Raw genomic sequence first — 71,922 nt, forward strand, 5'->3', positions numbered from 1 at the left:
ATGATTCATTGCATGTTCAGAACTGATCTTCTGCAATACCACTGATGGTTATTTGCATTACTGTCATCTTCCTGTCAACTTTGACCGGTCTGGCCATTCTTCTCTGATGTCACAATTGGCTGATGAGATAATCGCATGAATAAGTAGGTGTAATAAAGGAAAAATATTCTTAACAAAGTGCTGGGTGAGTGCAGCTGGCAGAAAGAGACATTTGCTAATCTTCGGGTGGGGTGAACCTGACCTTTAATCTATGATAGTGGTGTGTCCATATCCAATGGTAGTTATATGGCCACTCTGAGAGCTGCAATAAAACAAGAGCCACAAGAACACTGCCTCGCACTGCTGACTGTTTACTATTCTTTTCTGCGTGCGTCTATCCAACATCTACTCCTTAAGAACCTACAGGGTTGGACAAACTCATTTACTGTTGAAATTCCCACAGCATAGCAATCAGTATATGAACGGTAACCAATTCACTTTGATCAGAGGTGTGATCAAAATCAGATTCTTACCCATTCTTGCAATCCACGCACATAATCAGAAACATTCTTATAAAAACATTTATTTTGGGTCCTCTGTACCAGAAATGCAAACAAAGGTTAAAAAATCATAATATTGCAGACATTCTGAGTCATGAGAGGGAACAGTGCGTTACGACATGGCCACCACTATGCTACCGTAATGGCAAGCAGTTTTAAAAAAAATGCTCATATATCAACCACTTTGGGGTTACAGCGTGGTTTGTTATTGTGAGTAGGCAAGAGATTACTTCGCTTAAACCTGAGGCTGAGTGCAACAGACTTCTGCATTTGAAGGATCACTTTAAACTCCATTTTCAGCGGGACGGTACAGAAACTTCTGGATAATTACACTGGTGACAAAATGACCGGACCTCAAGGGACTGAATGCATTAACACAATTTTAAAGAAGTGAAATTAGAAGTAACAGTATTAAGGTCAAGGCACAACCATACCCAAAAGTGTTTTATAGACTGTGATTGAATAATAGTATGCATTACCATGAGCAACAGTATATGCAATAGTCCCACTTCAGATTGGATCCCTCAATTCATTCATTTCAGATAAAATTCTGACTATCCAATATCTGCATTCCCCACAACACCACATCAAAAGTGATCAGAGCTGGAAAGTCCAGGTCAGAAAGTAAAACTCCAGCCTCCACCCATGATCTGCCAGCTGATTTCACCAATTAGTTGGTAGTGGAGAAATTGTGCCAATTAGCAACTCCATGCGATTGGAACTAAAAAGACTTTTACTTTGAGAACCTGAATTTTCCACCTCTTAAAGTGACCCACTAACATTCAGATTGTAATATCACCTGCAGAGAAAATTTTAGTTTATGAATAAATTGGACGTAGTAACAATTTACAGAGCTCTGCCAATACAAACGGTGTTTACACACGTGAGGCATGACAGTGAACGTAATCCAAAGAGAGCGTTTGATGCAGCTGTGTAAACTTGTCACATTGGGATAAGCAGAAAGGTGGTGCGCACCAGACTGAATTCAGAGCATTATAAATGTGTGATGCTACTTGAGGTGGGAATGCTGCAGGTTGTTCAAAGATCTAAAATCTGATCATTCATCTTAAGGTATTAGAGCTTGTAGTTAAATTGCATGTATAGATTTTCACTGAGCTGGCCACTAATGTGATGCAGTGTATCACAGCCAAAGACTGACAGGCAAACAAATTAAAGCAGATGCAGACAGAAAGATGCATCTTAAAATACATATACTGAGAGGCACTGAAATGCAACAAATAATTGAGTATTTTCACCAGAAATATATATACCAAATTGAGCACTGCTACTCATTCTATAGAGACTCTGATTTAAAGTGTTTACTGCCAACACTCCCAACACTGACACAGTCCTTCAACGGGACACAGTTGGAGTTCCCAATTCAAAATTAACCAGGAATACAAAAAGCTGGGGAAAACAGCCCCTCTAGTGGCAGTGTCAGGGTGAGGCACCAACTCTATTGTGTAATGGGCGACTTGTTTCCACCATGATTAAAGTAGAGCCAGCACATCCAAACTCAATAAAATTATTTAATGGTATCAAACGTTTCGACCCATAGTGGATCTTTGTCAGGTCAAACTGACTTTGGTTCCACTTTGGAGATCCACTTTGAATCGAAACATTGTTTGATAATAAAATAATTATATTGAGTTTGGGTGAGCAGGCTGTACTTTAATTTTAATTCAATTAAAATACTATAATTGCCTTGCGATGTGCATACCTCTATATTATTTTACTGCCGACTTCACTCCACAGCAAATTTGCAAACAAGATCAGCCTAATACACTGTGAATGGTCCATACTTGGAAGTGACTCTGGGAGACTGTGAATGGGAGAGTACTTGGAAGTGTAGGAGTAGACGGATTACGAATGCTGGTGAATATGACGGGGCCAAACGTGCAAGGACCCCATCATGATCACACACCACACACACTATTACACCCACTGTTACACGCCTGTTAGAGAACATTCAAAATCTGCAACAATGCTGAAATATTGCACACGAGTCACATACAGCCAAAATCTTGTTCATGATAAATATCCATACTGTTCTGCATTTTTTTAAGATTCTAAATGGAATTTGTTGTATTTTCTGCCTGTCAGTATATTTACAGATGATATAGCAGCTCACCTTAAAGACAGTGACCAACACTGATTTTGTCATTTCGTACAGACACATTAAAGGACCACTCCCGATATGGACAACAATGGTAGCATTTTATAATATTCTACAGAAATTCGTAAACATGACATTTGACCCCTGAATGTCTGATGAGCCATTAATCCGCATCACGTAAAAAAAGAAAAGTGACCACAGCACCTATCCGATACCACCTCCCCCCCCCGACAAACTGCAATCCTTTTAACAAACTTCACCAAGTCTCAACACTTTGCTTGTGATATTTAAGACCTAAAATTGAATTCCTGGAAAAGGTACACTGGAACAGAGGACAGTAATGTCATACATATAAACGTAACCATCTCCCCCTCTCCCGTGTTCAGAAAACTCCGGAAGAGCGGGCAGGGACTGTTCGGCACTACATGAGCACGTCTTTGTGGTGCCGCATTACGTGCTGGTTCTTTTCGGAGGGCCGGCGGAAGCCCTTGGTGCAGTAGTCGCAGCGGTGCGGGTAGTCCTTGGTGTGTATGGAGATGACGTGTCTCTTGAAGCCCGAGGCGTCCGCGGTGTTGTACTCGCAGTACTGGCACTGGTACACCTTCCTCCCGCTGTGCGTTTTCATGTGCTTCTTCAGTTCGCTGTGCTGCCGGAAGCCCCGCCTGCAATGCTTGCACTTGAAGGGCAGGTCCTTGGTGTGAACGGACAGGATGTGGCGGCTGAGGGTGAACGGGTCCGAGCTCCTGAACTCGCAGTGCCGGCAGTGGTGCACCTTGTTGCCCTTGTGGGTCTCCGAGTGCTTCTTGAGCTCCGAGGGCCGGTGGAAGCCCTTCTCGCACACCTCGCACTTGTGCGGGAAGGCCTTGGTGTGCACCGAGATGACGTGGCGCTTCAGGTCGCTGGAGTTGGTGCTCTTGTGCTCGCAGTGCGGGCACTGGTGCGTCTTGTGGCCCTGGAAGATCTCGGTGTGCTTCTGCAGCTCCTTGTCGTCGGCGAAGGCCTGCGGGCAGTGGCCGCACTTGAAGGGCAGCTCGGCGCCGTGCTTGCTCTTGACGTGAGTCTTTAGGTTGGACTGGTCGGCGCAGCGGAACTCGCAGTGCTGGCACTGGTAGGGCTTCTCGCCCGTGTGCGTGCGCATGTGCTTCTTCAGTTCGGAGGGGTGGCGGAAGCCCTTGGCGCACTCCACGCACACGTGGGCGAAGTTCTTGCTGTGCACGGCCAGCAGGTGGCGGTTGAGCAGGCCCTGCTCGGCCGTCTCGTAGTCGCAGTACTTGCACTTGTGGAGCCTGGGCTCCTTGTCGCGGAGGATGAGCTTGTTGGAGTTGAGCGGGCTGGCCTCGCAGTAGCGCCGCGTGTACTCGGTGAACTCCGGAGCCTTCTCGCTCTTCACGATCAGCTTGTGGCCCTCCAGGTGGTTGTGGAAGCTGACCTTCTTGTTGGTGGTGAAATCGCAGTCCGTGCACTGGTACTTCTTCTTGAACATGTGGTCCGGGTGGTTCTTCATGTGACACTTCAGGAAGCCCCGGGACCTGAACTTCTTTCCGCAGATGTGGCAGGGGTAGACCGTCAAAGGCTGCCCATCCGGACCAATGATCACGGCTGAGGGACATACAGGAAAGGGGACACAAAGGCAGGTCACTCTCGGTTCCTCACGTAACTGTGACATGCAATAAGAGAGCTATAGCTAAAGGTAGCACAGGCTTGTGTCTGTTTGGTTTCACAGTGAAATGAATTATCACTATCAGAGGAGTTCTTTCCGTTCATTAGGGCAGCCTCTAGTGTAGTGGTTAAGGTACGGGACCTGGAAAGTTGGTGGTTCCAACCCGGGTGTATCCATGATAAGATCTGCACAGCTAATGGGCCCTTGTGCAAGGCCCTAAACCTCACATTGCTCCCTGGGCGCCACACTGTGGCTGCCCACTGCTCCTAAGTAACTAGGATGGGTCAAATGCACACTGTGGCTGCCCACTGCTCCTAAGTAACTAGGATGGGTCAGATGCAGAGGACAAATGACCGCACAGGGGGCATATCTTATTCCATTAGAAGGAAGGCAGCGCAGCTTTCGCAGGGTAACGCGAGTATCACACACCGGTCTGGCAGGGTCGTGCGTCTCCTCTCTTCTTCTTCTTGGCCTTCTGCTTGAGCGCTCGGCTGGAGCACAGGCTGTCGGTGATCTGCAGGTACTGCGTGGCAGCCCCGTTCTTCCCTTCCAGTCTGCTTTCCAGGCTGTTACCTGTGAACCAGCATCATCACAACATCATAAAGCCATTAGAAAACATTATTCATCCAGTAAAAAAAAGTGTCTATCACTGCAAGAATGGGAAAAGCGTGGCCAACTATTGTCTTGGTAACTGGTAAATGTCTGCATTTATATAGAGCTTTTATCCAAAGTGCTGTACAATTGATGCTTCTCATTCACCCATTCACACACATTCACACACCAATGGTGACTGCCATGTAAGGCACCAACCAGCTTGTCAGGAGCAATTTGGGGTTAGGGGTCTTGCTCAGGGACACTTCGACATACCCAGGGTGGGAGATGAAACAACCCTCCTACTGCCAGAAGACTGCTCTTACCTCCTGAGCCAGTGTCTCTTGGTTCTAGAAGCAAGATTAGTGTCGAATTTCCTGCTCACAAATGACTTTTGATGAGCTAGAAAAGGTGAGCAGACGGCTATTGAGAGGGTTATTATTTAGCTTTTTCACAGCCAGGGCACACTCACTGTTAGTGACAAACTGAGGCCTAAAGCAGGGTTTACCGTAAGCTGGGGCCCAGGCCACAGAGACAAAGTTCTTATTGAGAGCCGAGTCATCCAGAGACTCCTGGATGGAGGGGTCCTCCTCTTCCCCCACAATCACCTCCATGTAAACCTCATCCGCAATCTCTGTGGAGTCTAGACAAGCAGACAGACGGACACACACTTCATTAATAAACTATGAATTACTAGTTGGTTGTGAAAGAAAGATTAATGTCGTAAAAAGAGAAGACTTATACAACTTCACTAGCCTTAGCCACTCTGGCAAAATAAATACTGTAACACACTTGGAAAATATGTTACACTGCCCGTTGGAAATTCATTTCTTTAAGTCTGTACAAATGGACAGACAAGACAACATTCTACCAACCATCTTTAAAGGTGCAGGATGCAACTTTTTGAATAAAATATAAATTACCATAAATCTATAGACAGATAAATCTATAGCTATAAACTATCGCTAACAGAATGCGATTTGGTGATTTGATTCAGCACCTCAAATTTTAAATTTGGTTGAATCATTGTTTATGAACAAAAAAACATCAGTGCAAGTAAAGAAATTCGAGGAATGCCCAAACTGGTGCTAGTGTTCAGTAGTACAAACACAAAACTGGTAGACTTTGCGTCGCAGTGACCTGCTCCCATAAAGCCACCAGCCTCCTCAGCATCCAAGCCAAAGAAAATGATGAATGCTAGCTAGCCTGCTTGGTAGACAGCCATTCAGATTCTTTATTTATTTCAATTTTGTCGCATTCTAAATCTGGCCACAAAGGCAGCTTGAAAAGCTAATATTACAGTGTCAGAAACCGTCATATTGAATAAGGTCAGTAAATCCTGGAAATAAACAGAAGGTTTCAGGATTTTAAAAAGAATTAAAACTAATTCACGTTACTTCAAGGAGTGCAAGGAGAGCAAGGAGTGCTAGACAATCCACAATCACCTAACCTCAACCCCAGAGAACATTTATGGGGTCATTTGAAGACAAAAGCCAAGCATTCAGTAACATCAGAAGATCCTCTTTGGAACATTGTCAAACAATGCTGGGATAACATGAATAATCAGTCCATGCCAGCATGAGTGCATGTTGCCTGATCACAGACAAAAGGTAGACATGATAAATACAAAGAAATTCTGAAATTAATGTAATTCTTTTTTTAAGATTCAACTTTTCACTAAAATTGTTATGCTGATAATATAATTGGCAATGAAAATGTTTGTACTAAATTAGAATAGAAGCATTTTCACTAGTGGTCACAGACTTTTGGACCATCTTAACAGGTGCTCGAGGACCTGTAGAATTTTTTATATTTAAGAACAATGAAGACCACCCACCATATTTCAAAATGCATGGGATCTATTCCTACATAGGTTTCACCACATGCAGAACCATGTAATTCCAATGGTAAGAAGGAAGAAGGGTGAAACCTATGTAAGATTAGATGCCATGCATTTCTAAATATGGTGGGTGGACTTTATTGTATTGAAATATAAAAAATTCTACAGGCCTTGGAGCACCTGTTACGATAGACATCAACACCAGTATGTTCCAAGACATTTAAATAACAAAACAATGCACCCCCCCTTCCAATGAGCTTACAAGATTTCCATTTTCATTTTTAAAATGTAACTTTTGAATGCAATTCATCTGTGATTATCTGCTTATATAAGTACACATATCATAGAATTAAATATTAAGTGTTTATAGGCAAGTTTATACAGTTTAAAGCTATCTTAATTTATACAGTTTAAAGCTATCTTGTGGCTGATCGGTGTATTTCATAAGACACATGCAATGCAATACTGCCGTGCAAATAAAATCACAATTACATAAACTTAATGTGCTCATACGTACAGTTTCTGGAAACATTGCTGTGCAAGTTGCTTTGAAGTTACTTAAAGGGTATTCTCTTACTTTCGACCACAAACCTGTGAACAACCCAATACCTGTCTCTGTAAAGCCAGCAGGTCATTGGATACTTCTGCAAGTTTATATATTACTGCTGATCACAGACAAGAAATGTCTGGGCCAATCACAACATACACTCAAATTTAAATAGTATATAAAAAAACTCAAGAAATTGAACTATCCAGTTAAGTATCAAAATGATGGCTACAATTTACCAGCTGACTTACAGGTTCATATTAGTTTCTGAATTACAGCCGTTAGATTTATTCAAACGGCAATATTCAGATAATCCATTAAAAATGCTTTCTAAGGCTGTCTCTTCTTAAGGAACCAATGCTGAACGCTGGGTTGCACAAGAACACAGCCTGGACAGAGAGAAGCACTCGCAGTCGTGCAGTAACTCTTATAATGCTTTCAGATGGCAGCATAAACCACAGCTTTTTAAAAGATTTACAGAACCTGAACATGCTACTTCTCTACTCACTTCAACCTGTGCTGGTTACCAGCAAAAGCCGTGAGCTCATTTGCTGGAAAACCAGCAGCACTTCAGTGGGGTGCGAGAGGACTCACTGATGTCCTCGTCTTCCTGTGAGGAGTCCTTCACGGCCATGTAGACCATTTTCTCTCGCGACGGCCTGCCGACGCCGCTCGGCTCGAGCACGGCGCGACCGCTGTGGAAGTCAGCCTCCGTCACCACCTCCGTGCCGCCTGCAGACACAGACACCAGGGGTAGACCTGGGGTAAACCTGGGGGCAAACCTGGGGGCAAACCTGGGGTAGAGCCAGCCTTTCACCGGACAAACCAGAACGCGTCAGGGGGTGATGGCCCGTAGCGTAGTGGTTTAGGTACATGACTGGGACCCGCAAGGTCGGTGGTTCGATCCCCGGTGCAGTCACAATAAGATCCGCGCAGCCGTTGGGCCCTTGAGCAAGGCCCTTAACCCTGCATTGCTCCAGGGAAGGATTGTCTCCTGCTTAGTCTAACTGTACGTCGCTCTAGATAAGAGCGTCTGCCAAATGCCAATAATGTAATGTAATGTAATGGAAACAATGCTGCTGTTTAATGCCACGTTTGATACAAACCAAATGAAGTAAATTACCAAATACCCAAATGACAAAAAAAATATTCCTTCAATTCTGGTTATGTTATGCCCATGTTAATGAAATGATTTTACTTTGCAGAGATCAGAAAGATTAACAATTTTTTCCATTGTGGAACCACTTACTGCACCTCTCATGTTAGCACTGTACCATCTTCACAAACAAAAAAGGAGCACAGGAGAGCCAGTAACCATTTTACACCCAAGAGGCCACATGCAGTAGTAGTACTACAGAGTAGGGCTGCACAATATGAGGAAAATATGCAATATGTGATAAAGTTGTTGAATATCGCAATGATGATATGACTTCTGATAAATAAACAAATATTGAAGTGTGCACAATTCCAATGTCTTTCTACTTTAGGTACACTGCAAACCTAGACCCAAGACAATGAATAGCCTATACCCACTGAATAAAAAGGATAAAATACATTATTTCCAACATGCCTTTACTGAACAAATTGCACATGAACAGCCAAACAATTGAACATAACATCCATTTTAATAAATACTATTCATTGCATTGTTCAAGCAGTCTTTTGAGATGTGTTTATCTTGCATGTCCATATCTCGATGACGATAAATATGATATATCGTGAGGTCCTATTACACAGGGCAACTCGATTACTTGTACCAATCCCCAAAACCAATGGTAGTTCTTGTGGGATAAGGAAGAGTTCACTCAAAACACTTCTATCATGAAACAGCAGCTCACCTATTTCCACATCGTTGCTGGCCTCCGCTTTGAAGATGTACACCTTGATGACCTCTGAGTTGTAAGCACCGTCCTTGGACCCAGCATCTTGTGTAACGTCTGAATTCATCTTCAGCTGAGTGTTTCCTTGGTCTATTTTTTCCCCAACTTCATCCACTGCAAAGACAGCACAACATCTCATTGCTACATCCTTAAATATCAGTACTCCTTCTCTCATTCACATAGCACTTAGACTTGTTAGCTCCCTTATTTATCATCTAAAAAATTAAAAGCAAGCAATATGGGAAGTCAAGTATTTGTCATGAATAAACAACAAAATTAATTTCAAAAAATTAATAAAGAAAAATGTTTTGGATATGTTTTACATTTTACATTTACATTTTAGTCATTTAGCAGACGCTTTTAATCCAAAGCGATTTACAAGTGCATAGGTTCTTCCACAAGTCAAAGCATCACATCCATAACTAGGAAAATACATAGGAAGTGCTGTTCTAAACATATAGTCATCATAAGTGCAATTTCTTTTATTTATTTTTTGAGGGGGGGGGGGGGTTAGACAAGAGAGATAGGGATATCAAAAAGAGGGGCGGGGAAAATCAGGAGGGAGGACTAAGGTACAGTTTGAAAAGGTGTGTTTTTAGTCTGCGTCGAAATAGGGGGAGGGATTCTGCTGTCCTGACAGTGGTAGGCACGTCATTCCACCACTGAGGAACCAGAACGGAAAACAGGCGTGAACGTGCAGCTCGACCGCCAGGTGCTCGTAGTGAGGGAACCATAAGGCGACCAGAGCTGGCAGACCGGAGTGGTCTAGCTGGGGAGTAGGGAGTGATCAAGGATTGTATGTCCCCTTAGCAGCCTGAAATGCCAACACTAGGGCCTTGAATCGGATGCGTGCGGCAATAGGAAGCCAGTGGAGGCCAATGAGAAGCGGGGTGACATGAGCCAACCTGGGCTGACTGGTGATCTGCTGACTGCTGACTATGTGTCTTTGATCTGCCATAACTGAAAAATAACTGCTGTAGGAGTGTATACACTTGGGTCTCTTAAACCATTACTCACAAGAAATCATCAGGTAGTCCTCGGATGTACTCCTGCAATCCTCGTCATCCTGTGGTTTGATGGTAACCGTGGAAGGCTCCATACCCTCGTGCGCCTGGATCACCGTCTCCAGGTCACAGTTGGAGACCATGACTTCACCGGACACCATCTCAAAGACCTGGTCGGGGACGTGCACCGACTCCTCAATGAGGTCGGCGGTCAGAACGTGGTGGTCGGAATCCACCGTCTCCTGAATGTCCACCTCGGTCCCCAGCATGGACTCGGCCACGATCAGCTCCTCTTCCGCCACCACGTCGTCGGGCCCGATGTCCGGCCCCTCCATGACCTCCGTCTCCAGCCCGGGCTCCAGCGTGATGCACTCGTCCGTCACCACGTCAGAGACCAGCACCGCCTCCGGCACCGACACCACGATGTGGTCGCCGTCCAGGTGAGCCATTCCGCCCATGCCCGCAACTGTGAAGGCACTGTCGTTATTAGTCCACGTGTTACAGCCATTTCACAAGAGATACAGAAATGTAACCCAAGCTGAAAGCAGTCACAGTATGACCGACAAAATGGCTTGTGTCAATACGGCAGTTCCTTAAAGATGAAATGTTCTTCATCAGATCAGACGCTGCTGCACCTCCGTAATAGTACGAGATATTAAAATACTCAAATATTACTATGTGACTTATAACAATAACAAGAACCAATTTATAGTCACTGTACATTTGTTAGTAGTGTGTTAATGTACCCTAATTTACATGGTAAAATGTGGTGAAATTTTTTTTATTTAAGAGTAAAATTTACTGACTTAATGTCAGTGAGATATATACCTACCAAAGTCCTGCATTATCATTGTATGGGGCATTTTTGAATCATGCAGCTGAAGTTCCAAGACCCCTCCATCACCGTCCATTATCCCTTCTTCTCAAAAGCTGAAAAGATCACCAATATCCAGGTTGACACATTTAATTTCATAACCTGCTATATTTCAGGAATAGGAACTACAGTTCTTACTACAACCCAGAGTAACCAGCATCGCATGAAGCCAGGACACCCCTGAGGGTCTCTGCCTCCACTATGTATCCTACGGACAGCTCTGTGTTTAAATAAATACTTCTTGATATTTGTATAAAATACCACTGCTTAAATTTATATGCCCCACACACAGAACTGCAATAATATTGAGATGTATTTACTGTTATGCAGCTGAATTTAACTCATTGTAATCTCACAAACAAATCATCACATTACAGAACAAATCCCAAGGTTATTTGTGACTAATAAGGGGGAGGGGCAATTCTAAGATGATGGCAACACTGAATGACCTGTGTCATTTAGGTAATGCATTTACCTTCACATTTGCTGCACTGTCCTCTTTCAACTGAAGCAATTGTCGATCGGCTTGTTCTCTGCTTGCAGGGAGGACAATAACCTGAAAGAGACTAAACTTAGTTACTTTGTGAACCAGGTCATATCTGTGGTGCAATGCATTTGGTCACTTACTCAACCTTTCAATGACAACTGCAAAAGGGTAATTCCAGGGGAATATGGACCCATCTGAATGTTCACCTCTCAGATCTTCCTGATATTTGACACCCATAATGTAATCTTGGGAGAAAAGACCATTGGTATACTTTTGAGAGAAACCATGATTAAAACAAATGAGGGTCAGTGGGGCGGCCTGAAGAGTAGTGGTTAGGGTAAATGACTGGAACACGTAAGGTCGGTGGTTCTAATCCCAGTGTAGCCACAATAAGATCCGCACAGCTGTTGGGCCCTTGAGCAAGGCCCTTAACCCTGCATTGCTCCAGGGGGAATTGTCTCCTGCTTAGTCTAATCAACTGTACGTCGCTCTGGATAAGAGTGTCTGCCAAATGCCAATAATGTAATGCAATGTAAGGTGTCCATTTTCACTCCACTTTTGGCCTACCCACCTAAAATAAATATCTTGGTCTCTTTGTAATCATAACAACTTCCTCTACAATTCCAATTACCTTGTTATCGCAAAACTACTTTTTAAAAATGTGCTAAAATTGTCATGTAGTTCAATAATGCCAAATTTATACACAACATATGCCAACTTACTGAGAGTGATGTCTTGAACAGTTTTTTACAGTAGGCTTACAAGATTCCACTCTGTAAATTCAGGATAAATCGGACTTGATACAACAACACATAACAATTGAGCAACATTTTAAATAGTACCGTTGAGAAAATTACATTAATCACAACAAGCAAGCCATTAACATAGTGCAATAAGGATTCATCAACAGGATATTTGGCACAAATATTTATTTTCTTTCACTTTTATTGGTGCAACGTATCGGTTTCGATATTGTGAATACTACAATGCACTGCAGATATTAGGAGCCGCAATGATTTCCTGCCCCCTCTACTCGGCCACTGTCAATCTACCGCCTCCGCTCCTACGCACCCTGCTGCAGACAAAACAAACATGGCCGCTATTTCTTAGCCCGACTGCAGACAGACTTCTAAATTAACGTCTAAATATTATGCAAACGTGCATAACACGAAGATTACACAGTAAAATGCACTGGATGTTTAACCACTTATTTAGCTACGTTGGCCAGATAGCAGAGACAATATTGTGGCTTAGCGCTTAAAGTGCGTTTCACCTTCCCGGGTAAGTTAGGTAAAATAACCTTATTGTGCACTGTTAGCTAACTTAGCTACTAGCTAGCTAGCTTACTCAATACTTGTACAGTCCGACATCTTGTTTTCCGCCATTTTATTATACAATTATATTTTAAATAGATTCTAACTTCAGGACCACGTAACTAGAGATTGTACACGCTTCACTAGCGTAACACGCAAATATAAAAACGGCATTTAAAACGTAAGAATTTGTAACTAGCTAAATGTTTATACACCGTAAACGCGTAGGCCACTCTTCCCTTTGTTGTGCTCTTCGCGCGGGTTTGTTCAGGCCCTAGGCCCACACGACCGGGCCCTCTTTGCTAAACTGCAGAATCCGGATTAACATATTTTCATGCAGAATCACTTTACCTGTTTTACAGTCCTCGTTTCCTGTCCTGTGGAAATGTCATGTCCACATTTATTTGAATTACACTGTTTGGTTATTATTCCCACGGTGCAGATGTCGAGGCCTATACATTGTGATTTCTGAGCTGTTTTCCAGGCCCGGTCCAATCAGGCTGCTCGCTGAAAGAGAGGAGGGAGGGAGGAGTAGGGCCTCCGCCGCAACCTGGTTCTGTTTCTTCTACGTCACTAGTGAAAAGCTCCAGCAATTTTTCAGGGTTAGCTAGCTAGCAAGGTGTTGCAGGGCACGAATATACCGACTGCAGAAGTGTCGCGGTTTGTATACAGCAAGGTATTGTTTTTCTTCCTTGGAGTTGAAAAATTTAATTTCACTGACGGCGAAATTGGGCTTGGTTTTGATCCCGCATAAACTGCAACGTTACAGAAGAATCCCCAGGCACTGGCGCGCAAGAACAGCTTCATCCCCGACTGCAGAGTATAATTTAGGCAACACCATCCAGGCACATCTACGGGCAGTTTACGGAAAATATACAGCATATGAAGTAGACATGAACTAAGTTAGTCAAATAAAACAAGCCACACGGTAGATATTTTTTTTAAAGCGAAGCGTGTTCTGACGATGAATACCGGGGTAATGTAAGTTAATGGCTAAATTCTAATATAATTTATAGCGAATTGACAGGCCGCCTCGAGATGCTCTGTAGGCATTTTTTCTTGCAAACAATTTTGTGAACTAAAGCAATATTAACATATTTGTAAAATTCACAATGCGTTTGTTTCGCATCAACGACTTTTATGGAATTGGATTATGTTGTTTCATGAAAGCCCCGAGACTTCAAATTAATAGTACGGTAGCAGGTTAGACATTCTTTAACTTTAAAGAGTGTAAATCTGGATGCAATACAGAATGTGGACTCGCAAATAGATGTTGTCGAAGTTGAGTCCTTTTACTATACTCAAGAGTTTTCATGCAGGCACGTTAAAAATATGTATGGATATATCTAAAATATTAACGTCATTCGGAAGGCAACTCTTTCAAGACGTAATCTCTGCGTTTATCTGCATTAGCACATCCAGCATACGTGACGTTTAGTCATGTACAAAATGGTTGTCCCTTTACGTGACAATTTACACTAAATTAATGACATGAACGTGCATAAAACCTCAGAAGCTGCGTGTGCTGATAGAGCTAAATGCAGATGTTACGACTTGAAAAAGTTGCTTTCCTCACGAACATTTCGACACTTCTTGAGGAAGCTGCCAAGTGTTTTTTATTTTATTTTTATTATATACATTTCCAAAAAGCATTTGGTAAGCTACCACAAGACTCATTACCAAAATTAACATAGTAGAAATTACAGCAGTATTTGAGTTTGGAACTGACTACAGGGTAGACCACAAAGAGTAGGATAGAAGTTGGAGGGTTATAAGGACTCTTTACAAGTAGCTGACTGTAGAGCACCGTTTTAGTCCTCTTATTTAGTCGACGTGAAGCATGTTGGGCATTTTCGTTTAGCATAGTAGGAGGGCCCTTAGCTGAGGGAAGTGCAGTCCAACAACAATTGGTGTTGGGATCAGGCCCCCAGCGTTCGAAATGAGAGCACATTAGGCTTCTGACATATATTTTAACCAAGCCAATTACTGTCATTGGGAACAACTTGTTTTACTCCAAAGCCTAAAGCTAAAATTAGACTGGGTTTACTGCATTCCACGTCAGCGCGCATGCGCCAGTTCGTGCGTGTATCTATTACGCACATGAAGTCTGGTAGTGATCAGGTGCAATGAACAAAGAAGGCTGTTGGGAAAACATATCGAATACGTTTTCGCCAACAAATATCATTGTCCTGACATGCAGTCTGAACTGTGGGACCTTATATACACAGGTGTGCCTTTCTAATTTTTAATTTAGTCACATGTGGACTCCAATCAAGTTCTAGACACATCAAGGATAATTCAAGTAAATGCACCTGACCACAATTTGGAGTGCCACAGTAAAGGGACTAAATACTTATTTAAATGAGAGATTTCTGCTTTGGATTTATAATAAATTTCAAAAAATGTTTCCACTTTGTCATGGGTTATTACATTACATTTGGCAGACGCTATACAGTTGATTAGACAAAGCAGGAGACAATCCTCCCCTGGAGCAATGCAGGGTTAAGGGCCTTGCTCAAGGGCCCAACGGCTGTGCGGATCTTATTATGGCTACACCAGGATTAGAACCACCAACCTTACATGTCCCAGTCATTTACCTTAACCACTATGCTGCAGGCCACCAATCTTATTGAGCGTAGATTGCTGGGCAAACATTTTATCCATTTAAAAATTAAATCAACACAAATTGCACAAAAAGTAATGGGGTCTGAATTCTTTCTGAAGCCACTGCATATGGTGCTTTTTTGAGATCTCAAAGTGCTTCACAGTGAATGCGGTCACTCACCTCAACCTGGGTGTTCCTCCTCCTGGTGATGCTCAGCAGCCATTTTGTGCCAGGACATTCAGCACGCATCAGATGAACTGGAGAGAGAATTGCATTGCCAGTACAGCAGGGAACCCCCTAATTTTTAAAAGGGCAATGGGAGCTAAGTTTGAAAAACTAAATTCTGGTCAAGAATTGTGTGTTCAGCTGTATACTTTGGACTCCAGCAACATCCATGCAATCATGCACTCTTATGAAGAGACCAGTGACCTGCTACAATGAGGAAATCCAACACATGGGAAAGGCTAAAAATTCAAATGAAGTTTCAATAAATTCACATGTTTTTGGTATATAAAAATAAATTTCAAAATATCTAGGCGTTAGTGAGGTTAAAGTGAAGGGGAGTGAGATAAGCGCATGGGAGTTTGAGGGAGTGTCTCATGGTCGATAAGATAAGAGCATTCTGAAGAAAAACATTTTTGCATGTGCATTTGACTCAATAAAAAGTTCAAACCACCCAAACGTTGACACTGGAACACCACAGCACTTACACAGCGGAGAGCAGCATGACCCCCGGGGGCCATCACACAATCTGACTGCTTGGCTAGAGAGACGAAGCGCCTACAAATACACCTTTTATCCCCACTTCCATCAGGCTGCTCAAACAGCATGAGCCCCAGGAACCCCCTGTGAGGATACAAGAAACTGACCAATTCGATATATAGACTTTTCTACCGTAGGGTCTTATGGTGAAATGACAGTGTAAAAAAAGAAATGGGGACTATATCCTATTCAAAAATATTTTTGCAGGCGCCGAGGGGGGTGCACGGTTAAATGCAGGCATCAGTTCCATGCAGTTGTGGACCGAGGTTCACATCCTGTATCCTGAGTATGTCCGGCACACGTGGAGGCGGCGTAACTGGGCCACCAGCTCCGAGGGTGGGGGGGAGCATCGGCGCATGCAAAAATTGACTCGGAATCACAGTCCAGGGCTTGAGACTATGTGGCTTGAAGCAGGTGTGTCGATCTCCTTCTGGCCGCCGGGGGACAGGGTTGTAGCGGTGTTTCCCGAATTAGCATGGGCGATTGAAATAAACTACAATTGAAAACCAAATTGAGAGAAAAAGGAGGGGGGGAAATCAAACAATTAAAATAAATAAAAAATATCTAATATATGCGATATTTCCTGTATAACTTTCAGTGGTTCATCCCAAATTTAGCAGTATGCATGCTTCCTCTGATGTGTAAATAGACATGCATCCAGTTCTGTAAATGTTTTTGATCCCAAACTAAAATAAACTTTGCTTTGACAGTCCCAAGCAAAACCAAGCACTTCACACGTTCTCTACCTTTTCTGACTTAAATTATTAACTTCAAACACAAGAACAAAGAAACGCCACCGTTCTGAAACCAGAGATGACTTTAATCGTTTCATAGTCAGTACATTTCATCAGGCCTCCTGGTGAGGGAGGCAGATGCACAGTAACAGCATCACCATCATTGTCCTGTACATATTTCACACTTAAGGCCACAGGTGCCCAGCGTTTACATAGAGGGCCTCTTCAAAGCAACATCTACTTTAAAGGGACTGAAATTTCAGACACACACACACATACTCAGACACTTGCGCACACATACACACTAAAAATTTGAACACAAAATTAATTGAACTCAAAATGCACTGCAAGAGATTTGACAGCTATGTGGGTACTGCTGAAATCCACTGAGGACAACTTTCGGAAAGGGCAACTTTTAGTGTTGGACCATTAAGAGGGAGAACCTCTAGTTTTGTTTTCTGTACATATGGCATGCATCATAAGCTTTTAAAGTGGAAACACAGTCCATTGATACTTCCAGGACAATCACAAAATGTAACAGCCGTTTAAGTAGTGCTGTGAATACCTGGTTAAATACAATCATGCATCTTAATTTATTTATTGGATTTGGCATAATAAATCTTTAAATGAGATTAAGGGCACTTGGAATAGTGAGAACTGCGAATGCCATCCTGAAGTGTGGCAGCAATCTTGAAAACAAGCTTCACTTTGCACAATGGTGTACGTACTCAGACCTACAGAAGCAGTATTGCAGGCCAGTACACATGGCTTTATTTCAAAACATTAACTACTAAAGCATCGAAAACATCTTAAAAAATGTTAAAAACGATCAAAACAAAGGGGAGAAAAATTTATCCCCAAATTTGGAAAAGGAGAGGTGAAAGGAGGGCAATAAGCAGGGCCTATACAGCAGCAATGTGAACAGCTCATTACGTAAAGGCTGCTAAATCCTATCAAACAAACAGCCAAACTAAGTAACACGCCCAGTGGCTGAGCAAACATGTAATAGAAGATGGAAGGAGAACAGGGGGGTTGGTTCTAGACGGGGAATAGGGTGGGTACAATGGCACCTCCTTTGCTACAGCTGTGACAGAATCTCCTGGAGGAGGGAAGGTGGACTATAAGGGAACGTGACTGAAGAGATAGGAGACAGACTCGCCGTTGTGTGTCCTACGGATGGCTTCAGCGAGGATCATGGATATGTCGATCACCTGCAGGGACAAAGAAAAGAACAGGGCTGACTTTCTGGTGTTCACACACTCTACACTGATTGCTAGAATATTTCATAAATTTGCCTTTGTTCACAACAAACAGGAAACTGGTCATATTTTATACACTATCAATTGCCAGAGGAGAAAAGTATTTATTGCAGTTTCTGCTACATCAATTGCAGTATTTGCTGCACCACACAAGGAAGTTAAGTTGAGAAATTTGCATTGTCCTGTCGCTAATTGATGAATTTGTGTGAATGGAGAAACCAGAAAGTGAGGCGATTCCCCCCCAAGTCACGTAATTTGCAGGAGGGGTGAATGATGAAAGAGCAAACAATACTGACACTAATAATAATAAATAATTAGTCGCAGTCTGAGCCCGATGGCTGCACAGACACTTTCCCCTTTCAAAGGCCTATTAAAAACATCCATTCTACCTGGATTTCAACTGCACCTTTTATTTTAATTACTTTCTTTCAATGGATTTTTTGAAAGGTGACAAACTGTATGAACATACTGTATAACATGCATGTTTCCAACTTCTTCAGCACATAATAGCCTTTAACATGTCAAAAAAGTTATTGCACTGACAAAGCCGTGAAAAACCTTACTCGACGCATTCTGCACCCAGAATCTCCACACCCATGATGAGCTCTGACCTGTATTTTAGAACAGTGCTTCATCTTGTCCTCTTGAGGGATGGTGTTGGTCACAACCACGGCCTCGAAGCTGGCGTTGTTGATCCGAGAGATGGCTGGGCCAGAGAAGATCCCGTGGGTCAAGATGGCGTACACTTTAGTGGCACCAGCTGACACCAGCCTAGGAATCGATTTTGCACAAAATTTAACTCTACTCAACAGCTACAGATCAAGTGAGTACATTTCAGATCTATGACACACTCAAATGTTGAAAAGGTCAGTCACAAATGACTACACCGTATTATTTTTGCATCATCATGAAGTGAGTCCCAATTGCCCACTAACATTCTAGGCACAAAATTGATACACTTCAACTCTGTACCAACCAGAATTCTTGACCTATATTCCCCTACAATGTTATCCACTAAATGCCCGAAATGTAAAATCAAAAACAATAAAATGTGTGTATATACTCATTAGTCTTACCAGAAAAAGCAGGTTGATGACATAGTCATATACATCTCATACTTCATATGAAATGCAAAATAAATATGAGACGATGGAGCACATGTACAGGCTTGGTGAAATGGTTTAGGAGACCACCCTCTAAGGCGCATGTAAACTGGGGTAGAAGGGGCTTACTTGTCGGCTGCATGGCAGATGGTGCCACAAGTATCAGCCATGTCATCAACCAAGATGGCAACCCGGTCTTTCACGTCCCCCACCAGGACCATGCGGTCAACCTCATTGGCCTTCTTCCTTTCCTTGTGGATGAGGGCAAAGTCGACATTGAGCCTGTCTGCTATGGAGGTGACCCTGCCAGGATAAAGACAAAGCTGTAGTCAATTCAATTCATTTTTGTACCACACTTGTCGTGTCTAGGAAACGACAGAGAGAGAATTAAACATCAGCTTGAAGCCCCCAACAGCATTATGTAAACAACTCCCTTATGAGAGAAAAACCCTCAAACAGTGGTGAGATAAAACTCCCCGATGGGAAGAAATCTCGGGAGGAACCTGGCTATAGGGGCATGCCCATTCTGCGCTGGCTTAAAATAATGTATGAAACTAGTCCCATACATTTGAGAAACGAATGCCCAGCGCAGCTGGAGTATGCACGGTTTACATCTTTATCTTACATCTTTATTCTTATCTGAAGGGTCCAAGCGCGATTATCCTTGTTATTTTTGGACTACTTTATTTTATGATTAATACACCCAGGGCTCTAAAGTGTGAATGCGGTGGTCTTAATAAAATCAAGTGGAACAATACCTTTTAAATTTGGGCGCACCGGTGCAACAAGCAATTTTATAAACTTCTGGGGTGGGAACAGATATTTGTACAGCAGTGTGAATATATCCAGAGACCGCAGGACTTTCTGGCTTACCAGCTGAATGCCCACCTTATCAAGTGAGAACTATCGGAGTGGTTGCCACATACTCATAACTGGTGGAACTAACTTCTCACACAATTATTGGACAAAATGCAAGGCAAATAATTGCAGGCATATGAACTGGATCGGCTCATAAAGCCTCAGGTTGGAAAATGCAGAAAATGGTGAGAAACTACGAGCAGAACAGAGACTTTGGCTATAAATAGTAGGCTGTACGGAGCACAACCTACCATCACTGGCCAGCAACCTTAATATAAAAATAAATACAAAATCCTGTCAGTATAGCTGCAGAGACTTAACTAAAGCAATGAGGGGAGATGAACTACTAAATTAAAATTAAGCAAATTAATTCATAACACATATGGAAATTCACAAGTAAAATGAGCCTTTTCCCCCTAAGGTGGCAGAATTTTTATTTCTGAAGCAATGTGTTTACCAGACCTGTAGTGCTAGTGCAGTCTGTATTTTAAGTATTACTTACAAACAGTTCTAGACTAAAAATATATTATTCAAAATTATTTGAAAGCAGAAGGTATTTGAATATTTGGATATTTAGAAATATGCTTTATTATAATGATCTTGGCCATTATTTAAAGGACATTGTCACAAGAAGCTCTAAAACGTTTTTATTTAAAAGATGATGGATTTCTGGTTGTTGATTCCACTGTCATTAGTGTAATGGGGAGGATAACTTATACACTGACGATCCAGTCCAGTCAAGTCAAGTCACCTCCATTGCTGGCAATTAACTGGTGGTAAGGTCCAACAGAGGGCACCCTCACCTCTTGGCACCACCAGCGTCTGGAGATACGACGGTGCAGTTCTTCCACTCGTTGATGTTCTCCTTAATCCACTTGAGCACAGCTGGTTCGGCATACAAATTGTCGACGGGGATGTCAAAGAAGCCCTACAAATTCAACAGCATTCAGAGACACGAACAGAACCAGTTGAAATTTTGTGGCTCAAAATACCTAGACTATAGACTTATGATTTCAAGTAGTGATCCATTAATCAACACTGGTTCGAAACTTTTTAGTTTTGCAATAAACGTGTATATATACACACCAATGGCAGAAAATGTGACCTTGAATCTTTTTGTGAAACAATAAATTGAGAAGCATGCATTTGTCCACCTGTATCTGTGATGCATGGAGATCCATGGTAATGATGTGGTCAGCTCCAGAAACAGACAGCATGTTGGCCACCAGCTTGGCGGAGATGGGGGCTCGACTCTGCAGAGAAATGCTTGGTGAGTCAGGCAGCACCTTACCTCACAATGCATAAAACAGTCCATTTTCATATGGATAATGTATTTCACAAAATAAAAAAAAATGGTTTGAATGCATCAAGGTTATGAGTATTATACAGGGTTCTCCCCAAAGAATGTAACCTGGCCTAAAAGTGGCTGATATTTGGTGAAGTCGGGTACGACAAATCGTACTTGTGGGACTGCAAAATTGTGAAAATGGGGATTGAGGGATGGCGATACGGCCACGGCGATACGGCCACGAGCCTCCAGAAATAACACCCTGCGAATCTCTTCATTTTTTAGAAGATAACAAATCTTAATGGGTTCTCCTGTATCCTGAGAAGGCACAATGCTGCATTTCCAAATTTAGCTTGCCTGCACAAGTGGCAAAAGCGTCATTCACATATTACAAGTAGAAAGGATTTGTCAGTTCAGTGATGTAGAGGTTACCCAGGTAACCCACTGAAAACCAGGCGTTTGCCCATAGACTGTAGGAAAAAATATGGACCAAGTGACAGCACCCACTGACTATCCACAGGCTTGTGAAAAGCATCTTGTAACCGCAGAACTCAAGATGTTGCCATTTACAATGTGGAGCCAGAAACTGCACAGTAGGGCCGCTGAATGCGGCTCCTCGAGAGTGACTCGGCAGTGGTGCACTGTCCCCAATACATCTACAAAGTATTACTGTATTGTCCTAATACAATTACAATAATTTGGCACACGGGGAGACATAAGATGGGGGGGGGGGGGGACACACCAATTACAACTACATTTCTTGTGGGAAAAAATGACTATATAAATATAGTGACTGCAATTGTACTACTGACTTTACATTGAAAACGGGTCTGAATTACCCATAGAACCAACTGCAGTGGCACTACTGAGCACCGAGCACTGTCTCTCAGCATGACCAAGAAATGAGCGTTGGATGGTTTTGGCCCCTTTATTTTTCCGTTTTCTTTGCAAGAATCATATTCAAATATTTCTGGGCCATTTGTGTTATTGCGAAGTGCCCCCTGGTATACCGACCACACTTAAATCAAAGTCTTGCCAGCTGAAACGCAAACAGAAAAAGGAATCATTCCTTGTTTCTCCTCAAAACAATTGCTGAACTAATGCAGCAATTAACTGACAAATCCTAGCATCATGTAGTAGTAATGATTTCTTGATTTTCTATAGTGGTAAGATAGCAAGAATTAGGGAAAATATATTCACTTCTACACCAGACCTACTGACCTGTCTAATTATTGACCCATTTCAAACCTCCCTCCCATTTTTAGCATAGATCAATGTAGCTCAATAGCTCTCTTCTTTTTAAGAGGATAACAATGTGTATGAGAGGTTTCAGTCTAGGTTTGGGAAGCACCGTTTCACTCAGACAGCCCTTGTGTTAGTCATGATTGATTTGTTTCTCTCCCTGGATTGTGGCTGTATTTCCATACTTGTTCAACTGAACTGAACTACTGATTTTCATACAAGAAACCACTGTATTCTCTTTGTATATGCACCTCCTAGGGGACATTAAAAGCAGACATGGTGTACACTACCCCAGCTATGCAGATGACATGCAATATATCAGCTAAACCCAGCAAAGTTGCCCAGTCTGTAAAACTAGAGGCCTGTCTTAAAGACATGAATTCAGATTAAGATATTGGTAGCAGGCTCCAAATCTCTTAAAGATGGATTTTTAAAAGTTTCCGGCCCCCCAACAGGGATTTCCATTTTCCATCATTCATAGTTTTTTGGTTTTCCATAGACAAGTATGGTAGGTCAATTCTGCAAGTTGAAAAGTAATTATCAATTTGGCTAGTTAAACTTTCACATTCAATCTCACTCCCAAATAAAACGTGTTTGAGGTAAACTGGACCTGTAGCTTAATATGCCCCAAAGAAAAAAACCCTCTAAAAACTAAAACCTTCACAATGAACCGGTGCATAATATACTCACAGAACAGATGGGAATGATAGAAAAATATGACCCAGGTTAAAGAGAAGAGAAAAAAGAAAAGAAAAGAATTATCCATATAATCTTGATGGCTTCTCTCGTCTCAGCTAGTGCAGTTGTTAAAAACTGTGACAATCGATTCAGATCACAACCCCAACCCTTCTTTCACCTGAATAACATAGTGGCGTGAAAAACTTTAATATTTCTGCAAGTACTACAATTCCAAATAAAGAGCTGAAGAACAATTCAGAAAAAATACCTGGAATGGAACAAGGAAATAGATTTCTAGCTGAGCTTATCTAAAGGGAGAGAAAAAATAAAAAAATAAAACTGTCCAGGCTGTCACTTCAACAGCAGGTGGTTTGAAATGAGGAGGGTAATTTGTGAGGGCATCATAATAGATCAGTTTGAATACATAATACTACCCATCAATCAAGAAGAGACAGAGATGGGGCTTTGATTTGCTTACGTACAGGTGTAGGGGAAAATTCTCAGAACGAAAGATCTCCCTCCTAAAAGCATGATAACCAATCACAAGTCAAAATCAGACTCCACCTTAGTGAGCAGGCTGGTTCCTCCAAAACTCTCACCAATGTCTGCTAAAAGTTTATCAATATATCTGTATTAAAGTATGATATGTACCCTGTATAGTTTCAAACTGATTAACTGCTAAATTGTGCTAGGATTACATAGTGAGCCCGGGGGGGGGGGGGGGGGGCCCGTCTTGAACTGTGTAGACCAAACTGTCAAGGACACAGGCAGAGCAAGATATGACTGTACAGCTGATTTCTCCGGGACTCTCGATGTTTTATGCCAGAAGTGTATCTATTTGACCTAGAACATTAATTATAGCTGAGCTTATGAAAACGCAAGAAACCACAGTGAAAACTGTTGAAATGAGAGCAAAGAATGCTACGTACATGTAGAATAATTAATCAAATGTTTAGTATGTCTGTATATTAGAAAAGTATATTAGAAGTGAATATTAATTAAATGTTTAGTTTGTCTGTATATTTTCAATGATTACTGTGTAGGGAAAATTCACAGAGCAGGAGACCCCCCCCCCCAAAAAAAGTACAAATCAAAATCAGACTCTGCCCTAATGAACAAGCTGGTTCCTCCAACGCTTTCGAAAATGTAGGCTAAGAGTGTATCAATATATATGTATACACAACATATAATCCATATATCATATGTATGCTGTTTTTATTAAATTGAATGAACCTAGAACCTGTGTATAACCAAGCTTATGAAAACGCAAGAAACCACAGTGTACACTGTCGATAGGAGAGCAAAGACTGCAAGATTAAAGAATTATGTTTAGTCACTTAGAATAAAGTAGTGAGTAGATGTGTAGTAGTATATATTCCATACTTTCTTTGATGATTAAGGTATATCTTCTATGATGTCACTGCTGTTCAGTTTACCTATACTTTCTATGACTTACTTTTATTTTCATTTGATGTTTATCATATAATTTCTATGATTTTGATTTGACTGATGCTCAGTACATCTGTGTACTCCTTTATGACTTTTTACTGATGAATATTGTTATTAGAAATGCATAGGTGGCCCACGTGTAATAATCCAAAGCTAAGTGAAATGATGAATATAAGGTGGAAATCACCAAAACTGATCTATAGGTCGTAGAAAGTTCTGGAAAACACTATATAGTGAATAGCACCGTGTTTCATATGTTTTTCATGTTAAAAACTTAAGTTTATTAGACGACACAGCCTATAGCACAAAATGTATGGAAAATGATCTTTCTTTGTTTTGAGAATCAAGGGGAAAACTCGCCACAGTGGTTTCAGGACTGAAAAGTAAACATCTGCAACGTAGCCAGGTCATATGATGGTTTTTAAGAAAGCTATTGGTTGTACTGAGATAAGGATTGTGCATAAAAAGAAGGTTTTGTCTATTATTCAAGGTTGGAAATCTGAGGATTTGAACTGGCTTTTGTGCACGTGTGCTACAATAAAGTCAAATTTTCTGCAGACTTTGCTTTCGTGGAATCTTTTTACTTCCTGGAATTGTTTTACAACTGATTGGAGATCGGACCTTGAGAGCTTCTGTTTCCTAGCAACGACAACTGCTGCTTAGTTCGTCTTATAAAAGCGAAAGATACAGAGTGACGTGTATGGATGACGTGTTAGGAGGGCATCCAGATCTTTATGAGGTCTGGTAGTTTGCCAAGAGCAGGTGCGGGGTGAAGTGAGGACACGTAGTTGGCAGAATGCCCTGAACTTTGTACAGACTTGGCAGAGCATAAGGACCGTTGGCAATTTGCCACAATGACGTTGTGGGAGGAGAGTTGGGAGGAGTTACGATAAGAAAAGTGTGGGTGATTTGCCAGAATGAGGTTTGAGGAGGAGTTGTATGTGGAGTAACTGTGTATAAAATGGGTGTAAAAATGACAGTCGGGGTTCAGTTCTGGAGAGCTGATCCGGCTTTATGCACGTGTGCTAACAAGGTCTGATTTTCCTGAAGATCTTGCTGCCTGGTGTCGTCTTTTCCCTCGCGAAGATGTTTTTCGACAAATTGAAGATTTGGACTGGGACACACAAGGTCGGTGGTTCTAATCCCGGTGTAGCCACAATAAGATCCGCACAGCTCCAGGGGAGGACTGTCTCCTGCTTAGTCTAATCAACTGTATGTCACTCTGGATAAGAGCGTCTGCCAAATGCCAATAATGCAATAATACGTAGTACTTAATTCTACGTCACGGATGTGGGCTATGGTCCAGACAGAATTAAATTAAAATGTTCATCTTTGGGTGGCAGTGCATTCATATATTTTTTTCCACAAAAAAGAGCAGGGCTCAAGTATATTTTCCTTTTTTTAAACAATAGGACAAAGGTGACGTTTATTACCTTTATTAAATCGTTTATGGGCGTGACATTGGCTCAGGCGGTAAGAGCAGTCTTCTGGCAGTCGGAGGGTTGCCTATTCGATCCTGCCCTGGGTGTGTCAGTGTCCCTGAGCAAGCCCTAAACCCTAAATTCTCCTTACGAGCTGGTTGGTGCCTTGCATGGCTGCCAAACACTGTTGGTGTGTGAATGTGTGTATGAATGAGTGAATGAGAAGCATCAAATGTACAGCGCTTTGTATAAAGGCGCTACATATATGCCTTAAGCTTTAAGCCTGGGCTTAAATTAGCTGCATGAGGATTTGTCGCTGCTGTTGGGGGCAGCAGCAGTGTAGAGTTGGTGCAGCAGTGGTAGAGAGGCAGGGTTAAAAGAAGCAGGCGGATTTCCCTCACCCCCACCTTGTCCTTCTTGTCTTGACGGGCGTAGGGGAAGCAGGGGATGACGGCGGTGACGCGGGAGGCCGAGGCGATCTTACAGGCATTGATCATGATCAGCAGCTCCATCAGGTTGTCGTTGATCTCCCCGCAGCCGCTCTGGACGATGTACACGTCCTCCCCTCTCACGCTCTCTCCTATCTCCACACTGTACAGAAACAAGAGTAACACATCACCTTACTGCTCCCCTCTCACGCTCTCTCCTATCTCCACACTGTACAGAAACAAGAGTAACACATCACCTTACTGCTCCCCTCTCACGCTCTCTCCTATCTCCACGCTGTACAGAAACAGAGTAACACAACACCTTACTGCTCCCCTCTCACGCTCTCTCCTATCTCCACGCTGTACAGAAACAGAGTAACACATCACCTTACGGCTCCCCTCTCACGCTCTCGCCTATCTCAAAAATACAAAATACAAATTCTCAATACGTATACCCATAACATTGATATTATATTATTATTATTATTATTATTATTATTATAACTATGTAGTTTGCATTACGTTGCACTATGTTGCCACCAGGCCCCCTGCCTTCTAAATGAGTCCTGAAACTCATCCCTACCCAGGGACAGACTGCAGTATTGCAGCTGGTGCAAAAATGCAACATTGCGATACGTTTACATTGCAAAGCATGTACTTACACTGGCCAAATAAACGTTTTTGAGAACACATTAAGGTTCTCACAAACAGGGAGCTCCAGAATTACTGGAACCCATAATATACAGATTATTAATTCATTCATTATCCTAACCTGCTTATCCTGGACAGGATCGCAGGGGGGCTGGAGCCTATCCCAGCATACATTGGCCGAAAGGCAGGAATACACCCTGGACAGGTCGCCAGTCCATCGCAGGGCACACACACCATTCACTCACACACTCATACCTATGGGCAATTTAGACTCTCCAATCAGCCTAACCTGCATGTCTTTGGACTGTGGGAGGAAACCGGAGTACCCGGAGGAAACCCACGTGAACACAGGGAGAACATGCAAACTCCACACAGAGAGGCCCCGGCCGATGGGAATTCAAACCCAGGACCTCCTTGTTGTGAGGCGGCAGTGCTACCCACTGCACCATCCGTGCCGCCCAATATACAGATTATAATCTATGTTATTTTCAAACGTATGGGAAAATTCTATCATTTCATTTTATTTTTTTTATTGCCTCTCCTTAACCAATTGCGAAAAGGTTGAAAACCCTTTACATTTTTGCATAAAATTCACAGTTATACAGATTATGGGGTTGATATGAATAACTAATATGAATAGCTGATTTTACTGTTCATATTTGCAGATGCTTCCTTCCCTGTTTTACATTATACAGGTAGAACAAATGCAAACTGCAATGCAATGTGTCCACATTCGTGGAAATAGATGGGCACAGATGATAGATGTAATACATTTAATTAACTTCTTTCATTATCATCATTTTCTACAAATTTGGTGTCCAACACGGAGCTAAGTATGTTCAATTCAATTTGGAAGAACCAACTTTCGTCAACTGCTGTTGTTTTCATGCGGAAACCACGCCATTGATTCGGAAGTCTATACACATTCCCCTCCAAAATATAGAGATTTATGGAGTGAACAGCCATTTTCCTTCCTTCCCTAACCGACTGAACCCTTGCATACCCTGGGAGACTAATTACCAATTTTGAGTCGCCATATGGTGCTACCAACCACAACTGGCACAGTCAGGATTCAATCATTTATTGATCATTCACCACAGCGTGATGCCTTAACCCAATGAGACACCCAGCAGCCCTTACATTTTATTATTGAACAGACAGCACGAGTAAAGAGGGTTCTGCGTTGCTTTGCTGATCTGTTTGGCTGGTGAAAGTGATACATTAAAAATAGATTATGAATAGAAGACAAGATTACTATAATTGGACTACTTTTTGAACATATTTCCAATAATTTATAACATCTGCCGTGCATGAAATGCATCGCCTCCCACCAGGCACATACATGTTGCATCATCATGTCTCGCCATAGTCTTATCTTGACGTGACGTGACTGGAGAGTGCTGGAAGGGAGGTGCACTTTCTTGCCCTCCAAGCATCCTCATCAACTCAGGGTCGATTTGGGTGATGTGCTCACATCAGTGGAGCCGTGAGATGAGCAAACATTAGCCCCTGACCAGTTTCAAAATAATAAGATCTTCACACCGTCATATACAGTCCCCTCCAAAAGTATTGGAACAGCAAGGCCAATTCCTTTGTTTTTGCAATACACTGAATGCATTTGGGGTTGAGATAAAAAGATGACATGAGACAAGAATTCAGAATTTCAGCTTTTTTTTCCTGGCATTTCACCTAGATGTGTCAAACTATGTGTAGAACATAGCACCTTTGGTATCAGACCACCCAAATCTTTCAGTGAGCAAAAGTATAGAAACAGAGAGTATTTAAGTAAATGAAAGAAAATAACACTTAATATTTGGCATCATATGCATAGCTTGCAATAACTGCATCAAGCCTGTGACCCATTGACGCCACCAAACTGCTGCATTCTTTGGTGATGCTTTTCCAAGCTTTTACTGCAGTCTCTTTCAGTTGTTCGTTTGGGTTTTTTTCCCTTCAATCTTCAGGAAGTGAAATGCATGCTCAATAGGCTTACGGTCTGGTGATTGACTTGGCCAGTCTACAACCTTCCACTTTTTCCCCTAATGATGTCTTGCTGCATGATGAAGTTTGTCCAAATTAGTTGGATGCATTTCTTGGCAGACAATGTTTTTGTAGAATTCTGAATTCATCCTGCTGCTACCGTCATGAGTTACATCATCAATAAAGATTAGTGAGCCCGCTCCAGAAGCAGCCATGCAAGCCCAAGCCATGACACTTCCTCCACCATGCTTCACAGGATCTGCTCATGATTGTTTGATTATGATTATGAGCAGATCCCTTCTTTCTCCAGACTTTCTCCATCACTTCAGGAGAGGTTAACCTTGGTGTCATCAGTCCATAAAACTTTGTTCCAGCTTCTGTGGCTCATCTCTGTACTTCTTTGCAAATTATAATTTTGCCTTCTGATCTTACTACTGATAAGTAGTTTGCATCTTGTGGTATAGCCTCTATATTGCTGCTCTCCAAGTCTACTTTGAATGGTTGATCGATTGATTGATTGATTGATTGATTGATTGATTGATTGATTGATTGCGATACCTTCACCCATGCCCAGAGGAGTTTGTGATGTCACTGACTGATGTTTTGGAGGGTTTTCTTCACAGCTCTCAATGTTTCTGTCGTCAACTGCTGTGGTTTTTCTTGGTCGACCTGCTCAGTACGCCAGTGGTTCCTTTTTTTTTCTGGACATTCCAAGTTGTTGTACAAGCTATCCCCAATTCTTGTGCAATAAACTCCCCCTCTTTTCTAAGCTTCAAAATGGCTTGCTTTTCTCCCAGACAGCTCTCTGGTCTTCATGTTGGTTTATCTTTTCTAACACAAATGCAGTCTTCACAGGCAAAACCCAAGGCTAAAACCAAGAGTAGACATTCAACTATTTATTGTTTAACCAATCAATCGAACAGAACACATCTGAGCAACAAGAAACACCGGTCAGTCACATGTTCCAATACTTTTGCTCACCTAAAAATTGGGTGGTCTGATACAAAAGGTATTATGTTCAAAGTTGTTTAACAAATCTAGATAAAAATAGAAGGAAAAAAAGCAGAAATTCAGATCTGTCATATCATGTACAGCTTTTGACCTCAAACTCAATTGTCTTCAGTTTAAGCAAAAACAAATGAATGGATCTTGCTGTTCCAATACTTTTGGAGGAGACTGTAGCTTTGCAATACACACATTTTTGCTGACTATGTCATTCCATTTCAGTCCTGTGATGATAAACAAATGGGAAAACTGAAGTTGAAACTGAAGAGGAAAAGGGCTTTTATGAAGGAGCATGCTTATGGTGTTAGACAATGGACTAGATTTGGATCAAGATTGGATCATTCTCTGCATTTTCTCTTTGTGTAAGAGACTTTAATCTACAGCAATTGCGATAGTAGTAAAGGTAAAAAGTAGTACATTTCCTTACTACAGTACTACATACTTGTTGAGATCTCACCTTAAATATTTGGTAGTTGTTCGGTGGTAATGAAAGCAAAATTATATATACATTTATGAGATTCTAAATGAAAAAATAAAAATTATATTTGCTGAAAATAATTTTAGAAATAACAAAATATCATTCTAAGCAGTGTAAACCGGTTTTAGAAAAACCGTATTTTATTCTAAACTGGAATCCTTTATTTGTCACTGAATTATCCAATTTCTGTTACTTGCAGCCAATAAATGCGATGGTTTTCTGGCTACCACTACTAGCGTTACTGCGAATTTAATTTAGTTGAAGACATTTTGCTATCTAAGCATTAGCATCAATATAGTTTGGTTCGAAAGTTTAGCATTCCTACGATCTTGGATTTTATCGAATTGGAAGGATGGCTAATGTCTAAAGGTCTGAAATTCTGAAGATATTAAGTAAAGATCGGGAAAAACACAAAGAAACAGATCAAACAGAAACAGAAAGCACGCAAGCAACCAATGAAACAGCTTGGGGCAAAGTCTGAAAACGTGCGTTGTTATTTCACACGGTCGAATTCACTGAACTTTGACATTTTACACAACCTGTATTGCATTTCACATGGCTTCAGCAAGCATGGTTTAATATAGCTAACTTATTTGGCAAGAAGAATGTTGTTAGTGAAGTTAATGCTGACGTTAACTTGTCTCACTAGACAGTTGGTTGTGAACGACGACAGTGGTAGGAATACGCATGTTTGCTCCTGGTTGCAGTTATGTTAACTTGATGTAACTCGGCATGCATCTAAAGTCGATAGCTAGATAACACAGCTAGCTAGACTAACTAATTTAGCTACGTTAATAAACCGCGAGGGTTGAAACAACCAATACTAGCCTGCAAACCATCAAATGCAGCATTAATCAAGTTACTAGCTAACATTTGAACTTTGAAACACTCTGACAACACTGCGTTTCAGTTTATGTAGCTAGATTCTAGCTACTTGGTTATATACAATTACACAGCTTCTTTGCTGGTGACACTAGATAAGCTAACTAGCTATCATTACTAACTAGCTGGCTACTTTAGCATACTTAGCATCGAGTACTTGGTACGAGTATTTTAGTCTAACGTCATTCAAGTTAAATAGTAGCTAACGTTATTGAGACGCGGATTCCTGCCAAAAGCACGTTACTCGTTTTGAAATTAATCGGACCAAAGACCCGATTTCCTAGGCTATCTAGCTAACGTTATAGCCAAGTTTCCCAAACAACTGCGTTGCCCCGGCAGCCTGGAGAGTACCGTGTGCAACGTTATCACACTCAGCAGTCGTAGCCATGTGGTACGGATACAACGCCACAGAATTAGCCACACGTTAAAATATTCAACATTAAAAATCGATCCGCCTTCACAGACCAGTTCAAATTCACTGAACTTACCACGTTTCTTGGTTGCTGAATTTTTTGGTGACGACCTTTCCAAGTTCGAGTCCCAGGCGCTCTGCGATCTTCTGAGACAGGTCCGGATGAGAGCTGCCGCTAAAAATCTTTATGTTCGGCATTTTGGGACGATCCAGGGCTTCGGTTAGCGGTAGCTATTGCTTGTGGTGTATCCAATGCGTATTGTTTAACAATTTTTAAATATGAGAAGGTCTAAGGACATCTGACAACGATCAGGGCTCTTCCAGTTAAATGTCTTCTTCCAGTTTCCTTTCCACCATCGTAACCACTGCCGTGCGTTTATCCATTAGCACGCGCGACTGCGTCCCATTCCTGCCAGCGTATCGACGTCACGAGTCCCGTCTTCTGCGATTCGCTATCCACGAGACACCCGTTATCTTTAATAATTTTATTATTGCCTAGAAAAAAGGAGCTCAAGAGAAAGGTAAATAATCCATACGAAGAAAACAAATAATCAATAAAACAACAAAACATGTCTGAAATGCTATGAAGCAAAGTGACAAATGTTTTCATAATCTCCACACTCTGTACAGATCATGAATAGACATTGGCCGCATTCACGTCAGGAAACATGCTTATGGTCATATTTCAGTGCTTATGAAGGTCTCCAAGAACATTGCATTTTGGCATTCTTTCTTTCATTTCATTCTTTCATTTATTTAATTTTTATTTTATAAAGTTTGGTTAATTTGGCAATGCCTTTACACCATAAAAATGACAGGGCCAGACAACAGATTCTCAACAGAATCAGTTTGCATTGTGCATTGGAAAGGTGCCACAGTTCACATGAATTCCTTGCTTACTTATCCATGATAGCATTTTGATTGGAATGTGTTTGGGTTTGCAGTGGGAAAAGGTGCCAAGCCAGTGAAGGCTGAGTACATTTGTCAACCCTAAGCAGCCGTGTATGTGGACCACAGCATGAGCACCTTAAAAGATTTTAGGAAAAGCTCTGGACTGTCATATCCCTTCCAGAAATGTATGTACTCTGCAGCTGGAGGTATTGCATTGACTTGCCTGTGCATGTGTGCCTTCCTTTATCTGTGTCTCAAAGACATAAAAAAAATCCAATAATTACTAAAGAACAAAAGCACACACACAACCTAATTCAAACAAATTGATTGTACTTTGTAATTATACCCAATTCATTCACTATTCAACACTTTTGTTCTATACCAGTAGTCTCAAGGTTAGTGCCATGGAGGACTATGTGTTTGCTTTTTTTTATTCCAGCCTCAGATCTTGATTATATAATTTGTTCAATTTGTAGGTTTGTACATAATGTAAAGTGAAATGTGTCATTTGTGTTGTCTAAATAACCGTTGCTTATATTCGGTACTTCAACCCCTTAAGTATCACCACTTTTCTTGACACAAGTTTGAAAATGACATACCCAAAATAAAATGGTTACTACAGGCATAATCCTGACCTCTTCTGAAAGGTATTTGTTTTCCAAGAGAATTACTCCAAATATTACAAAAACAAACTTACAGAAGCTGAAACACAGTGAAAGAGGAAGTTTTTCTTTCTCACCGAAAATATTTTGTTTTTCGCTGGATACAGATTATTGTATATGTAGCTGGTGCACTTAGAGACTCCAAAAGGAAACATGGAAACAAAATATTATGGATCTTATGAGGTGTAAAATACTTTATCCTGAAAAAAAGTGTTTGCACTTTCCCCCACCTGTCACCCTCCCACTACCTCTCTGTATGAACCTCCCTCTCCTTGCGCTCTCCTCAGACAGCAACAGGTCAAGAAGATAATAAAGAAGTACAATAATCACAATATTATTGTATACTAATACATTCACTGAGGTCCATTGATTGAAGTTTGTCATCAAATATTCAATCCCCATCAACAAGTCAAACACATTCCACAATTTCACATGCTATTTATTATTAAAAACAGGCTGGCTCCTTATTTATAAGCATACTGAATAATACAAATATTTTATCTTCCTCAGAAATATTCAGAGACGAGAGATTCCTATTTAGTTGTAAGCATCGCAAAATACTTTATTTGCAGTAAAATGTCGAAAAATTTTGGCAGAAAATCTGAAGAGCTGTTTTTTTCCCGAAGACAAGTCTTCACGAGCGTATTAAAAACGCTAGTTTTGTTACGCAGGCGAAAAAACGCTATGCTGATTTATGCAAGCACTATACACCGTTGGAAACGTAATGTCATTGGCTAAAATGCTTTTCAGTCGTCACTTCAATAACATGTCTGTCGTCGGTTCTTTATTGAGCAGAAGTTATACTGTATTTTCTTACACATGGATGGCGGTAATGCATTTTCTCTACAACTGCATTACCTATACTGGTCAGATAATCTCCTACGTGGGCTCATCGTGTTCCAGAGGGCCTATACAACATATAGATAATAGCATTCATATGTACAAGCACTTTTGTAGAAGTATGGAACGACAATACCGACAACAATGATAATTCATCCAGAAATATTCTAAGTACACAATGGACATTCTATCAACATGAATCACTTAGCACGTTTTTTAAAATGAGAAACTATTATGCATTTGGTTTGCTGGACCCTTGCCGTGAAAAAGACACTGACATTACCTTATTCATGTAGTATGCAGATTTCTAAAATGCAGAGAAGTTCCCCCATGCTTGTTTTTCCACCCACGTTACAAAATAAGGAACTGTTGTATCCTGCATGTACATGGCCCTCCATGGTTTGAGACCACAGTATATATTGTGTATGCAGCATAAATTAGATGCTGGAAACTCAGTGACAGCGCTCATCATGAACTCCCTGAAGTGGAATGAAAACCTTGCTCATACTTTGCAACCCATATTGCCTGTAGCCAGGCCCATACTTCTCCAGGAGGCTGCTGGATCCAGCTGAGCACCGCAGGGAGGGAGAGGGCCTTGGACCTGTGCCAGATACTTCACCAGAGAGTCCACTGCAGTCTTGCTACAGGCATCAACCTGCATACCAGGCAGCAACTACAGGGCCATTCCGTGAAAAATCAGAGGTGCGGGGGGTGAACACCAATTTTGCTCAAACTTTGTGTAAAAGTTCTTTATATATTCAATAGAGAACAAATATTTGCCTCATTAGCTGTCATTGTAGATATTGGCTTTGGCATTAAAGCAGGGGGGGGGAAACCTGAAAACATGTACTCTCACACAATACTCTGTATAACTTCAGATTACGAACTTTGATTTTCATAATACTGCTCAGAAAAATACTTTCCAGCAAGACAAGGACCTAAAGCATACCTCATACCTCTAAAATTTCCCTCGGGATGAATAATGTATCTATCTATCTATCAATCTATCTATCTAAAATCCACACAGAAATAGTTCAGTGACAACAGAATCTATGCCCTGCAATGGCCATTTCAGGTGCCGTACCTCAATCCAATCAAAAACCTGTGGGCTGAACTGAAGAGGGCAGTTGATAAGTGTGAAGGATCTTGCAAGGTAACCTGCATAGAGGAATGGTCCAAAATCCCTCCAAATGTGTCTTTTTTTTTAATTGTCAAGAATTAAAAAAAGACTCCATGCTGTTATCCTTGCCAGAGGCGGCTGTATCCTCTATGCCCTCTGTCTCTTCACTTAGCTGAAGTAGAAGCCACAGCATAGTCCCCCTCATCATTGTCTTTTTGACAAAGCAACCCCATAACTGCTTTGCCTTCACCTTTCACAGTGGTGCTTCTGTAACTGATTATAAAGGAGAAGAGAGACAAAATATAAAATCAGATCTCCAACTAACCTGAGACAATCAAGTAGAGTTATGAACCTCATACTATGATACTAGGTGTGCAAAACCCTGTAAAAGTAGATACAAAAATAATAAAATGAATCAATAAAAAGTAGATTGGCACTCATGACATGCACAATGCTGACATCTGCTGGACATGCTGCTTTGCATTTAGTTGTGAATTTTTTTTGCTTTAGACCAGGGGTGCTTTAGACCTTGAGGGCCGGGTTTTTCTTAACTTTAGTTTTCTGATAGCTCTATCAACCGTGCTGATGTACTTGAGCACAGTAAAATCTTTCGGATACACTTGCACACTGCAGCTGTAGGTGGTGATGATACAAATGTCAGATCAAGATATACAAGCTACTGTAATAATTAAGAGCTGAATTTGGTACAAAATGTTGAAAAGGATCAGGGCTTGTTCTGCATCCCTGCTTTAGACCAGTGGTTCCCAAATTCAGTCCTGGGGTACCACTGTGTATGCTGGCTCTTTCCAACCAGAATTCCAATGCCACAATTTTAACAAGCTCTGAATCTTTCTTAATTAGATGTTTAGAGGGATTACCCTCTTAAGCCACATTAAGTCAGAAATTCACATTGTCAGTCCCATGTTCACATTATGCTATGTTGCAAACAATTATGTAAAACATTTTAACTGATCACATTAGACTGAGGTGAATCACTATGCTTCTAATTAGGTTGTTGAACACATGTCTAAGTTCTGTTCTTTTAGTTCTTTCTTTAGGCTTGTAGCCATTAGCTTTGCCTTTGAATTCTTCATAATCAACCAAATCGTTAGTTTTAGTGACCACATGTCCACATTACAAGCCTATTGATTCACCTATGTAATGTGAATGGTTAGCAAGCCCAGTCTGTTCTGTTAGCATTGAGATCTGCAGCAATTAAAATGCTCAAGCAGAAAAACAACAGTATTAAATAAAGTATTACTTTAATTTATTTTTTGCAAGACTTCTCAATTCCTATTTATCAATATTGATAAGTAAGAATATAACTGGATTATTCTTCATTTCTTTCTTAACAAGCATTTAAACACTTCAGGTAAATGGAACATAGTCTAAGGGTAGAGCATTCTGTTTTGTCCATAAACGTCCTATAGTATTTACACAAATGTTCAAGGGGTAGGACATTTAAACTCTCTTAATTCATACACGTATCCAAGTTGTTGATGAACTCTAATACTCAGGTAAAACAGACGACCAGGTAAGCTGGAGAACTCTAATAGTCAGATAAAGTGGACAAGGACCAGGTAAGCTCCAGAACTCTAATACTCGTAGAGTGGATGATGATTTGGGTAAGTGCCATGAGATTATTGAGACTTGGCAGAGGTGTGGAACAGGTTACAATAATGCTGCTGTTGAAAAAGCTTCTCTTTGTTGTAGTGTTATTTGAATTATTTACACATAAAAACATGCATCACTGCATCATTGCACTCCCCTCAACTGGCTGAGTGTGCACTTGTGAGTTTCTTGTGAGATATGAGGCAAAGTTACCCACTTATTCCTGCCAGAGGGCACAGAAATAAAAGAAAGACATGCTCGTTGTCCAAATCAGATGCCAAATCGGGGTGTATGTACAGTGCAGGCCCGCACTGCCTACACCGCACTCCCTCTGTTGGCGGACGCCAGTACTGCATGGCGGCAGATGGGGCAGGTGGAGTTCTCGGAGAGCCAGCGGTCGATGCAGTGGACGTGGTACTCGTGGGAGCAGGGCAGCTGACGCAGTTTGTGTCCCTCGGCGTAGTCGGTGATGCACACGCTGCAGGTCTGCAGGCCGGCGTTCTCCCCGAAACGGAAGCTGCGGGTGGAGAGGTTGTCAATCTGCTCCTTGGTCAGGCCGTGCGGCTGGTCCTCGTCTTCGTCGTTCAGCAGGAAGAAGTGCGCCAGCCGGAGGAAGGGCAGGGTGCCCGGCTCCGCCCCGCCCTCCCTGGAGTCCTCCGCGGCTCCCCAGCCCCTCTCCTCCGTCTGCGGGCCGCCCGGGTTCGGGCTCCGGGAGGCGGGGACGCCGTCGACGGCGGCTGAACCGCGGGGCGCCTCCGGGGCAGGCCGGCCGGCCGGTTCTGGTCCGGAATCGGAGGAGTCGGAGGAATCCGAGTCCGTGAGCGAGCTGAGCTCCCCGAAGCCGGTCATGATCTGGCGGATGACCGTCTGCAGGGCGGAGGACGTGGCCTCGCTCAGGCCCGAGTCGGCCAGGCGGCGCACGGGGATGCGGATGGTGCTGATGTAGGTGCGGATCCCGGCGCGCTCCGAGCGCGAAAAGGTCCGCTGGAACCCGGAGCGCTCGCTCTCGTACTGCACGGCTTCGCCAGGAGGCCGGGAGGGCGAGTGGGTCCGGCTGGCCGCTCCCTCCGGGGGCTCCCCGGGTCTGACTTGCCGCACTTGCAGATCCAGCATGATGGTGGGAGGCTGCCGCTCACCCGCTCCTGGTCCCTGCTCCGGCTGCCCCGCTCCGGCCCGGTCCGGCGGGGCCTCCCGGTCCGCGCCGCTCTGCCTCAGGAGCACGCTCTGCCGGGTCCTGGAGCTGCCCTCCTCTTGCGGCGGGATGGCCCAACGGAACGGGGACCGGCTCCTCTCGGGGCGAGGCCGAGTCCTGCTCTGCTCCGGGCTGCGGCTCCTGCCAGTCCTGGGACCCCTGCGTCGCGTTCCCCTGGAGGGGCCGCCGGGAGGCACCAGGTTTTGGACCTCCAGGCGAATGGGGCTGATTACAGGTGGGGTTTCCGGTCGCAGGGGCTCTGGCTCGGGCACCACCACGACGGCCACTTCCTCCTCTGCTGAGGTCTCCGCCAGCATTTCCCTGAGCGGAGCACGCCTGTCGCGCTCCGCCCCGGTCAGCGGCCGTGCCGGCTCCTCCGGACCCTCTCCCGGCCGCTCCCCGTCCTCGGCCCGCGCCGGCTGGCCGGACGCGTTGCGGCTGACGTTGATCTCCAGGCTGAAGCGGAAGTCTCCGCTGCTGAGGTTCGTCCTGCTCACCGCCCTCCACGACTGGCTCCCCTGATGACCGCTTCTGGTCGTGCTTCCTGTCCGCCTCACCGAGTTCAGCAAACCCAAAATGGAGTCTCCGTTTGAGCCATCCGCTTGTTCTTGTCCTTGTCCTTTCAAACAACATTTGAATGAGTACTTTTGTATTTTATGTATGATATGTATAAATAAGCACATATTGCATATCACAATCCATCCAGAATTCATCATTCATACTAAGAATTTAATTCAATAATTCATTCATCAGTATGCTTTCTGCATGAAAAGTGGGTTGAAAAAAAGAAGGTTTGTCTGCTACTAGGAGATTCCTGTGCTCACAGTGAGGATATGCTAAATCTGACTGAGATAATTGGTTCCAGTTCTTGAAGAAATTGTTAATTTCACGAACAAGTACGTGAACATAATTTAAAATAAATACTTCCTTTTACAATAATCCTGAAAATTTGCCTAGGAGGATTAAAGCAGGTATGCCAATTTTAAAAGCTACCATAATGCAAGTAACAACTCCAACCGATAAAGGATTCAAATTCCTAAAACTGGGGTAAATTCAAATCCAAACATCTCAGAATTTTTATTATGGAGATTCTAATATACCTGCAGGAAGATCCCTCTAAAACTTTGTGATTATGGTGACCATAAAGCACTGTGACATAATGCTCATTAAGCCTGCAGGTTTTGAATGCAATGACCCTTTTTCTCAGGGCTTACAAATGCAATTTGGGATTTGAGCTTGGATGCAACTTGAAGCTTCAACATTATGCATTTGACCAATCACTTTACATATCAGCTTTGCACACCGGCACGACAAAGGGAGCACTATTAGGCGTGTGCATGAAATGTAGATACCAGACAGTCACATACCAGCACTCTCTGTATTTCTGGACTCGGTGCTCATCTCTTTGACCTGCCGCAGACGACTCAGCAGCTCTTCTTCAGATATCTCACCTAATGGAGGAAAACCGACTCAGCACCGTTTTACAATGTACTGCATTCGCCGCTCAAACACCAAAGAAAAACCAACATGTCCACAGCTTTCTCTGAGTAGAAAAGCAGGTTGCACAAAGAACTATGAAATAAAGGAATGGGGAAGAAAGAGTTACAAATATCCGGGGTGTCGATCTCATTCAATGCACAATAAAATAAATAGAAATACATTTTTTTAAAGTGGCAAAAGTCAACTCGCTGATGGGGGCATAGTGGAGCATTGAAAGAACTCCACCAAACTCCACTTCAGAATTTCAACTGATGCATGATTTGAAATACATTAATTGTTAAAATGATGACGCCAATATACACATTGACAAAGATACTGGATACCTGCAGCTGAGCAAGAAAGGAACAGGATGTAGCTTAAGGAAAAATAATGAATACATGAGAAACAAGAGAAGAGAACAGGTTACATTTTAAAAGATTTTACTAGGCTCTTTAATGGTAGAATGTCCAGATGTATTTCTCAGACTGAATTTTTCCATGTTCGACACAGGACAGCATTGAAAACTGCCACTTACCAGGATGAGTACAGCCCACTCAATACCACCTTCTGGCGTGGCACTCAGCCCAAGGACGCTCCATAATTACATTCCTTCCAGCTATCCTGGGACAGAGATGGATCACCGGACTCAGTCTGCTGTTTTTTGAGCACACACAGGCTATAGCCGAACCATGTTCTGTAGCCGGAACTTCAGTCAAAACCCAGAGTCTCTATAGCCATATTAATTCAGAACATAATCTAGTTTTTTTTGTGATTAAGTGCGGATCAGGTCAATTTTAGCTAGGCAGAACTAATTATAATTAGTTTGCTGCAATTAAAGCATTTGCATTAACTGAGTTGATAAGACCTGAGAACTTTTACAATTAAAGGCCCAATGACATCTGAAGGGCTGGGAAAATGGTGTGTGGTATGCAGGTTTCAATGGTAATGGATACAAATCGTTTGGCGCAAACTGAAGGTTATCACAGCTTAATGACAATTCAGGAAAAAGAACAGGCTCCTTCCATAATGATGCAACATATATGCACACAACTAGTCATTTTCAGGATGTCACTGACACCCAAATGCTAGGACAGCATGAGCATTGTAACAAATGTAACAATATGAGAAATATATGCAACTAATAATCAGCAGCTTTTTTTATGAATGTTTAATGTTTCAAATATTGAACCTGCAATACAATTTGTCTTCATTAGGATCTTCATTTTTATTCACTAAAATTGACAAATTATTGCGATTGCTGCTAGATAATACAGATAAATATGTCAATAACCAGAAGCAAATTATATAAACTAATGTATAATAGCCCACAATCAGTAGAATGTAATTACTGAGATCAGGCAGATCAATCAAAAGTTAATTAAATGTGAACAGTTGCTGAACTGGAGCTCGTAGAGGATTTATCGCTATGTCAGCGGAGGACTGAACATCCTGGTTGAAATAAATGCAAAGGCACCTCCCTTTATAGAGGAACCCGTTCTGAAACTCAAAAATTCACCTTCTTTTACAGAATTGGACAATCAGTTGCAATGAAGAATATGGGAGTCTGCGGTCAAAAGTGTCAATTTATTGTGCTGCACAAACACCCCCCAAACACAGAAAAACGCATGCCGACATTACTTAATTTAATTTCAAACAGCACTGCAAAATCAAAATTGAATAGTGAGCAATGAGGTAGAGGAGGGCAGAAACAATGATGAAGGAACAAGAAACACAATTCAGATTCAATATTGGAGTTGCAGAACATTTGAATAATAAAAACCTTGACCGATTAGACCTGCAAAAGACCGAAAACTTTGTTCAATCTCGTACAAAGTGGCACATTACCAGGAGTTCCGAAGAGGTTGTTGTCACGCATCAGCCGGTAGTCCTCCTCGCTGAGGTTGTTGACGAACTGGTAGAAGGCTTCCTCTCGCTGTAGTCGACTTATTTGTTGCCGACGCTGGCCATGCGAGTGCTCGCTGCCACCCTGCTCTGATCCCTCAGAGTTCTCCATCGCCACGCAGGGAAGTATAGCCCAACTAAGGAAAAGAACAGGCTTGAAAATCAGAAACCATAGATGGCTTCCATCAACATGACTCAAACAAGTGTCTCTGCACCTAAGATCAATGTGACAGCAGCTCACAGCCAACATCTACTGATTTTGAAGTTATTGCTCATTATATTACAATATAATTTAGCATCAAATGTGAGTGCGTTTTATAGACACAACCAACCACACATCACGACAAATACAAAGGAGAGTATCTGTCGGTGAAACGGGTAGTGCCAAAATAACGAAACTGGATTATCTTGATTTTCATGTAGCCCAAATACCTTTCTACTCCAATGAACAATGAAAACCAACCAAATGTCAATAAGTCAGGATCTTTTATGGGTCAGCACTTCAAAACAGGATGAAGTACCACCAAACAGCATCCAATATCAGGGGAATGCATCATGAAGCAGGATTACTCAGTTAGCTGGATAACAGCACTGAGTAACACCCGGAAAAGTCCATGTTCCATATTTGCAACATTTAAGATCATTCTGAAAGGCATTACTAAAAGAAAACACCCTTCTTTGGAAAACACCATCATCTTTGCCACCAGCAACTACTGAGGCAGCTGGCACATAGTATATCACCACAGTGAACACAAATAGCCAAGCAGGCTATGTTACAATTCTAAATTGGTTTAGGGATGTCAGATGTCTGATTGAGAATGCAAAATAGGTTCAAAAAAAAAAAAGAAGAAAAAATAAGAATTTTTTTTTTTTTAAATAGCTGAAAGCAAAACGGAATTGCCTATATCGTGGCATAAAGTTACCAAAAAGAATGCAACATGAGAGCACCCATTAACCTACAAATATTTTTGTTTATAGTAACGTACGCTCCCAAATTTCCCAAAGTTAGCATTTGCGAACTTCACACTGAATAACAAAGCAGGTCACTTGCTTGAACAAGTCTTGCTCTCATGACTGACGGCGGGCTAGCTATCATTCTGTTAGTTAGCTAGCTACGGCTTCTTGAAAATTACGGGTCTAGATTTGTTCCCCAATTCTTACTAACTTAACCGTTAACTAGCTGCATTACCAAAATAAGTTACATACAATACCAATATTTCCAAATGTGCCAAATAAAGTTAGCTATATCCTAGCTAACATAGGAAAAGCTAGCTAGTAGCTTAGCCATCGGCTATACAGATTCCAACCAAAACATCGGCTAACGTTACGTTTAAGTGCATTCAAACTACGAACAAAACCTTCCAATTCTGCTCTCAAGATCCATTATAACTAACGAGCCATACATTCTTGTAAGATTAGATTGGCCAAAAACTACTTGGCTGTAACGGTAGCGAGCTATTTAAGGACAAACGTATTGGCAAACAGAAGATACACAAGGCGTACTATATACACAAGGATACAAAGCTTCACTTTCTTTTCCAGAAAATAGGCTATAGCTAACGTTAACTTGATTTGATAGGAGTTTCCCAGTGAGCACAATTAAACAAGTTACCTGTGTCAACCCGTGGTTGTTTTTAGACGTTTTCCACTATTTATGTTAGAGCTTAGTTAAGAGCCCACTTCCTTATCTAGACATCGCTAAACGTGTATTTAGCTAGCTAGACCAAACGATTTCCAAGAGCGATCGCCACAGCTAACCATTAGCCACAGAACTGTGGCTGTGGGTTGTGCCTACTCCGGAACTTGGGGTGACGAAGCATACGCTGAAATACGTCACAACCAGACGAACAGGATCATCGAGTATCGCCCTCCTCTGTGAGGAGGAAGAAGTGGTCCTGATGCAGCAACTTGTTTCTGGATCCGGGTAACTGTTTTCTCCCGTGCATCGGGTACATTTCAGTCAACAAACAAAAAACACAAACATATTTTAAATTTCTTTGGTGAACATATAACTTCGGTACACTATTCCGAAACTATGTTCGGAATAGCTATGTTTAACTTGTTTGTTAAGCTTTAAATTAAGAACGAAATTGTTGTCTTCATTTAAGGATTGCATTGGTGCTTCTCTTTTTTCAGTTGGCTGGTCTGAGGTTGCCCATTATTGCATCATGGTCATGGGACTGAATGGTTGCCTCTCTCAGCCCATGTCACGGCTGGTATAGACTTAATAGAATGTATGCGGTTTAAAAAACTAAATTAATCTTCAGGAACATATGCGCCTAGACTTGCAATACAATCTATCTTTTAACAAACCACGTTTCAGACGTCCCGTGATTTTATTTTAATTTTGTAAATTGTTTCACGTTATAAGATATCTATATTATTGGCAAAAATGGTGATTGATAAATCTAAAACTTTTTTGTTCCAATAACCTGAAGTCAGGAAGTCTGGATATGTAGCCTACGGCTTTGCATTTTTATTATAAATAGTGCTTTGTGCGTTCCCATGCATACATAATCTGTATGTCTTGTTAGATATTCAAATTATAAGGTATGGGTAAAATAGAAAATAAAACTCCCAAAATACCTGACATTAGTTCACCTGGAAAATATGGAAAAATGAATCACAATGTTTTTTCTTGACACAAAACTACAAATAGAATATATGCATTATTAAATGTTGGTTCTGTGGGTTCTGCAAAAACAGATTTTTCCTACTGCTGGATTATAAATTCAGCATTCTGACTGCCTTTTCCAGGGCAAACTTGAAATATGTTGATCTGTTTTGAATCAGGATATGTATGGAGTTTTTAATAGGTTTTCTTCCTAAAATAAATATTGCCCAAAGCCGGTTGGTTGGGGGATTGAGTTTCAAAACAAGCCACACTCCATGGTTAATAGCTTACTGATGGAGAAATTAAAGGATTTTTAACTGCATTTTTTACAGGATTAGAAGGTGCTACAGATCAAACAAGAATACGTTTTTTTTTAATCAATGAAAAAATAAAACTGTCTTTATGATTTTTATGTAAGAAAAAATTGAGACCTGTGGTCTGTACAGGTGAATGCTGCTTGCCTCCGGCACAAAAGTCGGACATGCCCTGAAGCTAAACTAAACAGTGTTCCCCTGCAGCCCCATCCCAGCTGAAGGTAGGCATAACACTGTGAACCACTGCTAGCATGCACAAAAACCCCCCAAAACAACTCAAGCTAGGATTTGAGTCACAAAGGCAATGCCTTATAGTAGATGACGACAAAAGTCTAAAATCTGACACGTCTCCTAAAGTACAGCGACACAACCAGAGTGGAGAAGAAGAGCGTAACTCTCAGGAATACACAGGCACATTTGTAATCAATAAATGTCCTAACAAACAACACTTTTACAAGAACAAGAAGCAAGAAAAAGTAATGACTGTGCATAGCAATATGTAATTTACTAATTTACATTGTCCCCAAGATTACAAAACATATAAAATAATATAAAAACATTTTTTTTAACCCTGAGATCGCTCAACTTGCAAAAAAAAATTGCCCACCAACATACAGCTGGAGTCCTGGTCTGATGCCAGGCCAAGCACAATCTGATTAAAATGACAGAAAACCCAGAAAACTGAGCTCAAGGCCACAGTCAGTGACATTTACCTTTGTGACTGCTTTTCTGGCCCAGGGTTGTGTTTTCCTCATGGGACTCCAGAATCTCCGCTAAAACTCCCACTCAATCTGACAGGTTGGTCTCCATGATTTGTGAGGGTTGTCTCAAGGGATCAAATACTATTTTCAGTTTAGTAGCAGATTACTCAAAGAAAAAACAATTTCATCAGTGCAGAAATTCACATATACTTGATTGCGCTGACTGAAACTACATAGAAAAGTCAATCATTTTATTTACTTGCATCAATATGGAAGTAATCACAGGGACATACCTTGATTTATTTAAACTACAGATTAAAGGTTTGCAGGCCTACCCATTTACTATGGGCTCCCCTGTATAGGCAGGCAATTAAACAATAACTACCTAAAGAAAATACACAACCAAAACCTCTGACTCAATAAAATCAGATGGAAGGAAATACCAGACAGAAAGAAAGTATAGGAATATATCTTATAATATGAGGAAAACATTTATGCATGTAAATAGCATTAAATAATTTTTTTTATCTCAAATCCAAATGCCTTAAGCATATTTCAAAAAGAACACATTTCACTCGACTGATACCATTCCTCTGCAGGGCTATATACTGTATACATATAATTGCAGACAAAACAAACAAAAGACACAATTTTAATATATCACATACATATGAATGATAGAGCTGTATATCAAGCTCTACTTTTGCAGAATGAAATCATAAAAGTTTTTTTTTTTAAGTATCAAATTTTATGTTATTCCAGCAGTTACTCAATATTATTTAAATCCATCCATTGCCTTACCAACATGAACTCTGCTCCTGCTGAATTACTGAAATTAAGCAGGTGTGGGCTTGGTTAGTACTTGGATGGAAGACCAAAGAAAACTCAGTTGCAGCTGGAAGTAGGGGGCGGTCTTCCCTCTAGTCAAATAAATCCCAATGCCCCAGTGCAGTGATGGGGACACTGTAGACGCCTTCTTTCGGATAAGATGTTAAACCAAGGTCCTGACTCACTGTGGTCGTTAAAGATCCCATGACACTCTTCTCAAAGAGTATGGGGTTACCCGGTGTCCTTGCAAAATTTCAAACCTGGCTCACTCAACCTGCTACCTAATCTTCCCCTGATTTAATTGGCTACAAATTGTTCTCTCCCGCTCTGCATTCTGGTGCAAAATGGCTGCCGTTGTATCACCCAGGTGGGTTGTTAAAGCGCTTTGAGTTGCCGGTTGGTTAGAAATGTGCAATATAACTGCAAGGAATTAATTAATTAATCAATCACTGAAAAATAAAACTGACTCTCATCTGAAAGCAGCAATGAAAAGCTCATTTTTATTTTTATATTTATTCCATAAACATTATTACAAAACTCAGCAAGTTACCAATATTACATTATCACCATACAGGCTTGATCACAAATATTTAAAACCTTTGCAACAGTTACAACAAAAACAAAATAATACCAGAATAATTTACATGAAAATCTATAAAACAGCAAAGAGTACACAAATGTGTGTTATTATTCTCATGTTTTTAGTTTGCTTGGTTGTTTTTACACAATAGCACTACACTCTTACAACAGAATTGGTTTGTGAAAAAGTTTTTCATATTTGTTTTCCCCTAATTTTTTGCCATTTGTATTTTTGGTTTTTAAAACCAGAATCTTGTAATTATATGTCCTTTTTACTGCCTACAAAGGCACAAAAAGGGGTACCCAGACATACACTCAAATACTTCACAGCACTTTCTAAGAAAAATATACACTTACAAAATATGTTACAAATTGGCACACTGAAAAATATACAAGATTTCATCAACTCTTCATGTCAAGAGTCCATTACAATCCCTCTGCTTACAACTCTAGACAATATTTATAAAGCTCAATATTCTTTTAAACAAAAAGGAATTCCAATGGATGTCAAACCATGTTGTAAGTACATCAAATATGACAATAGTATATTATACATCATAAGAGTATATTATACATTCAAAAAGAGGGCAGAGAGATTTGGGTTTCTTTCTTATTTCCTTTTTGAAGTCTGTTTTTTTAAAAAGTATATATGCATGTGTATGTGGGTAAGTATGTTTGTGTGCTTTGCTAGCACCATTAATAAGCATCAGCTCAACAGTGGCACATTGCACAGACAAAATGAATAACATTGGAGTACATTCAATTCACAGTAGCAATGAGAAGCCTGTCTCCATACAGGCCCTGTGTAGTGTCCCATCTCCATATAGGCCCTATGCAGTGTCCCATCTGAAGCTTGTCTCCGTGGCAGACCTGGGCAGCAGAAATCCCAGCATTGGTGAGGACCACATCCATCACATTTTTACCAAACAAGCGAGCCTAAACACAGGGACAGGCTAAAAAAGGCATGGCTAAAACACATTGAATGTACTGTACAATTCCAAGAGCTGCCTGTTGGAGAATGGGTTACTAAAATGTCCTGCGCATCAATGTGGAATACTAATGGAAGGCAAAGTAATAGCTTACTGTTGATGAGATATTACATGCAGGTTCTAAAAGGTTCCATCTTGGATAACTTGCAAGCACAGTATATGCAATGGCAATAAGGATTATTTAAGTAATAATGGGTCCTCCCTCTAGCCAACCTAATAATTTATTGTTAAGAAAAATAAATATAAATATCAACATCAACATTCCACTGCAATCTAACTTATGTCCATGTAACAAAATCCCATGAATGAATGTCATAGAAGTGTACTGTAAAGCCCACCAATTCACAACCCTGAGCCGGCCCACAACATCAGTTAAAGACCCCTACCTGAACAATACGCATGCTTTTAAATGAGTAAACACCTCACACAAAACAAAGCATCCTCATTTTTCTAATTTGCCTCAGTGATGTTCAAACTTGTTGGCAGCCTTTACTAACAGCAGTCTACCAAGTAGTAAATACATCCATAGCTTCCACAAATTAATAGCACCATTCATACTTACTGCAACTTCCAGCAGGTACTCCTTGGGCCACATTTCTAAACAGTGCATATGCACTCTGGATTCCCCAACAGATTTGGGATTGATACAAAACTGGACACATTTTTCACACATTTAGGCAAACTATGACCCATGTGTATGCACATTTTGGAATTGGAAACTTTGATGGAAATGCAGATAGATGTCCTACAGACTCAATTCTCAACTTCATATACTTCATTGTCAGAGGAACATCTAGGTCTAAGTAGTTTCTGTCTTTTTGGTGTTAGTCCATATTTAAGCACCTACACTGTCTGAAAAAAAGATTATATCAATGTTGTAACACTTCCCATATGTTACATTCAGACCTCATGCTATCAGGGAAGCAGTATAGAGTTACATAGTACAGACACATAAGTTTCAAGTGCTCTTTTTTCCCCCAGAATCCATTTACATGCTAAATGCGAGGTCCAACATTGCCATTTCAATTGATGGTGAGGGGTTTAATCAGGGAAATATTTACGTGTATGTTTTGTGTGGATGTATTGGTCTTCTTTGTAGCTACAGTATGTGTAGCTACACGTGCTGCTTTGAGATGCAATTTATGTGTAATCGGACAATAAAGAACAAGTATTATATTGTGTTATAAATAATGAATTAGCATAGGCTGATAAGCACCATGAATCAATTAATAGCATCAATTACTATTCATTCCTGGCTATCTAACCTTATGAAATGTAATTGCAAGTTATGGAGTCGCACAAATCAGTGCAAACTTTGTTCCCATTTGTGCCCATATCTCCCAGATTCCGAAACAAGTGTAATTTCGGTTTTCACCACAAAAAAGCAATTTCTCAGAATTACAACTTAATAGAAGTCTGACATTAATTATTTCAATTGTGCCTTCTTGCAATAACAGTATAGCCAATCAGGCAGCGGTCATGGTCACCTCTGCAGCAGCAATCGCAATAAATAAAGTAATAATTCAGATGAATAAAATGATCATTGTAGAAATAAAGTCAGAAGTCATCTATGAATGAATTCATATTTATACATTGTTAGCCAAGACGTTTATGTGCCGTTGGTCAGGATGTCTTTGAAATATCCTTCATTGTGTAATAGTTAATCTCAGCACTCAATACCAATTGCCATTTAAGATATTAACAATATAAGCAGCACAACACTGAAATTCAACTTACCTTCAGGCATCTTGCTGATTCTCTTTAGTAAGCCACAGATTGGAACCCCCATTTTCTTTCAGCTTTCAAATAAGGCTCCCTTTTCTCCTCTGTCTGCTTTTCTATGCCAGATGACATTGAGGTAATTTAACTTGGCAACCAAAATAAAATAGTAACAATGAGAATGAAAAATAATCAAAGTCTTTCCATTGTGTGGTTGTGTACCACTGTCAGCTGCAGGTGTTCGTCAGTGTAGGGGGTTCCAAAATTGAACTTCTCTGGAATGTCAACTTGCTTAGAGTCCCAAAACAAAACAGCCAATATTCACAAAGAATTTAAAATGTCTGTACAGTTGCTCAAAGTTTGGCACATGAATTTCAATATTATCATAATCATTTTTTTCAAATAGTGCATATGTTTCTATACATCAGCATTAAAAAAAAGATTCTGACTGAATAGAAATAGAACAGAATTAAATTAATATTCAATGTATTCTGGGTATAGAAATGAATCTTCAGGGCACCTGTTTGTTCCATTCAGGCCCCGCCAAAAAAAAAAACCCATTTATTTTAAGACACAAATAACAAATATTGGCATTCCAAGACGAAAATAAATTAAGGCCCAAAAAAAATCACCATATGTGTGTGTGTGTAGGGTGTGAATGAAATGCATAAAGATCCCTTCATGCATTCGGAAATACATCTGGCTATCAGCATGGCAAGTGCTCCACTCTTGCCGTGACTTATGGCCAATGAAGAAAGGTGGGGGACACTGGTGGTTTTTCCCTTCATGACACACGTCAAGGCTGTAAAAGGCTGACTGCAGTACAGAGGGCGTCCATGTTCTGTGTACAAAAGACAGGGGTGCTTATGTGTTAATTTAAAGCATTTCTGTAGAGTGAAAGTAGTGTAGACAGAGAGAAGGTAACAGTATTATGGTAGGGCAGCAATTTTCACAGAAAAAAAAAATGTAAACATTAACATACCACAAAAAAGGCTTTTAGAAAGTTTTACCAAGGCTTTTTTCCTCTTCTTATAAAATAAATTAAAAGAAAGCAGGATAACAAAACATGAAGCAGCGACAGAGCAAGGAAAACTGCAGCCATAGTTGTTTCAAATCCCAGACAAGCTGGACACAATCACTCCATAGGTAGTTTGCAAGTACAAGTCATTTCTCATGCAAATTATTCATGTTCTCTTCAGGGGAAAAGGACGCCAGGGTAGTCAAGGACAATGAGTTTGCCATGCAGCTCCTGCATCGAGTCAACAGGGGGCAGAGTAATGGGAATGGGGCTCAGCAGGTAGCAGGAGGGACAGTGAGAGGGGATAGAACTGCAGCTACTGTTACAAAATATTACCTCAGTTTCTCAAAAGAGGCCATCAGTGCTAAGTCTTTGTTTGGGTCTGCTCGCTTTTCCTTTGTGCTTTCATCCCGTGAGAATTTTGCACTAGTTTTGTGACGATACATCTTTTTGTGGGGGGTTGCATTAGAGCCCGGAATACCTAAGTTGGGCTTGTCAAACATGTTGTAGTCCAGTGCAAGAGGGGGAAAGAAGGGGTGGGAGGAGTTCAACTTAGACTGATTTTTACCACCTCTGTTGCTTGACTTCCTTCCTCTTCCAGCCCCAGTGTTACCAGCACATGCACCTTTCTTCTTTGAGACTGCTGGTGTCCCTGCCAGGATTTTGAGAGTCTTTAATTTGAGACTGTTAGCCTCTTGAGGCATGCAGACTCCTGACCCAGGACTCCATAGTGGCTCAATGGAGGCCATCATGAACCTCTGAACCTCCGCCATCCCAGAAGCAATGTTGGAAAGGATGTTAGAAGGCTCTTCAAACTCCCGCTGATCATCATCCAGATGGCTAGTGCCTTCAGACTGGCCCATTCCAGATTCCTTCAGCAAGGGCCAATCCCCAGAAAGCCTGGGGTGAATTACCCCTGTCATCGGATCAGCAGGGGAAAACATGCACTTCCGAACCTTTTGGGATATCTTTGTGCCTCCTGTCTGACCTTTTGCAGCCTTTTTCGTTGGACAAGAATTCTGTCGAGGGCTTTTGTTCTTTTCGCCCTTAGCTGCTCTCGGAGCCTTGGGTTTCTTTGCACCTTTCTGTTCCAGTACAGAGTTCTGCTTGCCAATTTTCTTCTTTGATTTTGGGCCTTTTGTGCCACTGACTTTTCCAGACAACTCGTCAAAGCTATCTAAACTGGTGTCCTTCTTAACCAGCTCTATGCTGTCGTCATCATTGAAAGTATGGAGCTGGAACTGGTGGCCACTCCCAGTGAAAACCTTACCATGTTGCACCTGCTGGGGCATGACACTACATTCCCACTTCCTCTCTGCTGTGCTGCCTAGAGCCAATTCACCTGTATCTGTGGAATCCTTAGATATCCCACTTTCCTTGATCTCTGACCCAGTCACCTGAGGAGATAAATTTGGTGTGTCCGGGGGCGACATCTCAGACAAAGATGAGTGCCGGAACTTATCTGGAGTAAAGTTGGAAATGTCCAGTAGGTCTGTGGACTCCCTCAACGGTGTGATTTCATCAATGCTTTGCTGTATCACTAGTTTTGGACTGCAGTGGGCCAAAAAGTTGTCGCTCATGTCCTCTTCACTGTCCTTCCCACATGACTCCAGTGTGAGTGAGCTGTAACTGCCGGAAGTGGCTGACAGTGAGCCCATTGGAACCAAGCTGATGAGGCTGCCATTGTCTGTGATTATGGTGCCTCTCTGAAACTGCAGCCGGCCATCTCCACATGGTGCCTGGCACACTTGATAGTCTGCATCAGGCTGCATGTGCTGCTCGGAGAGATAATTATCAGGTACAAGTCTGTTGTCATTTGGGTCCCCCTGACTGTACCCTGAGATAGATAATTTGCCAGCCATTAACACAGGCATGGGGCTAACAAAGCTGCTAGGTAAAGCAGGGGATCCTGGTATGTTGAGTGCCAATGACGGCTGGTTAGAGGCAGACGGTGAGCTCCACATATCACTAAAATTTTGCTCCATCTGGTTGGTGCAGTTTTGGGGTGAATGCTGTAGCTCAGATTCAGAAGGAGGGGAGAGCACACAGCTCTGGGCAAGCTGAAGAGATGCAAACTGCTTCTCATCTTGGGAAACACTAAGCTGGTAATGCTTAGGCAGCTGCTGAGGGAAATAAGAGATTCCTGTGCTGCTGGATGATTCAGACGCATCGAGCAGTGTCTGCAGATAACCTCCAGGGACAACAGGAACACGTGCTGCCACATTCAGAGATGGAGTTTTTTTCTCAGGAGAGCAGGTGGCTGGTATAAAAGTGCACTTTTCATTGGGATCAGCAACATACTTTCCACACAAATGGGGGTTGCTTGCAGCTGAGGCAACTGTAGTATCATTTAAGTCCCTGGCGGAGTTTGGGTTTTCTAACACAGGGCAAATCCCTGCTAGGCTCGTTATACTTTTGCAATCTGCTTGCATGGCTTTCAGTTTTGTACTCCTCAGTCTGGCTTCACTTTTGAATTTCCTTATTCTCAGGATTTTATTTCCAATTCTCTTATCTTCTCGTTCCTGTGATCTGCTCTTTGCTGTGCCAGTGTGCATGACATCTATTTTGTCTAATCTGCTGGCACAGTTAGAGGCTGCTAGTGTAACTGGCATGTCTGTGAGAAGTGCCTCATCTTCATAGCCACTTTCCTGCTTGTGACCAGATGAGGAGCTCTGCCTGTTTGTGTGCTCCACAGTTTCAATTGATTGAATCCTGAGTCTATTTGCAATCTTGTATTTCCATTTGGGGCGACTAGAAATAAATGAACGCCTGCAACCATTCAAACGAAATTTGTGTTTTTCACCCAGCACACGTCTACACTGCTGCTGTCTTTCCTTCTGTATCTTCTGCCAGTAGTCTTTCAGAGGAGCTAATTTCTCATACTTGTGTAGCGAGTCCTTGTTTATGCTAACAGGCAGTTCACTTGGATGGATTCTCCCAATCTTCACCAGCATATTCTTTTCCCCTTTAAACCGATTGATAATGATGTATTTGATCATCACTGGGGGCTCCTTGCGACAAGATTTTCGTCTTTTCTTTGGACTCCAGTCATCGTCCTCCTCCTCTTTTATGCCAGCTGGCTGCTTTTCACGTTTTTCAGTGTTTCGCTCACTCTCAATAGAGTCAACGTCATAGAGGTAGTCCTCACTATATGGTACTTTTCTTTTTGCACGGAGCCCGTAGTTCAGCTGACTAGACGAGCTTGAATTCTCTCTGGAGAGAATATGGTGGCTGCCTTTAGCCCCCTGTGGAGTATCACAGGAGGACCCAGTGCAAGAGCTGTCATCACTGTACTCTCCAGAGTCTTCGGTGGAGTTACTTTCACAGCTGATGTCTGGTGTGACATCAGCAGAAAGGCTGCCACCATCAACCTTCTCCTCGGCCCAGATGCCATCTCCTTTCAGCTGCAGCCTGTCGGCACCCTTCCTGACAGCTCCGCCCTCCTTCTTGGCACAGTTGACGAGGACAGTTGGGAAAAAATTAAACTGGGCCTCTTCCTGTAGGGCATTTGTCTTCTCTCGGACATTGTCCTGGAAGGACTCATAACGGATCTTAAGGGAACACACATCACTACTTAATGTTGAGTCCTCATCATCAAACATGTAGTTATCTACATCCTCCTCTGAAAAGAGGTTAACAGAGAGCTCATTCTTAGAGCAGAGGTCCAGCAGCTCCATCTTACTCTCGCCGATGAAGGACTCGAAGCAGCCCCATTCTTGACTGGGGTTAGTTAGAAGGGCTTCCTCACCATTGCATTTGTCCAGAAGCAGGCCTTCATAAATGCTCTTAGACGTGAGTTCCTCAGAGTCACTGTCCAACTTTTCTGCATCCCTCCTCTCTGCTGCCCTGACTTTATGCACAGGGTAGCTGAGGAGCTGGTCAGAAAGGAGCTGCTCACTGTAGCGGCTGCTGTTGCCTGAGCTCATGTCCTGCATGCTCATATCAGGGATGGAGCAAGAGTCATACTCCCGACCCAAGTCTCCAATTTTCAAACTGATCCCTGGCTCAGGGTCTGTGGCATCCTTGGCCTCAATAAAACAACCAAGGCAAGTGCGGCTTGGCTGCATCAGGTAGTCCCCTGTTAAGGTGGAGATTCCCCCTGGAACCATCATGCTAAATGGTGTTTTGTCACAGTCCTCAGGCAGCGACCAGGGACTCACTGCCTTGGTGATGCTGGAGGTGAGAGATATAGCATGAGTAGATGATTCATCTGATAGACAGTGTGTGGGCGCATCATTCAAGATGAGCGGAGACGGAGGGCTCAGCGCAGCTCTCTGGGTCTCCTGGCCGGCCCTCTGTGTGTTTCCTGCTGCAGCAGGTGAAGGGAGGGCAATAGCAGCATCTGCAGCACCATTCGTCTTCAAATTACTTTCCAGGGCAGTTGATTCCCCTGAGTGAAATAATAAGAAACTCATCAGAAACCTACATTTGTAACTTTTCCTTACTGTACATTTATTCTAGTACCTAGCAACTAGGGATGAGCATTTTCACTATTTTCACGTTTTTAATCGATTAACTGGTTAAAAATCTATTTTTAGGATCTAAAAAATATGCTAGACTGGACAGCCACAATAAAATTCAATATAAGCACATTTTATACACAACAGGAGCTCATTTCAGGAAAAATGGGGATGGCAAAAAAATTACTAAATGAATGTATGGTTGCACAAAAGACAACAGATAGCCTATAGGACATTAGCTGAGGAACAACAGCTGGGCTAGTGCCAGTAGACAGTCCACTAATAGTTTATGCAACTTCTAAAAGTGAAAAAAGGGAGGCACGGGTTTGCGATTTCTGGACAGTTTTAGGTAGGCTATTGAACTCAGGGCTTGTTTGACAGTGAAGTCCCTTATTTGTCGTAAGAAAGCTGGCAATACCACTTCTCGAATTCAACTCGTCAAACACTTGGTGTCGTTAGACATTATAATTTTCCCTTAAAATCCATCTGTTTTAGTTTGAAAGGCAATACAAAAAGTGGCATTTCAGATTCTAATCAGATGAGCTGCTGTGTACCTCTCATCTATGCTGTGAGCTAGTTATCCAAGAACATGTTACAGTCATGCAACCTATGCCGCCGTTGTAACAGAGGTCAGCAGTTGATGGAAAAAACAATGTTACAGACAGCAATATCGGATTTTTATATGCCTTCATTGTAGCCTGTTGTTCAGCCTGCGCTGTACTGATCTTCAGCGCTGGTATATTCTGACCGAAACAATTCTATGGAATCAAGAAAGCCTTTATTTAGCTTCACAAAATTAACATGCCTTTAGTAGGCTAATCATACAAGTGAAGAGCTGGGCAATATGCTCTTTTCTGGTTGAATCACACTCACATTTCACTTGTGTTTAGAGGATCGTTATAGTTTTCCTTTATCTAGAGATTTGTCATGGTACTTTTGTTGCACATTATATCTATATTATATATTATATACCCGTTATAGGCAAACCAAGTTTGATGCAACATATTTTACACCAACGCAATTTATCCTCTGCAAAATGTTGCCATAGCCTACACCACCGAGTTTTGGAGGCGGTGGTGCCGCAATGTTAATTTGGCTCCTCTGAAATTCTACGACCCCACTGCTGTAGGCTACCCACAATTCCAATCAAAATATAGAAAATTATAATACTGTGATGCAAGATTTAAATAATACAAATATTATAATATGAAATATAAAAAATGTGAAATATAAATAAAAAAACAGTTTCTCTTAAGTGTCCATTCCAGTTAACCGGTTAATAGATTAACCATGCCCTTCCCTACGAAATTAGCATTAGTGGGTCAAATGGCATGTTTTCTGCAACACAATTATAAAACATGAAATTACTTTGAGCTAATTATTTAAATTAGATTTGATTTGTATACTTTAAGGGGCATTATACTGATAACATGGTCCCATCACGTATGATTTTAATTATGTCAGCAGAAGAAAATGCTTAATGAAACGTTTACAATAGCCGATTTGAAAGCTATCTTTACTTATCCGTATAAGCAATAATCTGAGGCTGGTGCAGATACTCATAGCCTTTTAAACCTGGAAACCATGTAACAGCCATAACTTCTCAATGACCACTGTACAGTGTAGTCTGTAAGTATTTGGACAGTGAAACTTTCTTTTTTCACTCTGTACTCCAGCAAACAAACAGTTGAAATAAAACAATCACTTTGTTGTTAGTTTCAATTAGAAGTTTTTTTACATCCATTATACACTTTAAGGAACTGAATACACTTCTTATAACTTATTGTAATCATGCTCTCCAATATATCAGGACATATTTTCAAACTTATTTTCAAATAAATAGGAAATAAAGGCTAAAGATAATCTTTGTAATTGACTGTTACATTTTAAAACTGCCTACAGTGCACAAGTCCTCATTATATAAATGACCCGTAATCAGTGATTGCTGCTTCTAAGAGGAATGAACGCTGAGATATAGGCCTACACATTCAGTAAGAGCAATGGCCACAAAGACGCCTGAAGGAGAAAATATATAAATATTAGGGGCTCTTTCTTCGGCTGGGGCATTGGCATATTGTGAGCTATCGCATTAGCAAAGTGATATTTTCATCATAGATTTTGATGTGCCTGAGCTGGCTGGTCATTACTCGGCATGCAGGGAAGTGGGAGGAGAGCCGCTGCTGGGGATGTGTCAGTTAAGATAGAGCGGTGCACTGCAATTTCGATGTAGGTCAGTGCAATGTTCGTGTCAGTCAAGTTTGAGATCTGTGCCCTTGTCACCCGCTTGCTCAGACATCTCTGGTGCAAGTCGCAGCCCGGTGTGCAGTGGATTGCTAATATTGGGACATTAGAAAAGAAAAAAACACCATAGTTTATTCCAATGATTGGTTATAATGGACATAATATTGAATCTGTTTAAGAAACAATTTGAACAATTGTATTCAGTCACAATTCCAACCAGATGTATAGTTTATTTCTTTGTAATATGGATTTTTTCCCTGATGAAGACCTGAGGGTTGTGCTCATTCTTTCCTTTTAATATTGGGCTTTCCCATACAATACATGCATGATCATGGCCTATTCAAAAGCCAATCGATGGATATTATGGGACTAATGCGGTCTAATTTGACTTTGATATAAACACCACAAGAAGGAAAAAATGCATATTTCATTTGTTTTTCCTGTTTTTCCTGTTTTTCTGTATTATAATTTTTCCGCTGCTTTTCTAGTTTTAGGCATAACCAAAATTTGTACAAAACTTGACAGGATCATAGAGGATCACTCCAAATGGCCAATAAACAAATATTACATTGATTGGCTAAAAGGTGGTGCTATAGCATTCGATTTGAACAGACATATCGCTTTGTTCAATTCTAACAAAATTTGGACATATACAGACCTGGAGTCTGTGGAAGCCCTCCAAATACGGCGCCACTGGCCCATAGGTGGCGCTATAACAATAAAGAAATGTCTAAATGCCTTGAAAGCTCTTGAAACGTTTGGCCAATAATGTTGAAATTGTGTGTACCCCTGCCATTTGACAGGCTTAGCAATGGTGGATCATCATGGTCGACTTCCACACTGGCTACGATTGTAAAATTTGGAATCAGTCAGCCATTAGGGGGCCATATAGCAAATATGCAGGTTTCAAAGAGAGTATCATTGGCTATGATTACTGCAAAATGATAAACCATACATCATTTGTCCTCCAGCCAAACAACTTTTCCTCTATAAGCATCATTGCCAGGCATTTAGATTTTACGCTATTTTGACTCATTTGCAAAATCTACTTTCATTAAATAGTCTCTGGCGTTTTGACACACCTTCACCAAATTGGTCTTCAAATTATCTATATATCCTGATATGCAATAATAATCAAAAAGATATAGAATTTTCATAATAAAATGGCTGCTGATAGGGGTGCTATAAAGCCAATATGTGGGCCCCCAGTATTGCTGCTAGCGTTTATTTTTTTTCATTGTCTTTTATATTTTTCATAATTTTAATTACTGTATTTACTTTTTTTTACACCTGTAAGAACTCATGCAACTCCAACTATATTTCCATTTTAATTGACTGCAGTTAAACTGAAAGCTCCGGTACTGGCACAAACTATGGATAGAATGCATATATGTAGTTTGATGATTAATGCAATATTTTTGCAACAAGTTAAATATGTGGGTCATACTATCCATGGACACAAAATAATAACCAAGGAGAAAATTGTTTGCAATGTATGCATGCGGAAAATGCCCTGCCCTGAAGCTTACACTTTCCCTCCTCTATAGAAAATGACACCTCTGCCAAAAAAATATCTGGGGAGAAATGTCTGATTAGTATAGCCTTATTCTCATGTTCCATTGCAGTGGGAGACTATGAAAATTGGCAGTACACAAAGAAATGAAAACAGGTCATTTCATTGGCTAGGAATGAAACCAGCTGCAACATACCCACCGATAATACTCCAATAATCCAATAATAATAATCCAGCCCATTTTCCATCTGTGCCATGCACTTTCAGCTGTGCGGTCCTTGCCTCTGGTCACAAAAATACTAACATTTCATAGCCACACCAAGTGCACCCATGGACTGTGCCACTGACTGCGCCCATGCACTGTGTAACATTGATTACAAAAAAACTGAGCCCTAGGTGTCTCAAAATTAAGATTAAGATTTAAAATGACTGCAGCACAAGAAAGGAAAGTAAGATGATGATGTTAGCATGACAGCAAGGTAACAGAAAGATGTTGTCAAAATGACAATGAGGTAACACATCATGTCAACATGACAGTAAGGTAACAGATCATGTGGTGAGCGTGACAGGAAGGTGACAGTTAATTTGTGTTGTATGATACTAAACACCCTTACCTTTCTCATCCACTCCATTGCTCTGTGTCGGGTTTTGAGCCGGCACAGCAAGGCTGGTTTCCTGTAGAACATCCATCAATTTGGCTTGGATCTATTCCTCTTGTACATTATCACTCTCTAACCTGCTGAGATATGACAGAAAATGAATAAGAGTTACATATTGGGCTATACATAATGCTGGGTTTTGCTCTAATCTGGCACTCGATACCTGATGCAACTAAACATGAAGACTGATAAGATTGAATACTGATTGAATTAGATGTTTTAGTGCTGATTGGGAACAGAAGCTTGATACCCCACCAGCTCTCCCTGGCTAAGACTGGAGACCCCTGCTGACATAGTACTTTCAGGCTACTATACTAAATATTATCAGGCATTTCCTACAGATATTCCAGCAATATAGCCAGGAAGGATCCACCATTCACTGCTGCCATAGTTCTGTACAAATCAAATATGAACCCTTAGATAACACCCATCCAGGACTTATTGGACTGGCTTGATAGCATGTTCTTTTGAATGTATTCTTTAGGGCAAGGCATAATCTTGCAACAAAATATTCTGACCATAAACATACGTTTGATTTCCACTTCACTGGGCTACATGTCATGCACTGAAATATTTGAAAGAATCAAAAGTAAAGAACAATAATGAATATCACTAGAAAAGTATAGTTCCTGAAGAAGCTAACTGTCCACTATGCCACTAACAAGCTATAGAAGTAGTTAATTTATATAATTTTGTTACAATTAAAGCGTTTTGGCATGTCTAATCCCACCCAAATGTGCAACTCGTGAAATATGTACAAGCATGCTCATATACGGCCCCTGTTGACAGTAAATTCATCTTACAAATAAGTACTTGCTTGCTCAGGGCATATTCTCAATGAGATGGAGTACAGCAACACACAACTTCAAGTCAGTATGAAAACCAGGTGCAGTTCCATCTATTCAAGAGCTGACTGCAAACATCCAACTTGTATGCATTTGTGTTTGACTAATAATTTGAATGACTAATGTAATGCAGCAGGTAGCACTGCCGCCTCACAGCAAGGAGGTTCTGGGTTCCAATCCCGGTGGGCCGGGGCCTCTCTGTGTAGAGTTTGCATGTTCTCCCCGTGTTTGCGTGGGTTTCCTCCGGGTACTCCGGTTTCCTCTCACAGCCCAAAGACATGCAGGTTAGGCTGATTGGAGAGTCTAAATTGCCCATGGGTATGAGTGTGTGAGTGAATGGTGTGTGTGCCCTGCGATGGACTGGCGACCTGTCCAGGGTGTATTCCTGCCTTTCGCCCAATGTATGCTGGGATAGGCTCCAGCCCCCCTGTGACCCTGTTCAGGATAAGCGGGTTAAGATAATGGATGGATGGATGGATGGATGACTAATGTAATTGATAGCTGATCATTTTTGAGATGTAACCATAGTGATGTTCGGGGTACTGGGCTTCAATCTATATGCAGTACAAGGCAGACATTTACATTTACATTTTAGTCATTTAGCAGATGCTTTTAATCCAAAGTGACTTACAAGTGCATAGGTTCTTCCAGAAGTTAAAGCATTACATCCATAACTAGTAATGTACACATCAAGTACTATTCTAAACAAAAAATACAGTCATTGTAAGTGCAAATTGTTTTTGACATGGAGTTAGATTATTTCTCTCTATTTCTCTCTACTGCCAACCTTGAAAACATGAGAGATGAAGTATAGAATAAATCAAATGATGATTCAGACATAGATCTTGAAAGAATCTTAACATCTAGATAGACACACTACTTGACTCAAGTGGTCCTCATATTCTGGATCTGACCCTGGTGTACATGTACCAGATCTGTTGTACATATCAGGAGTGATAACACTATGCTGCCATGTTGCTTTCCCCAAGCCTTCTGTTTGTGGGTGGGTTGAGGGAAAATTTTTGAGCCACAGCTACAGGTCATTAGATATTTGTAATGACCTACAGGAGAAGCTCTGGAAAATAATTGATTAAAAATATGTATGATTTTGTGACGCCAAAAAAATTACACAAACCCATTGAAGAGGACCTAGGGAAAATTGTTCAAATACAGTATATTAAAAACAGGCCCCTTTAATTACATTACATTCATTCAACTAAATTCGGACTGTGTTTCTTCATCTATCCATGTGGTATTTACCTATGTGTGCAATCTTTAGAAGATAAATAGATCAAAATGCTTTACTGACACATTAGTTTGAGATTGGAAGATGTCGCCAGTTATGCATGATGGCAGATGATGGCCGATTTTAGGCTCTTCTGCATTCACTGCCTTTTTTGTCATATTTTACCAACCAGGTGTCAATGGATTTAAATATAGATGGCACATTCGTACGCTTAAATGATCCACATAGCTCAACGAACCCCATGCCATTAACTTGCTAGATAAAAGTCCTGAAGTTTTTCAGGGTCTGCATTTTCAAAGCCTTGCCTGATTGTCTATCATGCTCAATTAATTCAAAGCTACTGTACAAAACATGAACATGGGTAAATGGCCAATAAGACTGGCCAAGAACAACATCATCTGCATATAACTCATGCTAAGCCGACAAATCTTAGGCATTGAAAAAAAAAAATTCGTCTTTGGAGGGCCGTGACATGCAACAGAGAGTTAATTTTCGCTCTCTTCTCATACCCCACACACTCCAGCTTGCTCCCTCAAACTACAGCCAAGTAGACGAGACAAAGCAATTAGGATGTACAGAGGCTAAAATAAGAGGCAGCGCACTATTAAGCCCTGTGGTGTAGTTTGTTGAAAGAGGCTGAAATTGCAAGCATAAATCACACCTTCCGGTCCGCAGCTGTTTTAGTGCTGCCAGTTGACTGATTGCGTCAGGCTAGCCTACCAAATCACACATTACATAACTATATGAATTACTCTGAAAGCCAACCTCAGAGAAAGTATAATACATTCAATAAAAACACTAAGGGGAGTTTGACACAGAAGTATTAGACGTGACGTTGTCTCTCGACTTGCCTGTATTGGCACTAAGTAAGAATGAGTGTTTAAAACCGGGTGGGGAGAGACAGACAATCAAAACCCACTTTATCTGTAAAAACGGTCTCTGACAGGAGAGGTACTTGTAAATGCAGAGCCTCATGTGAATGCTTTACTCCAGCAACGGACACACTATAACAACATGCATTTGTGTGGATACTCATGTATGGTTAGTCCAGATGAATATACGGTGGGAACGTTATAGCTATAAAAACATATACCATATGGTTCCAGATCATAAATGAATTATTATTTTTCTTTTTTTGATTTCAGGATTGCACAATTAACACTAAAGCATATTTAAAAATATTGCCCTCTTCAGATGGCTTTACTGATTTTGTCAACTTTCATTGTTGGGGAAAACACATCACTGGCTTATTTTATACACACTCACAGATAACTTTATTAGGTATTTATTAAACTTGTTTTTTTTTTTTTTTTACTTCTGCCACTGTAGCTTATCCACTTAGAATTATGATGTGTTGTGTGTTCAGAGATGCTCTTCTGCATACCACTGTTGTAATGTGTGGTTATTTGCGTTACTGTCACCTTTCATTCAGCTTTGACCAGTCTAGCCCTTCTCCTCTGACATCTGTCATTAACAAGGCATTTCTGTCTGCAGAACTGCTGCTCACTGGATTTTTTTTGTTTTTTGCACCATTCTTTGCAAACTCTAGAGACTAGTGTGCGTGAAAATCCCAGGAGATCAGCAGTTTCTAAGATACTCAAACCACCCTGTCTGCCATCAACAATCAATCTACGGTCAAAGTCACTTGGATCACATTTTTCCCCAATTCTGATAGTTAATGTGAACATTAACTGAAGCCCCTGACCCATATCTACATGATTGTATGCATTACACTTCTGCCACACAACTGGCTGATTAGATGATCACATGAATAAGTAGGTGTAATAAAGTACAGTGCTCAGTGAGTGTACATCCTCACAGTTGGGCCCTAATAGTGGAGAACTGAAAAAGAACAGCAATGCTTATGTTCTAGGAGGCAGGCTGTGAAGCACGCACCCTGTTGGCCGAACGTGTTGGGCAGTCAAAGGGGGCACTGACTAATCCTCTGCTCCCGAAAGAGTAGCTCAACCTGCTACACCTGCAGAGGATGAGAGATGAAATATGTTTAGGGCAAGCCCTGCGGGTCTGCCTTCCCCCATCTAGTCCATCTTTGTGTTATATTGGGTGTGGGTCCTTTAGGGAGGCAGATCTCAAAACAGTGACTCCTATGATTTGTGGAGTCTTTCTAATTAAGCCTTTACATCAGAGCACTAGGAACACTGGCTCAGAGTAAACGGATCAATTATCTGCCACAAGCAAGGCTGGCTGAGAGTGCCCTTTCTACTCCTGCGGTGTTTACCATGTGTGTTTGTGTTTCACAGTCCCTGTTATTAGAGAAAGCTTGTGTTCACATTTTCTGTGTTCGGGATGAATCACTTTCTGGTCGACAGCTCCATGAGGGGAAAAGGTTAAACAACAGAGATACCTCCCTGCCAGGAAGCACACTTGCAAAATGTTTTGGCACAGTCAAAAAATGCAATAAATAATAAATAATACACTAAATCATTGATAAAAGATAATTTAGAAAAATATTGCAAACACCTATAAAGTCTTGCAGCACTGAGTACATTTATGAGTAAAACACACGCCTCCCTTCCATCACCAATCGGTAACAACCATTTTCATGGCCACAATGGTCGGACAGACCTTGCTGTGAGCCAACATGGCGCTCATTGTGCTGGTTAATGGGATAGGTCACCTAGAGGCAACTGTAGTTGGAAACAGGGCTGCTGCCAAGCCTTGGCCGTTTCCTGCCTGTGAAGGGCAGCCCAGTGCACAGGCACGCCTGGCAGGTAGCATGACCCTGCAACACCATATACAATTACTGATCACTCCATAAGGTACACCTGTACACCAGCTCGCTCATGCAAATATCACGTGGCGGCAACTCATGACATGGTTCATTTGTTGTTCAGACCAAACTGAAATGACAGAAAGCCTATTTCCTAAATAGCATGGCCTACTATTTATGGCCGTCCGCCATTTTGTTCTAGTGTCCGAATTCAAAAATACTAGAAATAAAGAAATAAAAATAAATTAAAGAAATAAAAAAGCTTGACTTTGGACATTGCAATGTTTTAAGAACCGGGTATATGGTATGCTGTGCAGCAGACGTGTAGCTTACGTGATGGTGGTGAATGATTACAAAAGACAACATCTGCTGTTAGAATTCACTATTCATTTAGTACACTATATGGACATTAGGAAAATGGATTAGGAGCCATTCTGGAGACAGTCAATAAGTAGATACAGTACTTCCTCGGCAGTTTAACAGGAAGAAGTGAGGAGTCCCTAGATAGCAATGAGCAGTGGATGCCTACCAATTGAAATGCTAAGTGGCGCCTTTATCAAAAGCACTGTACAATTGATTCTTCTCATTCACCCATTCACACACACACACTAACACACCAACGGCGATTAGCTGCAGTGCAAGGCACCAACCTCCTCTTATCACCCGAGCCAATGTCGCCCCATGTTGAACCCACACTAACCCTGAGCAATACTACTATAAAATGGTCTAAAAAAAAGTGCATATTGGATTTATGAAGAATCAGAATCAGTGTTTCATGGAGCTTATTTGACATACAGGGGGATACAGTTCTGACCAGATTACTGCCAAATGCCAAGACAACCACATGTCATACAAGGCTGGATGAAAGCTACAGTCAAATGTAGGCATACAGCTAACACAAAATTATCTGAACTTAGAATAGTCCACTGTAGCCAAAAACAAAAAAACAAAACAAAATTATCACAACAAGACCAATTTTATGTCCCTAAAAACAAAATTATCACAACAAGAACAATTTTATGCCATGTTTGCTAGAGATCTGTAGCATGGGGAACCGGCTGTTCATTGTAAAATGAAATAATTTCAAGTTATTGGCCTATAATGTAAGATAGGTAGATAACTATCTACTAGATAACTGCTACTACAGTTAACTATCAATCACAACCACATAAAGAAAAGCCACTATGACTGAATCCATATCCAATGCAATAATTAAAAATAAATTAAAAAATGAATAAATGAAAGTATACTTGGCTAAAATAAATAGTTTTCTGTAACATCTTTCATTACACAATCTATTGACTTTCCACTGTGTATTATAAAGCTATGCCCATAAAAGGTTTATTTTTCTTCAACCTTCAGCCATGGCGATATGAAGTCACCAAGGAAATAAGGTTTGAGGCAACTGATATGAAACTCATAGATTTTCAGTGGAATGCAGGGTAAATGTCAGAGTTACACGATAGTATGTCAAAATACATGCAGACACTATGAGAGACAAATTCTTCCAGAGCATGATGGCCTTATTGTTTCTCCATAAGATTTTAAGGAAAGTTAGAAACTGGGCATGCCTAAAATGATGCAATCACATAATTAGGAAGGAAAGAAAATACAATGGGGTCCAAAAGTCAGACACCACATTGAACATCTGGGGGTGTTTTCATGTAATCCTGGAAATAAACAGAACATTTTAGGATTTAGAAAAAATTTAACAAATGAAAGTTATTTCACATCTCTCGAAAGAAGAGCAAGGAGTGCTGGACAATTCACAGTCACCTGTCATCAACACCATTATAAATTTCTGGGGGCACTTGAAGACTGACAAAAGGCAAGAATTCAGTAACATCACAAGATGCTCTTTGAAACATTGTCAAATAATGCACACAAATGTTTTGCACACATTTGTGGAGTCCATGCCAGCATGAGTGCATGTTGCCATGAAAGCAAAAGGTGTGAATGAATGTAATTTTTTAAAGATTCAACTTTTCACTCAAACTGTTTTACTTTTAATAAAAATAATAATAAATAAATTTAGAAAAGAATGCAAAATATAAGTATTTTCACTAGTGGTCTCAGACCTTTGGACCCCACAGTACATATTTATTCATTTGATTGACAGTGATCCATTGTGCCACAAAATTTCCATCCATCCATCCATCCATTATCTTAACCCGCTTATCCTGAACAGGGTCACAGGGGGGCTGGAGCCTATCCCAGCATACATTGGGCGAAAGGCAGGAATACACCCTGGACAGGTCGCCAGTCCATCGCAGGGCACACACACCATTCACTCACACACTCATACCTACGGGCAATTTAGACTCTCCAATCAGCCTAACCTGCATGTCTTTGGACTGTGGGAGGAAACCGGAGCACCTGGAGGAAACCCACGCAGACACGGGGAGAACATGCAAACTCTGCACAGAGAGGCCCCGGCCCACGAGGATTCAAACCCAGGACCTCCTTGTTGTGAGGCGGCAGTGCTACCCACAGCACCATCCATGCCGCCCGCCACAAAATGTCATAATAGATAAACATTTTAATTACTATCATGAGCATCTGCCGAAAGTTACCATTGATATAAAAAATACTGCTGCCCATCGCTAATAAATGAGTCAAAACACAATTAATGACAGATGACTTCCAGTAAAGTTCATTTTAGCAGATGCTCGCAGGCACCAATATTCTCAGATCATTCCTCGTAGATGAAACATCACTAAAGTTACTCACTCTAACTAAGAATGACAATACAGATTCTGAATGCAGATTGACTGCATGTACAACAATCCATAAGAAGAGAACATAAGACAATAAAAATACCATAACATTAACCCTTTCCTTTTCACACAAAAGTTACACTAAAATACAAATAAATTATTAACTTGTGTTTTATAGTTTAGCAATGAATATCTCAATTCCTAAGTCAAGGACCAACCCAGAACTACTTTTTTTATTGGTAGAGGTAGATCCTAATCCAAAGTGCTATTCTCGCAAGTGGAGAGTCTGTTTAACAATCGGGCTTCGCCGTCTTGCAGTTATTTTGTCACAGTTTTTATTATCTCATAAATATCAACGCAACACTAATGTGGGATCTCACTCATGAGCTATCAATGTCTGACTAATATTTTCACCCATTCTATGAGTGTTCTTCATTTCAAAATGTTTATCCAATTATTCATCGTTGTCTCAAGGGGAATACTGTTATGTTAAGTATAATTCAATACAGTTTGCAGTTTACACAAGGATACATTATGTGGTGCTGTAATAAAAAATATAATTGGTGATGTGAAAAAACAAATATTTTGCAATGCCAACACATCAACACATACTAAAAGTGTGAAAAATACTTTTTCTGCCTGGGCTCATACAATGATCACGTGACCTAAGATAAGTCTGTACAAGAGACTTTATGTTTCACAAGGGTTCATACAACGTGAAGTCCTGTGTCATATCACAAAGCATAATATGCAGATACATAGGAACTTTCAGTGAACACAACATTACTACAATGTTTGCGTAAGGGTGTGGCCATGTAGTACAATTGCTCCACCATGACAGTAGTTTGAGAGGGTTCTCACGTCAGCAGATTGCCCCCACAGCATTGATATTAGCTAGTAACCATAGGATACAAATAACACAATTTTGTGCTAAGACCAGTCATGGATACAGCCTATGGTATTATACACTCAGTGAGCACTTTAATAGGTAGACATGTACACCAGCTTGCTACTGCAAATATTTAATCAACCAATCATGTGGCAGCAACTAAATAAAAGCATGCAGACATGGTCAAGAGGTTCACCTGTTTTTCAGACCAAATGCCAGAATGGGAAAGAAATGTGATCTAAGTGGCTTTGACTGTGGAATGATTATTGGTGCCAGAAAGGGTGGTTTGAGTATCTCAGAAACGGCTGATCCCCTGGGATTTTCAAGCAGAACAGTCTCTAGAGTTTGCAGAAAATGGTGCAAAAAGCAAGAAACATCCAGTGAACAACGGTTCTGAGGGCAAAAATATGCTGTTAATGAGAGAGGTGAGATTAGAAGGGACAGACTGGTCAAAGCTGACAGGAAAGTGACAGTCACGCAAATAACCACACATTACAACAGTGATATGCAGATGAGCATCTCTGAACACACAATGCTTCAAACCTCTAAGTGGATAGGTTACAGCAGCAGAAGACTAGTAAGTCAAAGAAATACCTAATAAAGTGCTCAGTGTATAAGCGTGGCACACAAGCAAACCTACAAACTAAAGGCACCTAACGATGGACAATAAAACAATACCAAAGCAATTACCAGCTGCTAGAGCCATGGATCCTTCTTAACAGCGATGCTGGCTGTCGGTGTTGAAGCAGGGGAACATGAAGTGCAGTCCTCATCAGTACATATCAGCAGCCTTTTAGAAAGGGAAGGGTAGAACAATACTATTTCAGATTAAAACACATTCACATTAGCCACTAAACTCAATGTAGCTGATTTAACTTGGTAAAATATGGTACAAATGGCACAAATGGTAGATATGACAGTGAACCCTGCAGAACATGGTGCTGCAGTTGTCCTGTAGCACATTAAAATCAATATGTAATTATGTCTTAGACATTAGCCAATTATGCTGTTTGATATACCATGCTTGTTTTTGGAAAAAGTGACAGAACCTTCCACAATGCAAAAATAAAACAAAAAAATAATGTTCTGAACATGCCCAACCATGATTCAGGTACATTTATTGTATATAGTGAAATAGAGGATTTCATGAGTACATATTGATATATCAATATAATACATTTCAATACATGACATGAGAAACGTATGAAAGCACCAGCTGCCTTTGTGTCAGGTGTCAGTTGATATATGAGGGCAGCCTGTAGCGTAGTGGTTAAGGTACATGACTGGGACCCACAAGGTCGGTGGTTCGATCCCCGGTCTAGCCACAATAAGATCCGCAAAGCCGTTGGGCCCTTGAGCAAGGCCCTTAACCTGCACTCCCCCTAACTCCAGGGGACGATTGGTCTAATAACTGCACATCGCTCTGGATAAGTCTGCCAAATGCCATTAATGTAATGTAATGTAATGTAATGTAATGAAGGACTAATGTCTAAGCCCTAATGGCAGTTGGAGGTAGAAATTCAGATATACTTCAGATTAAACTTCACCTATACAAGAAAGCTACAATCAATAAGGTAGAAATATCACAACCACTGCATTGAATATGGACAGTAAGCTTAAACTGACACTAAGCTTAGGCTGCTTCTTCTTCATCTCATTTAAGAGAAAAAATGCATGTTCTGTACAGGCAGATAGGCAACACAATTTATTAATTCCAATCTATTGTCAAAATAAGTGCCACTGTATCACAATCAACACTCTATTGTGAACCTAACCTTGCATAGAAATTTCAGACAACTCACGTATTTAAATCTATGAATGCACAAGCTATGTAATTATTATGTGCCTTTTTTGTGGTCTCATTTTTCATTTTCAAATTTCAAATGGCAAAAGGCTACAACTAAAAAGTCAGTGGTAATCTACTGCGTGTAATGACGCCCACCCCCTCCCTCCTAGCTCCGTAGGTTAACTGACATACGGAACAGACTATCACTTTGAATCTTGTATAAGTCTGTCAGTGCCAATCCCCATTCACAATGTAGCACGTACACTTGGACTGGTACTGTAGGTGAAAACGGCCTATTTGGGCCCTGCATTTTAGCAGTCCATAACTACCCCATTTGAAAGCTTTCATGCCCAGTTAAATACACACATGTCAGTCAAGATCTGTCAAAGCCCAGGCATTCAGCATCTCATATACAGAAACACATCTTTCCTTACAGTCTCTCTACCTTTACTTACAAAACCCAGCGGTCAGCCAGAGAATGTGGCTAGCCCCTACTTCATGCACAACTGTAAATAAAAGAGTCTCATTTATGAAAACCTGAAGTTACATTTAATAACAAGCTGAAGCAGCAAACTGCTACCAAAATCCAAACATACACATTCCTGGGGGTCTAAATAAATTCACAGGGGATCTCAGTGTCAGTGGGTTTTCATGATTTCCCTTCAAACATCTACCAATTAAGGCCTCAAGAATAAGGTGTGTAGATTCTTTAGCCAATCGTCGATTTAACCCCAGGGCTGTGCCGGTGTGAGTGTTGCATTAATTCCTTTTTTCATGGTGCAATTTTTAATCACTACTGTAAAAAGATATACCATTCGAAAGTGTTAAAGCTCACAGTTCCATCTGTATAGCATATTTTATGATGCCATTACTTTAGTGACAACAGTTCCTTATTTTGTAATATCGGTGGCAAAACAAGTGTGGGGGGACCTCACCTTCTCTGCACTTTGGAAATCCACAGACTATACAAATCAAGGTAATGGTTCAAGAATAGTAACCCTTTTATTTTGTTTATGTAATTATCAAGCTTGTGTTTAAAAAAGGTGGCGATACTTAAGGGATTAAATGAACCACTGGTGCGGAGAACATCCCGAAAACCAGTAGACACCGCAGCCCTCCAGGACTGGGACTCATTCCAATTGCTTATTTTTCAAATCTCTTATTGTTCTTTTTCTTTTTTAGCCAAACGATGCGCTGAGGCTTTCTTGCTCAAATGAAAGATTGGGAGTTCCTAACTTCTCCATCTAGCTCCTAGAAGGAACATTTAGAAAATGGGAGACCTCGATCGATTTCTCGGTCCGGGGCAAAGAAGTGGATTCGAACGAGCCCCTGTGCTCTCTAGCTCATGGCCCTGCCGGGCACCGTTCAGATGAGAGTGGGTTTTCTCCAGCTCCTCTGACATGCTTCAGGCCTCACGCCCCTGCTGACAGTGCTGCTGCATTCAGAGAGACACGCTACAGCTGTGATTCAGTAACTCCCCTCTCACACTACACCCTCTCTGCTCACAAAACATTTCAAACAGCTGTGGGGAACAGAAGGGACATACGACTGCTGCACACTTTTTGGGCAGAGAGAGACCTGTGGAGGGAGGGAGAGAGAGAGGAGAGAAAGAGAGACACTTCCTGTGCTGGATTATCTTTCTCCTCAGGGGGGAAATGCTCACCAGTGAAAGGAAAATCGTGTCCCTTCACCCCACACAGCAGCGTGCTTTGAGAGAAGAACAAGCACAGACACACTCAGTGAAAAAAACCGTGTTTTGTAATTATCAACCCCAAGGTGCGCTGTAATTAATAGCCATATTCCTGGAGCCGACTAATTAGTAAAATTGTATTTTTCTGGATGAACTAGAGATGTGTGGTGTGTGAATGAGCTGGGCCCTATGGGTGTGAATGAGTTTGTCCTATGTGACCTGGATCTTGAATGAGTAAATTCTCTGGGCCCTGAAGATGATATGAGTGAATGAGCAGTTACCTATGGGAGTGAAAGTGATGGATCCTATGTGTCCCTAGGCCCTTAACATCCACCTCATGCTGGGAAGTATATATAAAATGACAGGGTTTTTTGCTTAGGCTGAGCCCATCTGCTTTCACAACCATATGGCACAGCACATACAGGAGACTATTTTTTTTTTTTATTCACACCATTGATAAAGGAAAAAAAAAACTGTGAAGTACTGAGGTACGTTTTATGAATAAACCACAATCAAACGGTTCACAAATTCTATTTTTCCCCAAGAGAAAACAGGAATTACGTATATTCACACCCAATTATCATCACATTATGGTTCCTC

At 41.3% G+C, this 71,922-nt stretch overlaps 4 protein-coding genes across 8 annotated transcripts; all 4 read right to left on the reverse strand.

Moving 5' to 3' along the window:
- Positions 1 to 546: 546 nt before the first annotated feature.
- LOC133132777 (zinc finger protein 711-like) lies at positions 547 to 14,176 on the reverse strand. Of its 3 annotated transcripts, XM_061248491.1 has the most exons (10): positions 13,203 to 14,176; positions 12,261 to 12,311; positions 11,527 to 11,607; positions 11,010 to 11,107; positions 10,191 to 10,643; positions 9,132 to 9,287; positions 7,888 to 8,025; positions 5,415 to 5,549; positions 4,745 to 4,888; positions 547 to 4,254 (listed from the first exon to the last, which is right to left on the reverse strand). In XM_061248491.1, the coding sequence occupies exons 4-10, from the start codon at positions 11,086 to 11,088 to the stop codon at positions 3,077 to 3,079; spliced, it is 2,283 nt and encodes a 760-aa protein (XP_061104475.1). In that variant the 5' UTR covers positions 11,089 to 11,107; positions 11,527 to 11,607; positions 12,261 to 12,311; positions 13,203 to 14,176; the 3' UTR covers positions 547 to 3,076. The 3 variants fall into 3 exon arrangements, with proteins under 3 accessions (XP_061104475.1, XP_061104474.1, XP_061104476.1); XM_061248490.1 differs by lacking the exon at positions 12,261 to 12,311; XM_061248492.1 differs by lacking the exons at positions 9,132 to 9,287; positions 10,191 to 10,643; positions 11,010 to 11,107; ... (1 more) ...; positions 12,261 to 12,311; positions 13,203 to 14,176 and having other exon boundaries at positions 7,802 to 7,934.
- Positions 14,177 to 17,017: 2,841 nt separating this feature from the next.
- On the reverse strand, positions 17,018 to 32,501 carry prps1a (phosphoribosyl pyrophosphate synthetase 1A). Of its 2 annotated transcripts, none has more exons than XM_061247322.1 (7): positions 32,163 to 32,501; positions 26,658 to 26,841; positions 21,327 to 21,425; positions 20,976 to 21,100; positions 19,444 to 19,617; positions 18,823 to 18,982; positions 17,018 to 18,163 (listed from the first exon to the last, which is right to left on the reverse strand). In XM_061247322.1, exons 1-7 carry the CDS (start codon positions 32,282 to 32,284, stop codon positions 18,071 to 18,073), a joined length of 957 nt encoding a protein of 318 aa, XP_061103306.1. In that variant the 5' UTR covers positions 32,285 to 32,501; the 3' UTR covers positions 17,018 to 18,070. The 2 variants fall into 2 exon arrangements, with proteins under 2 accessions (XP_061103306.1, XP_061103305.1); XM_061247321.1 differs by having other exon boundaries at positions 26,652 to 26,841.
- Positions 32,502 to 36,844: 4,343 nt separating this feature from the next.
- On the reverse strand, positions 36,845 to 43,605 carry LOC133132130 (E3 ubiquitin-protein ligase RLIM-like). Its single transcript, XM_061247320.1, has 4 exons — positions 43,396 to 43,605; positions 41,727 to 41,920; positions 39,770 to 39,853; positions 36,845 to 39,021 (listed from the first exon to the last, which is right to left on the reverse strand). The coding sequence occupies exons 2-4, from the start codon at positions 41,893 to 41,895 to the stop codon at positions 37,526 to 37,528; spliced, it is 1,749 nt and encodes a 582-aa protein (XP_061103304.1). The 5' UTR covers positions 41,896 to 41,920; positions 43,396 to 43,605; the 3' UTR covers positions 36,845 to 37,525.
- Positions 43,606 to 46,714: 3,109 nt separating this feature from the next.
- LOC133133158 (neurite extension and migration factor-like) lies at positions 46,715 to 54,672 on the reverse strand. 2 transcript variants are annotated; one of them, XM_061249212.1, is made up of 3 exons: positions 50,882 to 54,672; positions 49,546 to 50,368; positions 46,715 to 47,689 (listed from the first exon to the last, which is right to left on the reverse strand). In XM_061249212.1, the coding sequence occupies exons 1-2, from the start codon at positions 54,655 to 54,657 to the stop codon at positions 50,089 to 50,091; spliced, it is 4,056 nt and encodes a 1,351-aa protein (XP_061105196.1). In that variant the 5' UTR covers positions 54,658 to 54,672; the 3' UTR covers positions 46,715 to 47,689; positions 49,546 to 50,088. The 2 variants fall into 2 exon arrangements, with proteins under 2 accessions (XP_061105196.1, XP_061105195.1); XM_061249211.1 differs by lacking the exon at positions 46,715 to 47,689 and having other exon boundaries at positions 50,278 to 50,368; positions 50,510 to 54,657.
- Positions 54,673 to 71,922: the final 17,250 nt, after the last annotated feature.

This window comes from Conger conger, chromosome 7 (assembly GCF_963514075.1).
Source record: "Conger conger chromosome 7, fConCon1.1, whole genome shotgun sequence".
Taxonomy (NCBI): Eukaryota; Metazoa; Chordata; class Actinopteri; order Anguilliformes; family Congridae; genus Conger; species Conger conger.

Coding starts and splice junctions, on each gene's coding strand:
- LOC133132777 (XM_061248490.1), bottom strand. CDS start 11,088: ATGGACGGTGATGGAGGGGTCTTGGAACTTCAGCTGCATGATTCAAAA. Junction 5,550..7,887: donor ACAGGAAGACGAGGACATCA/GTGAGTCCTCTC, acceptor CTGCTTGTCTAG/ACTCCACAGAGATTGCGGAT. Junction 4,889..5,414: donor GGCCTGGGCCCCAGCTTACG/GTAAACCCTGCT, acceptor GCTGGTTCACAG/GTAACAGCCTGGAAAGCAGA.
- prps1a (XM_061247321.1), bottom strand. CDS start 32,284: ATGCCGAACATAAAGATTTTTAGCGGCAGCTCTCATCCGGACCTGTCT. Junction 26,842..32,162: donor TTCAGCAACCAAGAAACGTG/GTAAGTTCAGTG, acceptor GTTTCTGTACAG/TGTGGAGATAGGAGAGAGCG. Junction 21,426..26,651: donor ACAAGAAGGACAAGGTGGGG/GTGAGGGAAATC, acceptor ATTTCTCTGCAG/AGTCGAGCCCCCATCTCCGC.
- LOC133132130 (XM_061247320.1), bottom strand. CDS start 41,895: ATGGAGAACTCTGAGGGATCAGAGCAGGGTGGCAGCGAGCACTCGCAT. Junction 39,854..41,726: donor CAACCTCTTCGGAACTCCTG/GTAATGTGCCAC, acceptor TTCCTCCATTAG/GTGAGATATCTGAAGAAGAG. Junction 39,022..39,769: donor CAGAAATACAGAGAGTGCTG/GTATGTGACTGT, acceptor GTTGTTTGAAAG/GACAAGGACAAGAACAAGCG.
- LOC133133158 (XM_061249212.1), bottom strand. CDS start 54,657: ATGATGGTTCCAGGGGGAATCTCCACCTTAACAGGGGACTACCTGATG. Junction 50,369..50,881: donor GCCTCTTTTGAGAAACTGAG/GTAATATTTTGT, acceptor TTTTGTACACAG/AACATGGACGCCCTCTGTAC.